A 72,089-nucleotide genomic window follows, 5' to 3' on the forward strand; every position below is an offset into this window, starting at 1 on the left:
CCTTCCTGGATCCTGGTTGAGCAATCTCGTAATCCACATCATCTGTGCGGCGGAGTACTTCAAATGGGCCCTGCCATTTGGCTAAGAGTTTGCTCTCACAACTGGGTAACAATAACATCACCTGGTCTTACGGGTGAAACACTCTCATACGAGCATTTTGATTGCATTGTCTCTCCTGACTGTCCTGGGCTGATCTAATTTTCTCCCTAGCAAAATGGCCGACCACATCTAGGCGCTTCCTAAGGTCCAAAACATATTGCAGGGTATTCATAGAAGGGGACCGCTATTCCTCCCAGGACTCCTTTAGGAGGTCTATGATACACTGGGATTGGTGGACATACAGCAGTTCAAATGGAGAGAATCCCATGGAGGCCTGGGGAACTTCCCGCACTGCAAACAGCTGAAAAGGGAAAAGTTCATCCCAGGCTCTCTTCTCTGAATCTACAAATTTCCTCAGCATCCCTTTTAGAGTTCGGTTAAATCTTTCCACCAATCCGTCAGTCTGTGGATGGTAGACCGATGTCCAAACAGACTTGACCTCTAGTAATTTTAAGACATCCTGCATCAGTTTAGCCATAAAATGTGTACCTTGGTCTGTCAACATAACCTGGGGAAGTCAAACCCGTGAGAACAGCTCCAACAACTTGTTGGCTACTTGCTTCGCCGTTGCTGTCTTCAGGGGGAACGCCTCAGGATATCTTGTTGCATAGTCAACTATTACGAGAATAAACTTGTGTCCTTTCGCAGAAGGTTCTAGAGGTCCTACCAAGTCTACTCCAATCCTCTCAAAGGGAACTGACACCAAGGGTATTGGAACCAAGGGGGCTGGTTTTTGTCCCTTCGTACTAGTTAGCTGGCACTCAGGACATACCGCACATAACTTAGCAATATCACAAGGCATCCCTGGCCAATAAAATCGGGACGAAATACGGTCCAATGTTTTATCCCTACCAAGGTGACCACCCCAAGGGACAGTATGGGCTAGGGTGAATACAGATTTAACAAACGCATTGGGAACCAATATTTGTCTGGTGACCTCCCCTGTTTGTGTCTGCCTATTCAACCTATACAGTATATCATTGGACAATTCAAAATGGGGGAATACTATCACCCCCCTGTGCATTCAATATCTGCTCATCAATTTTTACCACTTTATCATATTGTCTAGCAAAGACTCGGTCTTCCCTTTGCCTCTGGCGAAAATCAGGGAGGAATAGGTCTGGTAAATCTCCAGGGCCCATATCCCCCTCCTTCTGGCCATCCCCAGCCATCACTTGTGACTTCTGGCTACTAGTACGGTCACCTTGAGACCCAGATTTCTGCAATCCGTCCTGTTTGTCAGAGCGTCTCTGCTTTCGAGTCTTTGGAACCCGGTGTCTACTGGGGAAAAGGTCTGCTAAGAAGGGGAACAGTTTACCAGGGTTCTCCTGATGCATAGAATATGGCTCCTTGTGAGAGACTGGAGCCATTGGGTCTGAAAAGAAAGGCCAGTCCCAACCGAGCACAATGGGGCAGGGAGCCAAGGAGTGACTCCTACTTCGAGGTAGGCCTCTTGACCTTTTACCTGTAGCCGGATTTTGGACATCGGATACCGTTTTACATTGCCGTGTATACATTCTATACTCCATGGGGAGTCAAAGGAACACACGTTAGGCGGTAACAGTTCCTGGAAGACCAAAGTTTTCCCAGAGCCTGAATCTACAAGGGCCTGGATGGTTTTACCCCCAATCTGGGCTGGAGGTAGCCAGGGCTTGTCATTTTTCTCCAGTGAAGACCAAGGCGACGTTCCTGCTGAAGGAACAATCCACCTGTGGACAGTCCACATGCCGGTGGTCTTGTTCTCCGCAGGCGGAACATGGAGAGGGTTCCCTCGCAGGAGGATGCCACGGATAGTGCTCCGCTGGACCGGATACAGGAGACCAGGCATCTGGTGGGTCCTGTGGGCGACGTCCTCGGAAGTTCCTCTCATTTGGCGACAAGCCGACATCAAGAAGTGCAAACAGTCACAAAAAGCTGTATGGTGCTCCAACCTGAGCCACAGGCTATATAGCCCAAGGATATAAACACATAATATACTATCCCTGGAGGTCCCAGACAGTCCAAGACATCAAGAAGTGGATAGGGTCTCGGCGGTGACTGGCGTTTGGACCCCTCCCTTGTTGGAAGGACTGCTCCTTTCGTGGCATTGGTGGTTGCATATGGAGGGGCCGTAGTTTCTCCGTTGGTCCGGTCTCCCACTTAGGGCGTCCGCAAGCGCCGGTACAGCAGGATCCGTGTGGTCCAAGACACTCGCCTGGTCCTCGGCCCCAAGTAAGTTCTCAACGAGTCGGACCGCCAAAGCTAGGGTATCAGCAGCATGGCGTTTTACCCAAGAGCGTGCAGAATGGGTTATTACTTGTAGGAATTGTTCCAACACAACTTGTTCAAGAACAGTCTCCTTAGTGTGTTGCTCAGGTTGTATCCAGCGGTTACACAAGTCCAATAACCGCTGAGCTAGGACCCGGGGTCTCTTCTTAGAGGTGTACTTCTGGTTCTGGAACGGCTGCCGGTAGGTCTCTTGGGTCAGACCTAAGCGATCCAGTATGGCGGCTTTTACTTGTTTGTAATCCATTGCCTGGTCTGCTGGGAGGCCCTGATATGCGGCCTGGGCTTCTCCTATAAGGAGTGGGGCCAAAGCGATTGCCCAGCGGTCTGCAGACCAGCCCTGGGCTTCGGCAATCCTAGCAAACGTCAGTAGAACCATACAGATTCTATTCCTTTTTTTCTGCGTCCTTTTCCCTCTTTGCTTGGTATTATCCAGTGATTCCAGAACCACCCTTATAAGTTGGTTACTTTAACAACCACAAGTTCTAAAATCTTCACATGAAATGTGAGTGCACATTTTGCTCTACTTATAATTATCCACATATGCAGTATTACACTATTTGTGGTTTTTATTTGTTCTATTGAGAATATCCTGTCACCGGTGATCCTGCTTGATACTGCGAGTCCTGCGACTGGAGACGATATACATCATTAGAGGTGCCCTGGCAACAGAGAATCTACAACAGCAGTGTGGTTAACCGAAATGCCCGCTTGACTTCATCAAATGTGAGTGCAATACCTTTCCTGCTCCAACTATATTTACAGTATTACACTATTGTGTGTTCTTTTCCCTTTTTTCCTTATATTCTGATGAGATTGTGCGCATTTGGAACCCTTTTTCTTCAACTACTCAAGTGGTCCAGAACAAACCCTTGTGCTACCCGGTGCGGCACCCATCAAGTAAACCTATATTTGGAACTATAACGTATCCTTCTCACTCACAGTTATTTTGCGCTTGTTTCTTTTTCCTCGTCAGTAGAAAAGCCTCTGGATCCTCGTTTGGAGCCATTTTCCTCAGGAGGACCGGGGGTTTGTTCGCAAGTTCTGGACTGGCAGAACCTGGAATTGGGTCAGCAGCCTGGCCATCCGCTAATCCTGTGATGCCTGCTGCTGGGTTAGGAGCTGGGTTTGCTGCTGCAATAGTCTTTCATCTCTCTCTGCCTGTCGTTGGACCTGCTCGCACAGAAACTCTTTAAAAAAAAATTCCATTTTTTTTTTCATTTTTGTGTGTGTGGCCCTTCAATTGCAGGGGCCTCTCAACATCCTGGCACTTCTGACACCATATGTTGCAGGGTACATGCAACCACACGTGGGTTTTCTTGATAATGCTTATTTATTGACCCTTAAAAATTACAGCACACAAAAACAAAACAGCTTCTTGTCAGCATACAAAAACAAAATAGCTTCTCTTCAGCATAGAAAAACAAGACAGCTTCTTTTCAGCATGCAGGACACAGACAGTTCATCAAACATGTAGTGTACTTTGAAAACAGACCTTGTAGCAGTAATCTTACTTCAGCATTTCACTCCTGCCTCCTGACCAGCTAGCATTCATGTGTGTACAGCCTGGGGGTTTTAAAACACCTTGATGAGGCAGCTGGGCTCAGACTAATTAACTCAGCTGAAAGTTAACCTCCTCACTGCTGCACTGCTGCACTAAAGATAAGTCTGCCAGGCTTATGGCTGGTGATGTTTATTTACCCTGTCACACTTAGCATAAACAAATTCATTGTTTTAAAATGTGTGAGGGAAAGGATGTTTCTGATCCTGCGATCAGGTATTCGAAAGTATGCTGTTTCCTTTTATAGAGATCTTTACAGTGCTGATCCTATGGATGAAGTTGAAATGGAGAATTATTTGAATGATTTAACATCTTTACAGCAAGCGGGACAAGAATAACTGGATTTACCATTGACACTTGATTAATTGTTTATTGCTGTGTCCGGTTTGTCCAATGGGAGGACGCCTGGTATTGATGGACTACATATAGAGCTCTATAAACATTTTTGGACTTTGATTAGAGATGATTTTTTTTCAAGTTATTTTAGAGTGTATTAAGATGGAAGTATTGACATTGAGCTGTCGCAAGGCAGTTCTCACTTGATTGCCAGAAAAGGGAGACGTGTATCTTATCAAAAACTGAAGACCAGTGTCCTTATTATGTTCTGATTCTAAAATTCTTTCAAAGGTTTTAGCAAATCGCCTTAAAACATATTTGGGGTCCATTGTGAATACAGATCAGTCTTATTGTATCCTGCACAGTCTATTTTTGATAATTTATTTTTTATAAGAGATATTTTGGAGGTTGGGAAGATTTTTAATTTAAAATTTGGTCTTATTTCTTTGGACCAGGAAAAGGCCTTTGACAGAGTTGCTCATTGTTATTTGTTTAAAACCATGCATTCTTTTGGATTTGGACAAGTTTAATTTGTTATGTCCAGTTGTTATATTCTAACATTTATACTGTTTTGAGAATTAATGGTGGGCTGAGCTGTCCTTTTCCCATAGAGGGATAAGTCAAGGGTGCCCTCTCTCTGGTATGCTTTAATCTCTTGCTATTGAACCTTTTCTAGTTATGCTCCGGACATGTTTATCAGGGATTGCTATATCTTGTATACCAGTTGCTTGTCCTGTAAAAGTCTCAGCCTATGCAGATGATGTATCTGTGTTTATTAACGATGACAATGATCTTCAGGTTCTTGGTTCCTGCATTGAGCACTTTGAACGAGAAGCTTCAGCAAAAATAAACTTGGCAAAATGTGACACTTTGTTAGTTGGTAGCTGGCTTGGTTGTAATCCACCTTTTTTTCCCCTTTTTTTTTACCTGCAAATTTGAAGTGGAATAGAGATGGTATAAAAGTCCTGGGTATTTTTCTGGGGAGGGAAAGCCTTTGTGCTGAAGAACTGGGAAGGACTACAAGAAAAAGTGAAAGCAAAGTTGCAGAAATGGCTCTGGTTGCGTCCTCAGTTGTCTGTCTGTGGAAGCGTGCTGGTGATTAATAATCTAGTAGCCCCAATGTTGTACTATAAACTTGTGTGCCTTGACCCTCCTGTAGGCCTACTTGAGGCAATACAGAAATGTTTTTTTGGATTTTTGCTGGGATAGTAACCAGTGGTTAAACAGTGTGTTGTTTTTACCTTTGGCTGAAGGTGGACAGGAACTCATGGACTTAATTAGTTGTGTGGCAGCTTTTCGTTTACAGACGGTTCAGAGATTGTTATTTTGTGAGGACGAGTTAGTCTGGAGAGATTTTGCTTTTGCCCTTTTTTGTAGAGTGGGGATTTTGGATATGATCGGCAATTGTTTTAATAGACCCTGTTGGTTTTGATGATACTTTTTTACCTTCCTTTTATAAAGGTCTCTTTAATGCTTGGAGAATGGTAAAAGTTGAACGTGGTGACATGCACGTTTCTTGGCTTTTGCAGGAGCCCTTGTTTTTTAATCCTTTATTTCCTTCTGAGTACTTCAAAAATCATAGTCTTTTCTGTACATTTGTGAGGGCTGGGATAACTAAAGTGTGTCATCTCATTGATTTTCAGAAGTTTTCTTGGAAATGTCCCCAAGAGGTAGCAGCATTGCTTACAATTAGGTCAATTCGTTTTGTTGAGAAATGCTTACTAGACTTTATTGATAAACTGCCAAGTCAGGTTCTTGATCTTTTATACCCATGTTTTGTAGATCATGTTTTTCCTAATGAAGGAAACAGTTTAATTTAATTTTTTATTTCCCCTGCAGTGGAGAGTGGCGTGTATGTACTAGGGTTGTTGTTGAATCTGACTAAAATGAAGGGCTGGTTTTTGAGTCTGTAGGAAAGAAAGATTTGTATTTTCTATCAGTAAAGGTTCACCATTTTCATATTTTAAAGGGATTAGTTGATACAAAATGGAGACAGCATTTGTCTATTAGTGAGGCTTACTGTCCAGCATGGAGAACTTTGTACATGTTGCCAATCCCAAAGAGATCGGGGAACTTGCAGTGGCATTTGCTACATGGTATTATTGCAACCAACACTTTTGTACATCGTATTGATTCTAGTGTCTCTACCGATTGTCCATTTTGTTCAGCTCCTGAAACTGTTTTTCATTTATTTAGTGACTGTGCCAGATTACAACCTATTTTATATTTGTGAAAATTTGTTTTTTAGTTTGCATCTACCTTTTTCTAAACAAGTGTTCATTATGGGTGTGCAGTAAACCTCTAAAAAGAGTTTTTTAATTTGCCTGGCAAATTTCTTGATTGGTACAAGGAAGATGAGGGAGTGTATTGTAGACAGTGGACCACTGTGGGTTAACAGCTTCCTGGTGATTCCCTGGATGCTGCAATGTAGCTGGTGGTAGTAGGTAGGGTAGAAACCTATGGGACTGATAGTGTAGTATGTTTAAAAAGAAACTTTAATACATAACATACACATACAAAAACCCTCCTGAGGGCACACTCCCATTTTGGTTCTGCCACTCAGGCACATAATGGTATCTTTACTGAGTCTTTGCAGTCTGGTTTGTCTGCTGCTGGGTTCCGGTGTGCGTCTGTGCCATCTGTATTCACCACGTGTCTCCCTCGAAAGCGGCCGCTTAGAGTGACACTGGGTTTACTGCAGGGTTCTGACGTCACTTCTTCCTGGTTTGTCGCAGTTTTCTCCTCCTTCCTCCTTTCTTCACTTTAATTCACCACTAGGTGGTGCTGTTGTACTGTTTTGAGTGAGCGCCAATTAGTCTAACCTCTGTACTCAAATTTAAATGCTCTTTGTATTTTCCGAATTTTGGTTGTGTCCAGAATTCAGATTGATTATCGTTTTTATGCAATTTATTGTAATTTTCAAATATTTGTTAAGAAATGGTGTGTGAGAGATGCTGTTTGTAGTCTTGGTGAAGATGACAAGTTGACATTAACTTTTTTAATGTAACGGGTATTCCGTCTATCCCAATCACAGATATAGTGTGTGTGGGTGGAAACCTATGTGTTACCAGGTGTGGTGCATATACCTGTAGGTTCACAAGAGGCCTGAGCCTCCGCTTGTTGGGAACCTGGGGTGGGTCCTTCAGCTCGAACTGGTTCACAGCGCCTCCACCTGTGTAGGGTTCTAGGAATGTAGACGGTTGCCTACACAGGACCCACATATATAATAAGTACATACACGGAGATGTATATAACCAGTTTATATGATATGCAGCAATAACAACACACTTTAATAATACTCCCCCTAGGGGGCAACTCCACAGTCTATAACGCAGTCCAAAGTGTCTTTCACTCCACTAGGAGCGTACCTACCCACCACCGTGTATCCCCACACCGTGTCCATAGCCTAACCCCTTTGTCCCATGGTCAGCGCTGCCACTATGAGTAATGATAATATATATGATACGTTGGTGCACTTAGGAAGGCACCTGCCGAGCGCTCCTGCACTCGGGCCAGCAATCAACTTCAACAAGGATCTGCCGCTTGGTGATCCCGTCTGTCATCCAAGGCTTCCTCGCATGAGGGTCCCCAGGGGCGATCCCACCCTGGAGATAGTCTCTGTCTCTTTAGCACAGACTTGAGCCCAAGTCTCTTCTCGGGGAGTGCAGCGTCCGCTGTGTCCCTATCTACCACTGGTACTACTGTGATAGGGTCCCTAACCTAGGGCCTGTCCCTATAGCACCACAAGCTGGGGAGTTCAAGACCTATCTGGGGCCTAGGGGGTTACTGGCCTAATGCAGTGGGTCACAGACCCCTTCACTCACCTCCTTCCCCTAGGCTCTCCTGGTCCATACTGGCGTGGGCTCCTCAGCGCGTGAAATTTATCTAATTCCATCAAAGCAGGGAGCTCCTGCAGCCCTATTGGCTCCCTGGCATCATGTGGCTGTTCACGAGGCTCATGAGACTTGTAGTCCCATTTAAGAGCTTTTCCTGGTAGGCTAGGGTTCACGCGCTCCTTCTTGCGCATGCGCAGCTCTGCCAGGCCACCGGGCTGACTGCGCATGCGCGACATACTTCAAGATGGCGACACCCTGCTCGGGAGCCGCCGAGAACCGCCAGGACACCCAAACGCTCCCTGCACTGGCCCCCACCCTCCAGAAGTGCCGGCGGGTCCACCGAGTGATTCACGGCAGCGGAGAAAACGAGGGGGTGATCGCGGGGCAGCAGGAACGCAGAGGGGACCTGGCTACATCAATATAATAAAGAGTTTTCAAAAGTCAAAGTCTCTCTCTCTCTCATGTCTGAAATGGCATTTCTATATTTAAAATGTGAAATAGTGCCATGGGAATGGCACGAAAAGAGAAGTGTTCTTATAGGATGCACTCAGCCTCCACTGATTAATAAAATAAATTAAATATAACTTTTATTAATGTAAGGAGAACCCATATTAATTAAAACCTAAGGAGTGAGGCAGTAAACATGGGGGTAGGTAGGGGGAACCAACATGGTATTGCTGTGTGTACTGGTATTGAACAATTTGGGGTGCTCCTAATACTAAATTGAGAGTGACTGATTGAAAAGGCAATATACAGAGTTTGTGAATGAAACAATCAAATATGTGCTGTGATAGGCTACTTGTCAATTGGGAAGGAGGTATAGTAGCGCACTTTCTCCCAAGAATAGGCCTATGCTTGTCTAAGTCTAGTGGCTACCTCTGAGTGCCCACATCATTTTGTTAATTGAGAACTTCGTTGGGGGTAGGCGGATTCCTGTAAATGCTGCTAGAGGGGGGTGGTTCCTGGCAGTAGTAGGGTCCCTATTTTTGCCATAGGGTTATCTTTGCTCCCATTGAGGGCATAGGTAACCACACTGGCAATCAATGGGTATATTGGCTAGTATTGGTGCTTGTATTGTATTTTAATGTTTACTGTGGGTAGAGGGTGGGTGAAGGGGGAAGTTGCCCCAGAGTGGGTGGCTGGGCCTCTCAGGTGGGTAGTGGGAGGGGTTAACCCCTTCCTTATCGGTTACTATTGCTAAGGTTTTGAAGGGGTTAATCCCTCCCACAACCTTAACCTGTAGACCTAACTACCCACACTGGGGCAACTACCCCCTTCACCCACCCACTATATCCCCAATAAACAAGCTACTCTGGTTTAGGTCCTTCATTACCTTAGCGTTTAGCCTCCATGGTAATAAAGCTGCTTTTATTTTATTTTATTTTAATAACACAGTATTGAAGCAGTGGGTCTCCAGAGCTGAACTGCATTCATTTAAGCCTTTAGACCCTCTGCTTTCCATGTTACAGGCCCCGGTATGGGGTGCCGGTATCTCCTCTGCATTGTTTAAATCTCCAACGTCACGTGGTGGGACATTTTAACAAGTTTAAGATATCGCCTTTTAGAGGTTTGCAGGAAGAGTGACAGAATTCAATCTACGCTCAATGCGCATCTCTTACAGACTGGTCCGGCAGGATTCACACAGCGGGAGTCGCCTTAAGAATTATGGCCCATTCCCCCCCTGCCAAGCTCTGTGACGTGAATGGTCAACTCTTGTCACGCAGTACATGTCCTGCGGTAGCTGATACTGTACATAAAAGTGGCTGCATTCATACTTTGATCATGGTTACTATTCAAGGAGATGCTGTGTAATGGCTTTTGATTCAAATCACATAAATCATAGACATAGTAAATGTTACATAGTTAAATAGTTACATAGTTGCATAGTATATGAAGATGTAAAGACATATGTCCATCAAATCTAACCTATATTAAATTGAGATTAAAGATACTTATCCTATATTTGTATTTATAGTTTATTGATCCAGAAGGCAAACACAAATAAAAGTGAAACATTATCCAACAATGTCTCATAAGGCGAATATGTTTTTTTTATTTTGGATAACAGTGTGCAATATTCCTATCTAAAATGGCGTCCAACTTTTTTTGAAGATATCTATTGTATCTGCCATCAGTCTCCATTGGTAATAAATTCCACATTTTAAATGCCCTTACTGTAAAGAACCCTTTCCTTTTGTTGCTGGTGAATTCTCCTTTCCTACAACCTTAAAGAATGTTCTAGTCATCATTTGTTCTGTTTTAGGATGAATAATTCCTTTCAAAGCTCCTTGTACTGATATAATTATCTTAAACAACTCTTTTAAAATGTAAGCAAATCTAATTTAAATAGTCTTTCCTCATAAGTCTGATTTTCCTCCCCTTTATTCATTTGGTGTGTCTTCTCTGTACAATTTTTAGTTCAATACCATTTTTTTCTGATGAGGTGCCAAAAACTGGACTCCATATTCATGATGTGGTCTTACTACAGTTTCACATGGTGGCATAATTATGCTCTCTTCTCTTCCAATCATTCCCTTTTTAATGCAAGAATATCTTGTTTGCTTTTGCAGCTACTGCATGACTTCGGGCACTATTCTAAGCCTGCTGTCTACATAATTTATCTCCAGAAGGACTTGGAGAGACTGGAAACTTGGGCAGATAAATGGCAGATGAGGTTAAATATAGTATATGTAAGGTTATGCATTTGGGATGCAACAATAACAGGTGACTTACAAATGAAATGGGGATAAATTGGGGGAATCCTTGATGGAGAAGGATTTAGGAGTGCTTGTAGACAGCAGGCTTAGCAATAGTGCCTAAAGTCATGCAGTAGCTGCAAAGGCAAGCAAGATCTTATCTTACATTAAATGAGCAATGGATGGAAGGGAATTAACCATAATTATGCCCCTTTACAAAGCATTAGTATGACCACAACTTGAATATGGAGTACAATTTTGGACACCACTCCTTAGAAAAGACACTATGGAACTAGAGTGCGGAGAAGAGCCACCAAATTAATAAAGGGGATGGACAATCTAACTTATGAGGAGAGGCTAGCTAAATTAGATTTATTCACATTAGAAAAAGGCGTCTAAGAGGGGATATGATAACTATATACAAATATATATTCGGGGACAATACAGGGAGCTTTCAAAAGAACTATTCATCCCAAGGGCAGTACAAAGGAATCGGGGGCATCCCGTAAGGTTGGATGAAAGGAGATTTCACCAGCAACAAAGGAAAAGGTTCTTTAAAGTAAGGGCAGTTAAAATGTGGAATTCATTACCCATGTGATGGCAGATACAATAGATTAGTTAAAAAATGGTTGGGCATCTTTGAGAAAGGAAATGTACTGTATATATGGATATACCAAATAAGTAAACATGGGAAAAATGTTGATCCAGGGAATAATCCGATTGCCATTTCTTGGAGTCAGGAAGGAATTTCTCCCCTTAAGAGATATCATTGGATGATAGGACACTGGGTTTTTTTGTTTGCCTTCCACTGGATCAATAAGAAGTATAGATATAATAAAGTATCTGCTGTCTAAAGTTAGCATACTGTAGGTTGAACTTGATGGACGTATGTCTTTTTTCAACCTCATCTAATATGTAACTATAATTCCTAAATCATACTCCATAACATTTGACCTAATTTTGCCCCATTTCATTTTTATGTTGCTTGTTTATTCTTGATTTCCAAATGCATAACATTACATTTATCTGTATTAAACCTCATCTGGCATTTTCCTGCCCAAGTTTCCAATTTATCCAAGTCCTTCTGGAGAGTGATTACATCCTGCTGTGATTTTACTTACTTAAATAATTTAGTGGCATCGGCAAAGATGGACACTTTGCTTTCTATACGTATTTTCTCAACCCAGGGGGAGCATGTAGGGAAAAAACAACAAAGAAAAAACACACTAAGTGCAGACAATAATGTTCAGGTGTGAGATATTGTGATGCTTGGCCCCTATGTGCTGCCTACTCACAGAATGTCAGTAGGATAAGTACAGTGGCGGGATATGTAGAGTCTGGTGGGTCTCTCTGGACATAAACATGAAGCAGCTGGGACTGGGATGTCAGTAGCAGATGTTCATGGAAAGATAAAGACAGACCTCCATGGTGCAGATCAATTGTAAACAGATAAACTTTATGTAATAATAAAAATGTGCACTCACAATGTTTAAAATAAATACAGCCTGTGGAAAAACCTATCCGGGACATCGGCGGTGCGGTGAGCTGCGGCAACCACCCTTACCTTCCTATCACTTATATAGTGACAAAACGCCTGTATTTATTTTAAACATTGTGTGAGTAGGCAGCACATAGGGGCCAAGCATCACAATATCTCACACCTGAACATTATTGTCTGCACTTAGTGTGTTTTTTCTTTGTTGTTTTTTCCCTACATGCTCCCCCTGGGTTCAGAAAATACGTATTGATCATCTGGGACCAGTCAAGACAGTCCCTTCCAGAGGGTCTGAGCAGGGGGTTACAACTTATATTATATTTTCACTATTGCACTATTTTTAGTCACAACATTCTTTAAGATCACTATATGTGTGTTATATATATTCACTGTATTTTAAGTGATCACTAGTATTTAATTAGCGCCAGTTTTCACCAATCACGTCGTCACTTAGCTTTCTATGCCAACCTTAATCTCATTAATAAACAAGTTCAAATGCAGGGGTACCAATACCGATCCTGTAGGTACTCCACTCACAACTTTAGCCCAACCTGAAACATTTCTAGTTATGACAAATCTCTGTCTATCCTTCAACCATTCTTCAATTCAGGTAACAATTTTTACCAATTCCAATTGCCTTTATTTTATACACTAACCTCTTGTGAGGCTCTCATCAGAAGCCTTTGTAAAATCTAAGTACACCACATAAACCTCATTACCGTGGTCTAAATTCCAACTTTCTTACGAATATGATAACTATACACAAATATATTCGGTGATAATACAAGAAGCTATAAACGATTCACCCCAATGGCAGTACAAACAACACAGGGTCATTCCTTAAGATTGGAGGAAAGGCGATGTCACCATAAGGACAATACATGGTTCTTTACCATGAGGGCAATTAAATGTGAAATTAATTTATCCATGGAGACTGTGATGGCAGATACAATAGATATATTCAAATGGTTGGACATCTTTGAGTAAGGAAATGTTTACAGGGATTTACCAAATAAATAATTTGATGGGAAGTATGTTGATTCAAGGAGAATTCTAATTGCCTTTATTTGGAGTCAGGAAGAAATGTAATGTTCCCCTTATGTGGCATCATTGGATGATTTTTGACTGGGATTTTTTTTTTTTACTTCCTCTTGATCAAAATACAGTTAATACAAATATAGCATATGTGTCTGTTGTCTAAATTTAGCATACAGTAAATTGAACCTGATGGACATATATATTTTTTTCAACCTGATCTACTATGTTACAATTTAACAAATAGATGATAGCCTCCATATTCTCAGTCCTACTGGCTTCCTCTAGCACAGAGCTTTATCCAGTGGGCAAGGTTGAAGAAAGTGGAATTATTACCTCTCCCAATATCAACTCGGACACAACCTTTTCCTCTAACACAGCCTGAACATCCATAGGGGCAGCAGTTTCCTGAGGCATGCAAACAGGGAGTGCAACCACATTGCTACTACTTTGCCTATGGCTGGCACTAGGGAAAGCAAGTGCTGTCTAAAGTATGCTGCTCTACCTGCACTGCTAACAGAGTCTGGAAAATCCATATTTCGTATAACAGAAGGGACACATAAGAGTCCCTCCTACACTTGCTTCAACCATTCTCCATAAAAAAGATTAAAACAAGAATTAAACAAAAAAATGCTCTCTCTCCATGCCTATGGCTGCTATCGCTTTCTGCTGCCTAACCACACACAAACCCAGCCACAAGTCCATTCCTTCACACCTCTCAACTTCCCTTACAATCACAAGTGTTAGCAAAACAATAGGTACAAAGTGGAAGTGGTAAAGTGAATGCATGTGTATTTGAATTATTTTAAAGCCATGGTACAGCAGAGACTGCGACTATTCTAACACACCAGTGGCAGTCGCCAAAAACACCCAAGTACACCCAGTTACATGCTGGATACATGCCTTAAACTTGCCTTAAACTAGACCCAGCATTTCTGCATTGATTAATGGCCCATCCGATTAACAGTGGGGGTCCCTGGCAGTCCCATTCAAACTGAATGAGACTGCCAGGGACCCCTGCTGTGTTAATCCTATGGGTCATTAGTCAATGCAGAAATGCGTTAAACTTGCCTTAAACTAGTCAGGTTACACCCAGCACATACCCAGAATGTAACCGGGCTTGTTTAAGGCAAGCTTTAGAATAGTCGTGGTCTCGTCTGTACAGATTTAGAAGCACCCAATTTTTGTGCACAGATCTGATTTTACACAAAAATCAGTGGAAAATGCATTGATTAAGATTTGGGGATTTTATCCATTCTCTACTCCTGAGTCAGTAGAAAAAGCTAGTAATGGCAGCCAACAGGTCAGGGAGCTCCCACACAGAATGTCCTTTACAAGCATGCCAATAACTGATATCAATATCAGAGGCTGGGAAAAGCACACATTAGGTGCGTCCACAATGTCCTATAGAAATATATACATTAATGTATCACTAATATGCAGTGTTGGTCCATTAATATAATTTAATCTCTATCCAATTTAAATGCATATTTTACCGATTAAGGGATATTGTAAAAGTACATAACAAGTGAACAATACGATACAGATGTATTTTTTAAGTGTAGCATTTTTCCCCCGTAACTTAAGGAAGTTACGGTACTGCCATTACCTGTTTGGCTACCAGAAGGCGAGAGCCTCCGCCACTGGGAGCCTGGAGTGGTCGCTTGTTCGCTTTGGTGCAGCGCCTCCATCTGCGAGGGTTCCCAGCGTAGTGGGATGAACCCCTCACAGGAAACAATACTAACAGTAATCACACACTCAGGTATATAATAATGGGTTTAATTGAACATATATCACAGCAGCCGTACCACACAGTAATTGTACTTACAACATGGCATATAGTACACTAGAGGAGTGTCCCCAAAATAGATTGGGTGCTAGGCACCCTGATGTCCTTCCCCAATGTCAGCCCCACCCAAAAGTCTATGGAGTAGTGCTACCCCGTGAACCGTTGGTGCACTTTGTCTGGTACTTTCCCGGGTGCTCTGGCACCTGTATGTAATTGCTATGCTAAATTGAACCATCTATCTAGTGTGTTAATCAGAAGGCATCCGCCTCTGCGTGGGATGAACTCCCACTGGACGGTCTCACCTTTGAGAGTCTATCAACGTTGGTGGTCTGGTCCCAGACCACAGTCTGTGAGTCATCGTGCGACGTCTTCGCTGATGCCTATTACTATCAGGCTACTGGAGAAACGTCCCTAACGGGGGCCTTTCCCTGAAGTAGCCACAATCTAAATGTGAGTGGGGCCTATCTGGGACCTAAGTGGTAATCTGGACCTAATCTTGTGCCTCGTGACCATTCTCTAAAGCATTCTGGGGAGTGTAGTTCCCCTGCGGAGTCCCTTGCAAGATGGCTGCCACTACGCTAATGCTTTGAACATGTGCGGCTCTCTCTACTGGTCGCCTGGATGCCGGAACTCCTCTGCGCATGTGCAAGTTATCTCTGCACATGCGTGGCAAATTAACAATGGTGGCACCCTTACGGCATCTGCCACAGAGCATCGGAGAAGCTCCCTATCTGTCCGCAGCCCCCACCGGAGTCGCACCTCCCCTACCCCGGAGCAGTTATTGTAGCCATCCCCCTCCCGCAAGCCAAAAGTTAAGTGGAGGATGTGGCTACAAAAGTATGTGACATCATCTCCAAGGGAGGTATGTCACATCCTTAAAACCACATGGCTACATCACATGGTATTACAGCCAATGGGATTGTCTACAATCCCATTGGTTGCTGTATCATGTGATAGGTCACATTAGTTCAAAAGGATGTGATGTCACTTTAAGGGATGATGCAACATACATTTGAACTAATGTGATATAGCAATGTGCTTTTAAGGATGTGACGTACCTTCCTTGGAGATGACGTCACATTCTTAAAAAAAAAAAAGAGATGAACACATGATACAGCGTCCAACCCGGCTATTGTATTACGACGGCTGACATTTTTGGCGATTCATGCCTTTATCGCCTACTTATTGTAAGGAATCGGGGGCCACGTCCCTTGCAGCGTGACCCCTCCTTACCCACTACCAGTACTGCAGCGGCTGCTGCCCCTGCCCCCCGTCGCTACCCATGCCGCCGCCCAGTGCATACCTTGAACTCTGCCGCCGCCATCTTGGATTCTGGCACTGGTGTTACAGCCTCTCAGCTGTGCTCTACTACTTCATGGTCTCTCAGCCACTCACGAGCAGCTCCTCGACACGCCCCCGCCATGCCCCTCATCCGGATTGGTCACTGTCGCTTTAATATCCTGCTTTGCCTTCACTTCCTTGCTCTACATAGCTCCTTGCTACCTGTGTTGCCTGAAACCTGTGTCATGCTCTCTTTATGTTTATTTCCTACAGCTACTTTCCCGGCTCTTCTAAATACCCCCTCTTGCCCCTGAACTTGGCATTCCTACAGACTACTCTAACCTCTAAGACCCTCGGACTCTGCTACGGTTTTTGACTACGGAACTTTCTATATCCTCGGACTCGGCAAGTACTTGACCATTCTTTATCTACATCCAGGCCTGGCTACGCTACTATACCACATCCAGGACACGCCCCCTCTGCTGTCGGTCCGTATCCCACCTCAGTACAGGGGACTGGTCTGCGGGCTGCACAGCGTGACATTATGCAGAGCCCAAATGCAGACCTGGCTGAGGTGGGGGAACTAATTAATTCCCTTGCACAATGCATCCAAACTTTTGGAGAGCAGATTACCTGTTTGATTCAACAACTATCAACTCTCTCGCTACAGCCCACTCCGCCACCAGCAGCAGCCGCACCTTTAAGAATCCCTAAGCCTAAAGCATATGCGGGTGACCCTCTGGCCTGTCGAGGGTTTTGAACCAGTGTGAAATTCAGTTTGAAATATCTCCAAGCCTCTTTCCAAATGGACGCACCAAGGTAGTCTATGTTTACTCTCTCTTAACAGGGGATGCCTTGGCCTGGGCTTCTCCCATCTGGGAGCTGTGTCCGGAGACCACGTCAGATTACCAGCTTTTCTGCCAAGAATTCCAGCAGGTATTTGATATTCCTGTTCGCAAAGATACTGCTGCCTCTTCTTTAGTTCATTTGTCTCAGGGTCGTAGGTCCGTAGACAAATATACACTGGAATTCCGGACCGTCGCAGCAGAGACTCGTTGGAACAAAGAGGCACTTTCTGCTGTATTTTGGCAAGGTTTGTCCGAATCTGTAAAGGATGAACTTGCAGTCCAGCCCCGACCCCAAGCATTGGAGGATTTGATCACACAGTGCATACGCGTGGATCTGCGCCTCCAGGAGCGACGTCATGAATGCCAACATCCCATGTTCGTGCCTACTGATTCTCCTTATCCTAGGCCTCCTCCGGTTTTTCGGCCTGTTCCTGATGCTGTGGAACCCATTCAGATCTGCAGTCAGCGGATCCGTACTCCCGACAGGACGGCCGAGAGGGTTCGCCTCCAGAATGAGGGCCTATGCTATTATTGTGGATCACTAGATCATGTGGTACGTTTTTGTCCTTTGAGGCCCAAGGAACAAACAGGACCAGCCATGCAAGAGGGCCTTACCCTCGGATCAATTTCTTCTTGCTCCTCTCTAAAGAGGAACTCCCTAAGAGGATTATGCTCTCAGTTTCGCTCGAAGGCCCGAATTTTCATGTAACTACTTCTGCTTTTCTCGATTCAGGCTCCGGTGTTAATTTTGTGGACCAAGAGTACGCCACCCGTAACAAGATTTCTCTTATCTTAAAGAAAGCACCAATTGGACTCGAGGCTATTGATGGACATACTTTGCAACCTGCTTTTATCACATTAGAGACTCTTCCTCTCACGTTATCTGCCGGTTCTCACACCAAGATTATCTCCTTTGACGTAATACACTCTCCTGATGTTTCAGTTATCCTATGGTTACCGTGGTTACAGCATCACAACCCACGCATAGATTGGAGGGACTGCAAACCGATTCAATGGGAGCAAGAGTCAGGCGCCTCATCCTCGCCGGTCATAGCTCCTGCCACAGTTATCGCGGGAATGGAAATGCCTTCTGATAGCAGCTCCACTCTTCCCAAAGTATATGCTGATTTCTTCGATGTTTTCAGTAGGTCTCAGTCAGACGTCCTGCCTCCTCATAGACCCTATGATTGTCCCATTGATCTGGTCCCTGGTGCCGTCCTGCCAAAGTCTAAGTGCTACCCCTTGTCTCTCCCAGAGACTGAAGCCATGGCAACATACATCAAAGAGAATCTTGAGAAGGGATTCATTCGCAACTCTTCGTCTTCTGCCGGTGCCGGTTCCTTTTTTGTGAAGAAAAAGGATGGATCCCTGAGACCATGCATTGACTACTGAGGCCTCAATCTCATTACTGTCAAAAACCGGTATCCCCTGCCTCTGATTTCGGAACTGTTTGATAGGCTTCAAGGGGCCAAACATTTTTCCAAGCTAGACCTCCAAGGAGCCTACAACATCATACATATTCGAGAAGGCAATGAATGGAAGACCACCTTCAATACAAGAAGCGGACACTACGAGTATCTCGTGATGCCATTTGGTTTATGCAATGCTCCTGCTGTCTTTCAGGATTTTATGAATGATGTCTTCCGCGATGTCCTCAATTCCTTCGTAATTATTTACCTTGACGACATTCTAATTTTTTCTGGGAATCTTCAAGATCATGTCCAGCATACTAGACTTGTCCTCTCTCGTCTTCGTTTCAATAATCTCTACGCAAAGCTCGAGAAATGTCTTTTTCATCAATATTCTACCCTCTTCTTAGGCTATATCATTTCGGATTAAGGATTTTCGATGGACCCAGAAAAACTTAATAGTAGTTATCCAAAGATAGTAGCGGAGCACAGCTGAAGGATGGGGTCAACACCAGCAATGAATAGGTTAAAAATCTTCTTTATTGAGACATGGTGCAGAACGGGGGGAGACAGCAACAACTCTAACGCGTTTCAGGCTATGCAGCCCTTTCTCAAAGAGTAAAATCGCGTCTCCACTAGCCGCAGTTATGAAGGGGAAACCCCGCCTACCTTACCCAGAGATGCCGCGCGGTTTTCGCGCGAGCGCCGGCTAGTATTCTCATTGGTCAGAATGGACCTCCAATCAGATAACTGATTCAGAAGGTGCGTCTGTGGTAGCTAGGGTTACCCGTTCAGTTGCGGGAGTGGGGAAATAAACATGGGGTGTGACGTACAGTTAAAGGAAAAAACAAACATATAACATATTAGTGATCATTAAATACGCAATCAATTTCATCATATGGATATGGTCATATCTGAACGGGTAACCCTAGCTACCACAGACGCACCTTCTGAATCAGTTATCTGATTGGAGGTCCATTCTGACCAATGAGAATACTAGCCGGCGCTCGTGCGAAAACCGCGCGGCATCTCTGGGTAAGGTAGGCGGGGTTTCCCCTTCATAACTGCGGCTAGTGGAGACGCGATTTTACTCTTTGAGAAAGGGCTGCATAGCCTGAAACGCGTTAGAGTTGTTGCTGTCTCCCCCCGTTCTGCATCATGTCTCAATAAAGAAGATTTTTAACCTATTCATTGCTGGTGTTGACCCCATCCTTCAGCTGTGCTCCGCTACTATCTTTGGATAACTACTATTTTGCACACCCACTCTGCGTGATGCACGCACACATGGACTAAGGATCTAAGAAGAGTTTTGTATCTCCCCATTCATGGATCTAGGGGAAGTTGCTGACCAGTAACAGTGCCGCAGGTAAGAGTTCCTTTAGTCTTTTGAGGTACTTTTTAAGCATTATATACCCTCATTATAAGACAAAATACTTTATTATGTTACTTCCTGCTTTATGATGCACTGGGTCCAATACTCTAAATTACCATTTTAGACCTTGTCCGCAGTTTTGCTATATATTCAAGCATTAATTGCTTTTGTATCCCTTTTGCTGTAGCACTGTTTTTGGGAACCTTTCCCTAATCTTCCACCAGAAAAACTTAAGGCTGTTTTGGATTGGCCCCTGCCCAATTCTCTTAAAGCCATTCAGCATATTTTGGGCTTTTCCAATTACTATAAGAAATTAATCCGGAATTTTTCTACCACTGTGGCTCCCATCACTGCGCTTACTAAGAAGGGAGTCGACCCATCTGTGTGGCCTGCGGAGGCCGTCTCCACCTTTGAAACCTTGAAGCAAGCTTTTGTTTCGGCACCCATCCTTCGTCATCCTGATACTAGTCTTCCGTTTACGTTAGAAGTGGACGTCTCTGATTGTGGTGCTGGTGCCATTCTCTCCCAGAGACTCTCCCCTCAAGATAAATTGCACCCATGTGGATTTTTTTTTAAACAATTCTCCCCTGCTGAAAATAACTATGGTGTCGGCAATAGAGAACTCCTGGCTATCAAGATGGCTTTACAGGAGTGGCGACACCTCCTGGGAGGCTCCCGCGAACCTATTGCTATTTTGACAGATCATAAGAATCTTCTCTATATCGAAAGTGCACGTCGTCTAGGATCTCGTCAAGGCCGCTGGGCACTTTTTTTTTTCAAGATTTAATTATACTCATCATACATCCCCGGCACGAAGAACATAAAAGCTGATGCCTTGTCCAGACAATTTTTCCCTGAGGAAAAATCTGAAGAAATCCCAGATACAATTGTACCTTCGAAATGCATAGTCTCCGCCAACTCTTTTGATATTCTTGAAAAGATCGTAGAAGCCCAGTCACAGATTCCGAGTTACTCATGCCTCTTCCAGTACCTGATCGTCCATGGTCACATATTTCAATGGATTTTATTTTAGATCTTCCGACCTCCAGAGGTATGAGTACCATTTTGGTCATAGTAGACCGATTTTCGAAACAGGCCATTTTGTTCCCCTCAAGGGTCTTCCCTCCTCTCCCACCCTGGCAGATATTTTTTACCAAAGAAGTGTTTCGTATCCGCGGGATCCCTACGTCCATAGTTTCTGGCCAAGGATCGCTATTCATATCAAGGTTTTGGCGTGCTTTCTCCAAGAGGCGTGGTATGGCCTTATCCTTCTCTTCAGGCTATCATCCTCAAACTAATGGGCAAACTGAGAGACTTAATCAAAGCCTTGAACAGTATCTACGATGCTTTATTTCTGATACCCAAGATAATTGGGTTGATCTGTTACCATGGGCGGAATTTGCTTCCAATTCTCTCCGTAATGAATCTACGCAAGAATCTACATTTTTCATTAATTACGGCTTTCATTCAAGTCGGCTTCCAATCTCAAACTTTCCCTCAGGAGTGCCAGCAGCCGATGAACGGGTAACCACGCTACAAAACTCATGGATCAAGATCCAATCCGCACTCCTTAGGGCAGCTCAAAGGTTCAAATCTCAAGCACATCGTTGTCGTCAACAGGCTCCCAATTACAAGCCAGGGGACCGAGTCTGGCTTTCAGCAAAGAATATAAGACTGAAGACATCTACCCCGAAATTGGCGCCTAGGTTTTTGGGACCTTTCTTGATTCAGGAACAAATCAATCCTGTCACGTTCCGCTTACAGTTGCCTTCATCCATGAACATTCCCAATGCGTTCCATGTATCCCTGCACAAGCCTTTCGTTAAGAGCAATCACTTCCCTGCAAAAGCCCATAAACCCAACCTTGTTACGGTCCAAGGATACTCTGAATTCGAGGTGCAGTCCATTACGGATTCCCGTATATCCAGGGGAAAAGTAGAGTTCCTTCTACATTGGAAGGGTTATGGTCCAGAAGAGCATTCCTGGATATCAAGGGAAGACATTCATGCTCCAGCTCTACTCAATCGCTTCCACAAGAAATTTCCACAGAAGCCTTGGATGGATCGTCCTGAGGTCGATCCTGAAGGGGTGGGGGGTACTGTAAGGAATCGGGAGCCACATTCATTGTGGCGTGACCCCTCCTTATCCACTACCAGTACTGCAGCGGCTGCTGCCCCTGCCCCCTGTCGCTACCCATGCCGCCGCCCAGTGCATACCTTGAACTCTGCCGCCGCCATCTTGGATTCTGGCACTGGTGTTACAGACTCTCAGCTGTGCTCCACTTCTTCCTGGTCTCTCAGCCACTCACGAGCAGCTCCTCGACACGCCTCCACCATGCCCCTCATCCGGATTGGTCACTGTCGCTTTAATATCCTGCTTTGCCTTCACTTCCTTGCTCTGCATAGCTCCTTGCTACCTGTGTTGCCTGAAACCTGTGTCATGCTCTCTTTGTGTTTATTTCCTACAGCTACTGACCTGGCTTGTCTGAATACCCCCTCTGGCTCCTGAACTTAGCTTTCCTACAGACTACTCTAACATCTAAGACCCTCGGACTCTGCTACGGATTTTGACTACGGAACTTTCTATATCCTTGGACACGGCAAGCACTTGACCATTCTTTATCTACATCCAGGCCTGGCTACGCTACTACGCCACATCCGGGACACGCCTCCTCTGCTGTCGGTGCGTATACTCTGCATCTCACCTCAGTACAGGGGACTGGTCTAGTCTGCGGGCTGCACAGCGTGACACTTATCAAGGCTTACTGAATAGCAGTAGTCATATTGTCCGATAAGTGGTCAATAAGTGGCTTATCGATGATTATAGCAAAGGCCCCTAAGAGTACAATACATACAGTGTCCCCGGCGTAAGGTGCTACTAAGCTACCCGGGACCCACGGTTTTCAGGGGTAACCAGTGGGATTCACCTTTATTATGTTTGACTGGCTATCCCTATCGTCACAACAATAATTTTATGTCAACTGTAACATTAAGTATATTAATTTATAATACCTACAATTTTTTTGGAAACAGGTAAGAGACAATATTCATATGTAAGAACACAGAAATCACCAGGCGCACCTGCGGGTGTTCCAGATGGGAGGAAATAATACAGTTTAGTAAATGCAGATTATGAAATAGATAATAAAGATAAAATAATATATGACCAGTGTCAGATTGCAGCTCAACCTTCAGTGGATCTTCCTTATAGATCCTTATATAGTTGCAGTGTCCAGGAGTCAGGGAGTGCAGACACCAAGATGAACATATGAGGAGAAAAAACAATAACACAAATGATAGTGCAATCCTGTATGATAGGGAAATGATGCAACTGGGAATGGGAAAATACACAGTGGATAAAACAGATGTATACAGATAGCCACTGCTATAATCCCATGGGATGGGAGGATGGAGCAAAATAAGATGTACACATGACACAGTGGTTGAAATTAAGAATAGCCACACAGGTGTAGAAAATGGCAAAAAAAGGTTTAGTTGATGAACATCAGGAAGCTCACAGATGCAGTGGGAACTTACAATCAAGCCCCAGAAATCAAGCAATGGAAATAGAGCTTAGTCTGTGTCCATTGTGGGAGATGTAACCTGTATGCGTAGTGGCTGCTGCAGGGGGGTTCCATCTTGTGTGATTCACCTGAGATTCAGTCCCATTGGAGAAGTGGCCTGGAATATTTTGCTGTGTGTTTGCAATTAGCAAAGATTAGTTTTGTTATCCCAGTTTTCCAAATGTGACACAGTCACGTGAGGCGGAAGACTGGTGGAGAGAACCAAACCTGGAAGTCCTGCGGTGGCTGACAGTGGAGGAACCGCCGGCGCAGCCTGACCCCCCTGCAGCAGCCACTACACATACAGGTTACATCTCCCACAACGGACACAGACTAAGCTCTATTTCCATTGCCTGATTTCTGGGGCTTGATTGTAAGTTCCCACTGCATCCGTGTGCTTCCTGATGTTCATCAACTAAACCTTTTTTTTTTTTTTACCATTTTCTACACCTGTGTGGCTATTCTTAATTTCAACCACTGTGTCATGTGTACATCTTATTTTGTTCCATCCTCCCATCCCATGGGATTATAGCAGTGGCTATCTGTATACATCTGTTTTATCCACTGTGTATGTTCCCATTCCCAGTTGCATCATTTCCCTATCATACAGGATTGCACTATCATTTGTGTTATTGTTTTTTCTCCTCATATGTTCATCCTGGTGTCTGCGCTGCCTGACTCCTGGACACTGCAACTATATTCATATGTGTTACAATAGCAATCTTTAAAGGCTTACAACATTCAGCAAAATCCAAATTATCCTGCTATTTACAGTCTAGTTTAAAAGAGACTGCTTCCCTAGATAAGAGTGCATTAAGTACATTTATCTTACTAAATTTCCTTTCAACATTTGATATATTGATGATAATGGTGCTATTACTGCCACAACATTTTAGTTTCTGAAAATAGCATGATCATTTTTATGCTTCTGCACAAGCAGAGAGATCATTGAAACAATTTATAACAAGCAGCATGTTTTTTTTCAGATTAGAAGAGGAAAACATAATCGGTGATTTAAAAAACACAGCAATATCAGATGTGATCATAAAGATCCTCTTAGTTATATACAGTATGTGTTCATGAATCATTATGCTTTTATTTATTAACACTTGAATTGTTTTTGCTGAATTCGAGTTGCTTGATGTCAGAATAAAACTAAATTAACTAATAGACATTTTCTTTGATATATTGTTTTATGCTCATGCCTGTCATACTGTACGTTTTTGTAACTAAACTGTAACAGATTCACTGTTTGGCAATGCTATAGAAATTTTGATGAACCAATTACATACATTTAAATAGGAATATACTGTAGTTGCTTATCGAAGAAACTTTTATACTAGTAATCCAGGGTTAGCTAGCATTGCAACATGGGAATGACAGTTTATCAGTAAAGCTTTTATATGTGTAGACAAGTCTGAAATAGGACTTTTCACTCCAGGAAATAAAATCCGACAGTGAGCCAGTGAAAGAGGATTTTCAAGTATCCTTTTATCACTAGGGAATACTGATGTACGCTTCCTGAACATCAGTACATTCCAACGGATGTCTTCAATATTGCTACAAAATAACACAATAGAGAACAGTATGCTTTATGATATCATCCCTACCAGATCAGAACTAACGTACTTTATATATTAAGGGACTTATTTAATCTTTTTAGCCTTACTAATGGACGACTAAAATATTTTTAAACTATGTTTTTATATACAGGGAAAAGGGAGACCAAAAAGCGCACCAGCACAAACGGAGCAGGAAGAATCCAGGACAAAAAAATTATTAAAAGGGCACTTTAATGTGGCAAAAGACCCATCCAATGCATTTCGAACGTCGCAGCATTTCTTTTTCAAGGATAAAACACAGTGTGATAATATCCTTGAAAAAGAACGCTGCGACGTTCGAAATGCATTGGATGGGTCTTTTGCCACATTAAAGTGCCCTTTTAATCATTTTTTTGTCCTGGAATCTTCCTGCTCCGTTTGTGCTGGTGCGCTTTTTGGTCTCCCTTTTCCCTGAATTGCATTGAGTAGCTGCACAGCCTGCCTGCCTGCCCTACCAGGATGTGAGTACTTGTATATTTCTCAGGGGAACCTGCCAATGAGACTGATGGTGAGTGGGTTGCACCACACACCACCTGTCTTCAGGAGGATAGTACCCATTATATGACACAATAGGTACTATATCAATTGTTAGTACCCTGGTACAGTGGTCTGGCTTGTTATCATTTTGAGATAAACCTGCATTTGAGCGCTTCAGCTATTTTCCATATGTTTTTATATAGAATTATTATTTAAATCATTAGTTTGCTGCTATGTGCCATTGAATATAAATGGTCAATGTTAAATTGAACTATCTACTACTTGTGAAATACAAACTAACTAAAAAACGCTCTATCAGCGCTTGATCCAAGTGAATAAAGTGAATACGAGTGATTACACCAAACCTATGACTTTGAGTGTAATACAAATACAAATGCAGCCTAGGGGGCAAAAAACAATAGATCGTTCAAATCCAAATAACAATATAAATACAAAGAATGTCCCCGGCGCAAATAATGATGATGATGATTACAGTATCATATCAAAAGACAGTCCTGAATGAAATGTCAGTCCTGATAGTGGAATGTTACATCAACAATATTGATGAGGTGAATTTTCTTCCAGGTGTAGTTTCCCAGGTATTGTCTGCAATTACAGATAAAGACAAAAACACACCATTGCGCAGTATATAAACTCAGATACCCCAACCAGGAGAAGAATATCCCTACTTACAAGATAGACTCTTGTTGATTCAGGGGAGAGAATCTGTTCCAGGCTCTTTTCCTTCACCTTGATATCCACGGACCCCCCGTGGTTCCCAAGACGGCTCTCTTCACCTTGATCTGCGTCCTTCCAGGGGCAGCATGCACAGCAACAGCCGTGGTTGGAGAGAAATGAAAAACAGCCTAGTGTACTCCGCATAAAATTTTATTAAACAATACTAAAAAGCAGCAATATATACACTCACATTGTGTGAGGGCAAACATGCCACTCAAGGATGCCGTCCGCAGCTTGTAACGAGTCAGTGGTGATGATGTCCACGAGGTCGTGCACCGACCGATGACGTCAGTGGCGCAGCGCCCGGAGTGCTCCCAACACCACAAGGTACAACGCGGGTGACGGCTGACGACGTGCACTGTACTAGGCTCCTCCTCCGTACGCGTTTCGTGACGATATGTCACTTCCTCAGGGGATGGAGGAGTCCAGTACTCCAGTGCCTTAAGTACATGCAACTAAACTAGTATCTGCCCACAAATGGGCGGCGATAATATACATCAATTGACAGAGTAATTAAAGGACCAGAAACAGCTCACTTGTTATGCTACGCTGTTGGGGTCATACTAGCCCTAACTCATACCCTTTTGACAATGATGAAACAAATTCACTAAAAGAATGCATAGTTAAAACATACTAAAACATTAAAATAGACACTTAATACTGTAATTAAATACTTATATAAAAATATATAAAAATAGAATGTAACATTAATCAAAGATAGATGAAACAGGCAGATTTAGGGATCTTTCAAAAAAGATGCCAAGTCAAAATCGATGTTCAGACCCAATGGGGACAGGGTTTTTAACACATATATCCAATAACTTTCTCTTTTGGACAACATTCCAAACCTGTATCCCCCACGCCAATTCGGTGTCAGGTATTCAATACCCATACATATAAGGCCATCTGGAATCTGATTATGTACTAATTTAAAATGATTAGAGACTCTGTGTGTCTCGAGGCCCCTCTTAATATTGTATATATGTTCGGCAAATCGCTTCTTGAAGGGTCTCCCAGTGCGCCCTATATATTGCAACTCACATGGGCATTGGAGTAAATAAACACAATAATCTGTCTTGCAATTAATAAACGTTTCTATATCATAGACCGCTCCTGTTGTGTTTGATTGAAAAGTTTTACCCTTAACGCTATTCTTGCACCCAATACATTTGGAGCACGTGTAATAACCTTTAAGGTTGTTTAACCATGTGACGTGACGGTCTCGAAGACCATCAAAGGGACAACTTGGTGACAGCCGGGACTTCAAGTTTTTTGCCCGTCTATATACTATCTTAGGTTTATCCGGGACAATTTCCTTAAGGACTGGGTCCCTCTGAAGTATGCCCCAATGTTTGGTGAGAACCTTTGTTATAGTGGGGGCCAGACCACTGTACTGGGTTACAAATAATGGAAATGGATCACATTTCTTTGTAATGGTTTTTGATGGATCCTTACATATAATACTTTTCCTGTCTATTTTATTTACTTCAGAAATTGCGGAGTCTATATCACACATTTTGTATTCCCGTTCCAGGAACCTATCCCTAAGGTCATTAACCTGCTGTTGGTACACTTTTTCATTCGAGCAGTTCCGCCTTACCCTTAATGCTTGTCCCTTAGGGATGTTCCGGAGCCAATTGGGGTGGTGATGACTTGACGCCAATAAATATGTATTGGCGTCCACATCTTTATTGTATGTTTTTGTCTGAATGGTATCGTTCTCTATATACAGAGAGAGGTCAAGGAAGTTAATAATGGATTTACTTTGATTAAATGTAAACCACAAGTTTAAATGATTGATATTGAGATATTGCTTGAATGCCTCAAGTTTATCCATAGGCCCCCTCCAGACACACAGCACATCATCGATGTATCTCTTCCAAAGCACCAGGTTTGCACCAAATGGGTTTGAGGTCCATATGTTGTCCTCCTCCCATATGGACATGAATAAATTTGCGTAACTTGGAGCAAACCTGGTGCCCATTGCAGTGCCGCATGTCTGGAGGTAAAAGTCACAATCATGACTGAAATAATTATGGGTCAGGATGAACCTGATCCCATCCAAAATGAATACCCTTAATTTTTCATCCACAGAGTTATCTTTATCTAAAACCCTCCTAATTGCTTCAAGCCCCATCTTGTGATCTATTATTGTATATAATGATACTACGTCGCACGTAACCCAGAAGCACTCTTCAGACCATTTTAGCTCCTGTATAGTCGTGAGTACGTGCGACGTGTCTCTTAGATACGATGGAACATGTTTAACATATTTCTGCAACAGAAAATCTAAAAACTGCGATAGATTTGAGGTGAGGGACCTTATCCCGGATATTATTGGTCTACCTGGGGGCCGATTTAGGTTTTTATGGATCTTAGGGATGAAACAAAACACTGGAATCCTCGGTTGTTCTATAGTGAGGAATTCCAGTTCGTGTTTGGTAATGATTTCATCCCGAAATCCTTGTCCCAAATGTGCCAACAATTCCTCTTTAAATAGATTAGTTGGATTGCCTTCCAGTTTCCGGTATGTGGTTGGATCATTAAGAATTCTTGATGACTCCTCTTTATAGTAAGAGGAGTTCATCACAACCACCCCTCCCCCTTTATCCGCCGCCTTGATCACAATGTTTTTGTTGTCCTCAAGGGATTTTATAGCTGCTTTTTCTTCTATGCTTAGATTTTGTTTGGGGCATTTAAAATTGGAACTTGCTGTTTCCAAATCTGAGATGACCATCTCCGCAAACGTGTCAATATAATTGCCTTTAATAGCAATCTCCAAAATAGATAAGACAGAGAAAGAAGTCAAGCTTACCAAACTGAAGACATTTGGAGGGATAAACGTGACTATGATGAAAATAGGCAGAGAAACTGGAAAACCGAAAAAATCATTACCATTAGTGAAGTGGAAATCAGTGGTCAGGAAACAGATACAACTATAGCTAATTATAGAGATAGGCTAGATTCCACTAGAAGTGAAAAACTTGATACCAACACTAAGGAAACAAAGAGTGGGAATCCCCAAATAGACAAATCTAGTAAGAATCCCTCTTCCCATATAAGTAAAAGTAAAAAGAAGTACACTAATCAGGATAGGACTAACCCAAGTAATAGTAGGGTCACCCATTCTGATCAAAACTACACTAATGGTGGTTATCGAGAAAGGTCTCCAGTGGACAGACCCTTTGACGGCCAGAAAGCCAATAATTTTAAACAGAGTTCTTTTTAGATTATCGTCAGGGTCGAGCACCGATCCAAGAAAGGTGGAGAGGCCCCAGAAATCATCTAGGGAGACAAGACCAAATGATGGTAGAAAGGAAAAGGTCAAGGCCGGAAGAGTCAGAGGAAAGAGAGGAGGGTCAAGGAAGAGAAAGAGAAAGAAAAAGATCAGATAGAGGAAGGGACTGGTAAAAAGCAATGTTTTTAATATAAGTGATGTTCAACTGCAGCAAGTAGAACTTGATGTCCTCTCCAGGGGTTTGAATTTTGCTCCTGTAAATGGACCCAATATGTTCAACACATTTGTAGACATCCATAGGTTCTTAAGAAAAATCACTTTAAAAAAGTATTTTATTAAGGACGCTGTGAGTAGAGCAGTTATTAAACCGGGTTTAGTCAATATGATTGATAAATCCCCGCTTACATCCTTTAAGAGACCATCTACATTTTACCCTAAAGCTATTAAAGGCAATTATATTGACACGTTTGCGGAGATGGTCATCTCAGATTTGGAAACAGCAAGTTCCAATTTTAAATGCCCCAAACAAAATCTAAGCATAGAAGAAAAAGCAGCTATAAAATCCCTTGAGGACAACAAAAACATTGTGATCAAGGCGGCGGATAAAGGGGAGGGGTGGTTGTGATGAACTCCTCTTACTATAAAGAGGAGTCATCAAGAATTCTTAATGATCCAACCACATACCGGAAACTGGAAGGCAATCCAACTAATCTATTTAAAGAGGAATTGTTGGCACATTTGGGACAAGGATTTCGGGATGAAATCATTACCAAACACGAACTGGAATTCCTCACTATAGAACAACCGAGGATTCCAGTGTTTTGTTTCATCCCTAAGATCCATAAAAACCTAAATCGGCCCCCAGGTAGACCAATAATATCCGGGATAAGGTCCCTCACCTCAAATCTATCGCAGTTTTTAGATTTTCTGTTGCAGAAATATGTTAAACATGTTCCATCGTATCTAAGAGACACGTCGCACGTACTCACGACTATACAGGAGCTAAAATGGTCTGAAGAGTGCTGCTGGGTTACGTGCGATGTAGTCTCATTATATACAATAATAGATCACAAGATGGGGCTTGAAGCAATTAGGAGGGTTTTAGATAAAGATAACTCTGTGGATGAAAAATTAAGGGTATTCATTTTGGATGGGATCAGGTTCATCCTGGCCCATAATTATTTCAGTCATGATTGTGACTTTTACCTCCAGATATGCGGCACTGCGATGGGAACCAGGTTTGCTCCAAGTTACGCAAATTTATTCATGTCCATATGGGAGGAGGACAACATATGGACCTCCAACCCATTTGGTGCAAACCTGGTGCTTTGGAAGAGATACATAGATGATATGCTGTGTGTCTGGAGGGGGCCTATGGATGAACTTGAGGCATTCAAGCAATATCTCAATATCAATAATTTAAACTTGCGGTTTACATTTAATCAAAGTAAATCCATTATTAACTTCCTTGACCTCTCTCTGTATATAGAGAACGATACCATTCAGACAAAAACATACAATAAAGATGTGGACGCCAATACATATTTATTGGCGTCAAGTCATCACCACCCCAATTGGCTCCGGAACATCCCTAAGGGACAAGCATTAAGGGTAAGGCGGAACTGCTCGAATGAAAAAGTGTACCAACAGCAGGTTAATGACCTTAGGGATAGGTTCCTGGAACGGGAATACAAAATGTGTGATATAGACTCCGCAATTTCTGAAGTAAATAAAATAGACAGGAAAAGTATTATATGTAAGGATCCATCAAAAACCATTACAAAGAAATGTGGTCCATTTCCATTATTTGTAACCCAGTACAGTGGTCTGGCCCCCACTATAACAAAGGTTCTCACCAAACATTGGGGCATACTTCAGAGGGACCCAGTCCTTAAGGAAATTGTCCCGGATAAACCTAAGATAGTATATAGACGGGCAAAAAACTTGAAGTCCCGGCTGTCACCAAGTTGTCCCTTTGATGGTCTTCGAGACCGTCACGTCACATGGTTAAACAACCTTAAAGGTTATTACACGTGCTCCAAATGTATTGGGTGCAAGAATAGCGTTAAGGGTAAAACTTTTCAATCAAACACAACAGGAGCGGTCTATGATATAGAAACGTTTATTAATTGCAAGACAGATTATTGTGTTTATTTACTCCAATGCCCATGTGGGTTGCAATATATAGGGCGCACTGGGAGACCCCTCAAGAGGCGATTTGCCGAACATATATACAATATTTAGAGGGGCCTCGAGACACACAGCGTCTCTAATCATTTTAAGTTAGATTCCAGATGGCCTTATATGTATGGGTATTGAATACCAAAAGAGAAAGTTATTGGATATATGTGTTAAAAACCCTGTCCCCATTGGGTCTGAACATCGATTTTGACTTGGCATCTTTTTTGAAAGATCCCTAAATCTGCCTGTTTCATCTATCTTTGATTAATGTTACATTCTATTTTTATATATTTTTATATAAGTATTTAATTACAGTATTAAGTGTCTATTTTAATGTTTTAGTATGTTTTAACTATGCATTCTTTTAGTGAATTTGTTTCATCATTGTCAAAAGGGTATGAGTTAGGGCTAGTATGACCCCAACAGCGTAGCATAACAAGTGAGCTGTTTCTGGTCCTTTAATTACTCTGTCAATTGATGTATTTTATCGCCGCCCATTTGTGGGCAGATACTAGTTTAGTTGCATGTACTTAAGGCACTGGAGTACTGGACTCCTCCATCCCCTGAGGAAGTGACATATCGTCACGAAACGCGTACGGAGGAGGAGCCTAGTACAGTGCACGTCGTCAGCCGTCACCCGCGTTGTACCTTGTGGTGTTGGGAGCACTCTGGGCGCTGCGCCACTGACGTCATCGGTCGGTGCGCGACCTCGTGGACATCATCACCACTGACTCGTTACAAGCTGCGGACGGCATCCTTGAGTGGCATGTTTGCCCTCACACAATGTGAGTGTGTATATTGCTGCTTTTTAGTATTGTTTAATAAAATTTTATGCGGAGTACACTAGGCTGTTTTTCAATTCTCTCCAACCACGGCTGTTGCTGTGCATGCTGCCCCTGGAAGGACGCAGATCAAGGTGAAGAGAGCCGTCTTGGGAACCACGGGGGGTCCGTGGATATCAAGGTGAAGGAAAAGAGCCTGGAACAGATTCTCTCCCCTGAATCAACAAGAGTCTATCTTGTAAGTAGGGATATTCTTCTCCTGGTTGGGGTATCTGAGTTTATATACTGCGCAATGGTGTGTTTTTGTCTTTATCTGTAATTGCAAACAATACCTGGGAAACTACACCTGGAAGAAAATTCACCTCATCAAAATTGTTGATGTAACATTCCACTATCAGGACTGACATTTCATCCAGGACTGTCTTTTGATATGGTACTGTAATCATCATCATCATTATTTGCACCGGGGACATTCTTTGTATTTATATCTACTACTTGTGTATTCTGACTGCTGTAAATGCTCTACACCCTGTATGTAATTGTTATGCTAAATTGAACCATCTGTTTAGTGTGTTAATCAGATGGGTCTATAACTTCCTGTGGGTGAGATAACATTTAGACTTTACCTATATATTGGGAATAATTCTGAGCATAGCAATGCAAGAGGTTGCAATGTCCTGTCTGCAAGTGTCCTGTTTATAAGTGGCATGGAGTTAATCTTGAGTTGGACAGGAAGGCATCTTGTACCAGAGACTCAAGAAGACACAGTACTATCCAATTATCTTTTTAGAGCACCACCATTCATGACTTGTTTTATCTCACATCTTGCTCTTTGCCCTTATATGATCTTCATTTTCAGTGCCCGGTCTTCACCCAGCTCTCCAAAATAAACTAGCACTGCTTCAACAGCCATGTCTCATCTACTAGTAATTTTTTCTCTAATCTAACTTCTTTCCAAGCCACTCTTTTCTTACATCCATCCTCATTATTCCTCAAACTCCATTCATACATATCCATCTCTCCTTCCTTCTCAACTTCTCAGTTCTCCTTTTCTATCTGGGCCCTGTTACACTGCTCAACAATGCACCAACACTAAAACACACATCTACAAATCCTCTATGTACCATGTGTAGACTCCCATTTTTTTCATGATGTGATGTCATCTTAAAGGGCGGGAAGCCAGCCAGTCAAGTAGCATATGCTTTAATCCCTTTAAGATGACGTCAGTATAGCAAAAACTAAATGGAAGCCATCAAATGTTACATGATGTACGCTGTGATGTATTTTTTGGAGTGATGTGACGACATGCTACCTGATTGGCTGGCTTTCCCTCCCTTTTTAGTGATGTTACATTTTAAAAAAAAGGAAGAAATCACATTGTACATTCACCAATCGAATTGGGGATGTACCATTTGTCAGTCAAATGTGACATCACAGGCCTTGTATAAGGTCTATCATGTCTCATTTTATCCCAAGAAGCCATTGGGTCAACATATCCTGTCCTGGACATCACCAGTTGAATTACAAAGAAGGGAAGAAAAGAAAGGAAATAACTTACTGTAGACACCTCTGAAATCAACTAAGGATCATTGACTTATTTGCATCATTTTGATGAGGATCATTGCATCGTGGGGCAAGAGTTGGTACTGCAGTTGGAAGAGCAGGGTAAATTTTCATCTCGGCTAAGGTAAGAAACACAATGATTGTATTTTATTTAATTGTGTATTTTTTTAGGTTGCCTATTGACTGGCCTATTGCTTATATATGCCCCGATCTTGACCTACATGATCCTCTATTTCTCTTTTTCTCTTTTTGATATATATTTACATATGCACTATTTATTTTTAATATATCAAAAACTATTAAAATAAAGTATTTTAGAATGTTTGTTTTATATTTTCTAATGCTATGTTCTTTCTCTCATCTTCTTCTCTCCCTTTTGATACTACTGTATGTTATACTATCGGGGATAATGTATGAATATTATAATGCGTAAATATGTGACTAATCACTCCACATAACTTAATAGTTCATGTTCCTTTTAAATTGAGTTCAGTATTAAACTAAATAAACATTGTTACTTATTTATGTATATTAAAATGCTTTTACTTTGTTTTGTATGATGATAATAGGATTAAAATATTCCCATGCCAAGACCTTTTATCTGTTTGGTCCCAGTAGTAAGCTCTGACAAATTGAGCCTGCCACGAAACATTTATCCCTAATTGCTCTTGCTATATATAGATAGAACTGTAAGGGGGTAATCATTTCTCCAGATGAAGCAGATTGAGTCAGCGAAACACATAGAGCCACCGAGCCAGTGCGCATACCCATTGTATATTGCTACTTGAGAAGCCAGGAGGATTCACAATACATAAGAACCCTTGACATTTCTGAATACAGACCGGATGGGACGTCCACCGGTCCGGATGTGACATGGTGTACGTAACCTACAGAATTCCAGAGGCATCAGGAACCGCTGCAGAAACAAACTGATGGCATGAATCATCTCCCCCACGGTGCGCTATTGCTACCGTAAATGCCACAATTTGCTTATGTACATTAACAAATGTACACAGTTTGAGTACATTTGTCTCATATTTTACCCATGTGTTAAAAATGTTTTATTGGTTTGCACCATTATCCATTTTTCTTTCATCCTGAGATATCATCTTACCTGGTTACACATCTGATTCAAGAAGCCCAAATCACACTGTTTTTGTATCTACCGTATACTCTTAGACACACTGTAAGTAGAAATTCAGAGGGAGCCAAGATCCCCTTCCCTTTCTCAGACGTTTTTACAGTTGTGCACTATATTTCTTCTTCTTTTTGGGGTGATCCGTGTATACAGTATGCACCCTCTAGATCCTGGAGCATGTGCCTCTATTTCTCTGCCATTCTCAACCTTATAACCCCAGACCTTGGCTTTACTGCCATACATGCATGATCTGCTCCGGCACTCAGTCCTCTGAATGCCACTGGAGGAAATATTCTCTCGCAGACTTCCTTCCCTACAAATATATCCTATACTTTTCAAACTCTATCCTCTTCCATCAAAAAAAAAAATACTTTTCTACACTAATAAAGTCTAAACCACATAGATTCTTCTCTGTTTTGACTCTCTACTAGTGCCACCGGCCCTCTGTTACCTGTTTTTCTTCCTCCATTTTACCTCAGGACTTTGCTGACTATTTAAAGACAAATATACTGTAAATTCCATTCGACAAGCCATCCCCGCTATTTCCTTCTCATATTCTACACCTCCACTTCCTAACTCTCCTCCTGCCTGCCTTGAATCTTTTTCCTCTATCATAGGGGACCAAATGTCGCTGCTGTTTTTCCTCTAACACTTGCCATCTTAATCCCATTCCCTCCTATATAGTGAGGCTATAGCATGAAGGCTCAGAAGAAGGACTACCACAGAGAGCTCCGAGCCCCTAGAGAGTAACTTGTAAAGGACAAGATAACCAAAGTTGATGAAAATAAAGTTATTCGGTATATTGGCACCTTTAACCAGCAATGGAGAAAGATCAGTAACATTATGCAGCAACACAGGCACATTTTACTTGAAGACACAGACAAGTCAGGATCTCGTTCCAAGACCTAGCATTGCCTGAAAGAGAGAAAGGAATATAAAGGATTCCTTGGCCAACAGCTATTTCTCTAAAATAGACCAGAGAGAATTGGCTCTCTAAACAAACCACTCTTTTAAGTGTAATTATATTTCTATATCAACAGATGTTGAGGCCTAGTTTTGATGTAAAACATAAATATACAGTACAGTGTTCTGCAGTGAGAAAAAGATTTAAATGAGACGTTAAACATGGCAAGATATCTAAGAAATAATTTCTCAAACTTCAATTGACTGTATTAAAGGAGACTGGCTACAAACTGTTATGTAGAAGACATCAATTTCCACAAAACTGCATAACTTCATAGCCAATGCTGGTTTAGGGGATGTGGGCAGTTAAGATCACTTTGTACACCTCTGATTGAATTGTCAAGAAATTAAGTCCTTGTAGTGGAAACGTATATTCCTTTATAAATAAAATTGCAGATGTCAACTTAAAACCAGAGCATTGGTTAAAAAGACCAATCAGAAATATCCACAAAAGCAAGCAAAAATGAATTGCACATACTTTTAGCAGCAATTGGATGTTGCGTACCAGCTTCAAGTAAACAGAAAGCCAATCTCCTTCAAACAATTAAAAAAAATATGGCAAATCCTACAATATGAGAAAACCACAAGTTTCCTCAATGACTCTTTTAGATAATCCATGTGTGGGAACAATAGTGGCAAAAGAGATAAGTGTGATATTAGATAAAGTTATGTTAACAATACAGTACTGTATGTCGATGGTTCTTGGCCCTTGGGTGGACAGAAAAAAGACCTTGATTAGTCACCAAATATAAAATATTAATTCCAATATTATAATGAAACTATTTGGATATTGAAATATTGAGTATTAAGTCATCTTATCTCTGTTAAATATAAATGTCCTACCCCCCTCAATTTATTTAATTGTTTACTCCAGTTATGCATTTTGTTTATTAAGTAACTCTACTCAATATACTTGATTCCCCTTAGATGTTTCTCTTTTTTTTTCTCTATCCATGACCACATATGAAAACATTAATAAAGAATATGTTGAAAATTTTGAAAGAAATTGTAATTATTTAATTTCCATATGTGGCTTGTTTTATGATTGGACTATTTACCTCTATCAGATACATTTTACACTGACTTAAAAGGTTTTCACTACAGTGAAATCTCTTTCCTTTGTCATGGAAAAAAACAGATTCCTGGCATGGACAAATTCCCGAGGCAGGCACTGCCCTTTGAACTTATCATTACACCAACTGTCTAATTAAAGCAAGCCTGTTACGGGAGACCAATACTTTTAACACCTTTACTGTACCTTCCGCGATCAATTTCACTAAGCAGGACAAGTTAGTGGAATAAAATGAAGGTTATTCTGGTAAAACCAGAAGGCACACAAAGTAACACAAAAACAGGGAAATACACCACAACTGGGGCTATGGCGGGAGACACTAGCCTCAACTAGGTGCAGGGTGACTGCTTCAGGAAAACGTACTCTATGCACTCCACGTCCAAGAACACCACGATAATATCTATGGGATAGAAACCTGGCTTACCCTGCTGACCGGGTCTTCGTTCATTTTGTAGAACATGGCGGTGTCTCTAGAACTTGTTCTCAGCTTGGCTAGGCTTCTCCGTCACTCAATGCTGAGTGCTTTGCTATTGCGAGCAAAGCACCTTTGAAAAGCCTGCCTCTGCTTCACCGGACCAAGCCTAGGAATAGTCTGGTACTCTGATCAGGCAGTCCCCTTACATTGACCTCGGTGTCCTATGTCTAACATGGAACTGGCGGCTAATCAGAGTATTGTGCTTAGTAGCAGTGCAACAGCCAGTCACAAACTGGGGCTGCCTCCATAGAGATGAATACACATTTTAAAACACATTTCTTTTCTACAACTTGGGCTCGGGAACTTGGGTGGTAAGTCTTGTCCTAGCAGTCCAAGTTTTAAAACCAAGTTCTGAAAACTAGCTGGCTCGGCAATATTTATTAGAAATTCATAACGTTAGGACAATGCATACGTGGACCTGCAAATCGTGCGCTATTCACTAGTAAAATAATGGGACAACCGGTAAGTTTGTCCCAAAACATTTTACAGATATTATAACTCTTTTTGCCCCCTACCATCACAAGCCCCCTTTGATCAATGTCATGAAACATTTAACATAGTAAATAGAGATAGAGATCTATATCTATATGTTTTATTTGTGTATGTAATACATATTATAAGTGTACTCTGGAAAAACGGTGACCATTAATCACAGATAAAATCCATATATTGCATTCACTAAATATTTACCATAAAAAAAGATCAACATTTATTTTTATAAATGCAGTATTAAGAAGAAAACTTGCTCTAAATGATCTCTGGTAAAAAATCTTAGTCCTTTTTTTAAAGAAATCACCTTCCAATGATTCCACAAATCTTTTAATAAATGAGGATATGGAAAACCTCAACCATCACAATGATTATATATTGTAAGATATTATAAAGTGCTATGATATCCAATCCATAAATGGATAGATAAATACACTGGGAATTATTTGCCTATGTTCAGTAGGTTGATATGATTTTACATGAATTTTAAAAGTGATGATACACAGGCGGCACACTTTATTTGAGTACGGCTCATTCCGCAAGCCGGGATATGTCCCGGCTTGCGAGCCGCACTCCCTCAGCGTGCCGCGCATCAACGATGCGCGGTCACGCGTCATCGGGTGCCTGTGCCGCCTGTACGCGTGCCCACGGCTCCCCGATGGAGCCCTGGTGTCGCGCGGATGTGAGGACGGTGGCGGGACGTTCCGGGGGACCCGGCGGACCCGGTGAGGAGAGGGGGAAGCCCCGATCGGCGGGCCTCTCCTCCGAGTCTTCGGCGCGTGCCCGGCACCCTCCGGCGCGCGCCAGGTTACTGCTGCGGCCGAGAACGGGCAAATGCTCGAATAAACTCGGCCGCAGCAGTATACAGTACCCTTCTATATTGAATAAAATGAGATCGTACTGAATGCAGAAAAGTATACAAGGTTTAATAATTAAGATATTCAGATAAAAATGTATAAATATAGATTTGGTCAAATATTATCAATAGGATATTGGTTTAATATATTGGATACTTATTTATGAATTATTAACTGGGAGGATAAATGTACAATATAATTCAAGAATAATTTATATGTGAATATACTGTATTTGGGCTGTGAAACTGTGATTTGGTTATGTAATGTTACATGCTGTGTGCTGTATATCTTTGTAAGTAATGTTAATATTGTTATTTGTATAATTTGTTAACAATTTGGTAGCACTTGATATTTTGTAATGATATATCTCTTCATAATGCATTATATTTGAGTAAACTGGGTGTCCTTTAAGAATCACTTTACATGTTCCCATTCATTTTAGTTGCCATGGTGACTGTGGCGGTGATGTAATCATGACTACAACTAGTGCATCATTTCCAGGAAAGGCGGACACCTCATGTGGAGCACTGATTACTGGGTGGATACACCTACTGTATATAAGGTACACATGATCACGGTGATATTAGACTCATGACAAAGGATTACTCCCCGAAATGTTGTGTCTCTAGGTGGGTATGTAAGTCTTATTTGATTATATGCTTTAGGTTAAGTTATACATACACTTCATGTATCTATGATTAATGTTTTCCATATTTTTAAATACATTGTTTTTATATTTTTGTACATCTGGTGTCCTCCTCTTTTTTTTATATAGTCATTGTGATGGTTGAGGCTTTTTCCTACACTTATTAAGTATATATAGAAATAAATAATTCAACCATGGAACAGTTTCTCTATTCAAAACCTTCTGTGGAAGTTATATTTCTTCACAGAATTGATTTCAGCGGGTGGATAGATAGTCAAGGAAAACATACGTGCTAATATTGAATTTAATGTTGGAAACCCCTGCTTGGGATCAGGGATTAAGGAAGGTAGATTGATGTTAAATTTTGCTTTCATGATTTCCTTAAAGAGGACTGTCAGATATCTATATAAAATAACATGAACATAGCAATGTGATTTACTCTTGTCACTTAATATTTTGTTTTAAAAGTTTAAAAGTAACTATCTTAGGCGCATGCGCGATGGTGAGGAGATAGGAGCCCTGACTACTGAGCTCCGCTCCCACCTGCACCATAAACGCAAATTTATGATATAAAAAACAATCAAATTATAAATTTAGACATATTGCCAGTGACATAAACAGCTGAGGATGGCAACGGGCAAAACTACACGGGCGAAGAGCCAGCCGGTCTCTACCTACTTCAAAAGAAAGGGGGTTACCCCCTCAGAGAAACCGGAGCTTCCCGCGCTGACAAACAGTATGGACCCCGACAGTGATCCCTCCATTGATGACGGCCGAGACGAAGAAATGGTCCGCCGCAAGGATTTAAAAGAATTCTGTGCCCAGATGCAGAAGTTCTTTAGAACAGAGCTTTGGGCTTTAAAAAAAGAAGTTGATGCGCTAGGGGATCGAACGGACTCCCTAGAGAAACAGGCTGATGAAACAGCCTCTGCGGTCACTCAAAATACAGATCAAATCTCTATAATGCAAGACAAAATCAAACTGCTAGAGGACAAAGTGGAGGATGCCGAAAACCGGGACAGGCGCTGCAACATAAGACTGAGGGGGGTCCCTGAATCCATAACGGATCCTGAGGACTTTACCAACAGCTGGTTGGAATCTGTTTTCCCGGACAAACCAGAGTCCGAAATTCGCCTGGACCGCTGCCATAGAGCCCTCCGCAGCAAACCCCAAAAAGGAGACCCCCCCAGAGACATAGTGGCCCGTTTTCACCACTTCCGCACAAAAGAAGCAGTTTGCAGAATCGCCAGAGAAGATAGCTCCCTGGAGTTTGAAGGTATCAAACTCCAAATATACCAGGATTTATCTCCAGCCACCCTGACCAAACGAAAAACATTTACCCCCATAACAAAAATTCTGAGGGAAAACAACACGAAATACAGATGGCTGTTCCCTTGCGCCCTCATGTCCATCAAAAATGGCGTTGCGCACACCCTACGACGGATTGAAGATGGAGAGGGATTTCTGTCTGGCCTCGGAATTACAAGTTCCTTACAAAGCCCTCCCTGCCCATCCACAGAAAGCTCTGTGTCTACCGCACCCGTCTGGAGTCGAGCGGGAGCTACCCGATCAAACACCAAGGCGGCGTAGTCTTCAACAATTATTTCCAATAAAATATATAATTTACATCCCCATTAAATATCTCAACACAAGCTCTAATAAGAACCCCCACCTCTACCTGACAGAGACTGTGTCCCGATTATGAAATGGATATCAACATCCCTCGAAAGTCCCGGAGCGTTCCGACGCACAGATAGACTTCACCGAGTCTTCTCAGCCAGCAGAAGGATCGTGGAAGGGGTCTGCAGTCGGAGCGAGCCTACACCCAACTTCGGAGCGGCGGCCATCTTGTAGAGGTCTTCTCCGGTCTCGAGCGGGAAGCATAATGGCTTTCGCGCGCTCGGGACGTGACGTCACTGATGAGCGCCCAGCTATCGCGAGATCTCGGGCGCCTCCCTGATGGCGTCACGACGCAGGGCTCAGGCTATAGAAGATGGCCGCCGCCGACTTACCGGAGGGAACAGAATTGGAGGAGAGATGAGACAACAACATCTCTCCCTCCAATTAATCCACAACCGTCAACTTTAATAAAGTTTGACTCTGTCCACAGTAGTGCACAACCCCTCATACCTCCCGAGATTATACCTTCCAGCCCAAAAATGAAAAAGTATATCAGCATTATAAAATCTTCCTATAGGAGTGATATCATTATATTTTACTAAAGTGTTTTGTAATGTTTTGTAATGTCTTTTTGAAGTGTTGAGATGAGATAGTGACAGTACTGTTATTTAACATATACGATACAATAGGGTATAATATTAAAGTATATGATGGTATGGATATATATATAAATATATTATTATGTATAAAGAATATAATGCTATCAATCTACCCTAAGTCACTACAAATCACTCCAAACATATTACCCCATATTAACTATATATATATCAATGCTTATATAGGATGTGGTATATCACTAGACTTATTGGTATATTATTATATAAATTTCTGTGGTCTCATGAATAGGTTCTTATGTTATACAGTAATACCATGTACCATACTTTACCACATGAGAGGTATTATATTATATTATATAATATTGGAAAGGCGAGAAGCAGATAAAAAAGCTGAATCTGACATATAAATTAAATCAGGGGACATAAGTTAGATATAAGTTCTATTTATTTATAAATCTTAAACATAGCAGATATTAGGCACGTCTCAGAATATGTTATAGTTAATATTCATATTAATTAAAGTATATATACAGAATATAGTTCATTAGTATATACTTCACACGGTGCAAATGTTATGTATAGGTACATAGCTATTGTTGATTGTGGTAATTATGTTTTTTATAATAGCTATATGTTAAATATGACAGGGCACTTTAAACATATGAATCGAATGTGCACTATATCCGACATATCCCTAAGCAACATTTTGCTATATCCCCTTACTAGAAAGATCAATAAGGAGATACATGGCGAGAAATTAAGGGGACACATTATATGTTTTATCCTATGATCTGTCATAGTTCTCAAGTTTTGCCAATACACATGGCTAACAGTTACTACGGTATTATTATTATGTTATTTTACAATACTAATGTCGCTGACATATGTTTATTCATGATTACAAAGTTCACACATTATTGAATGGTGCTGGGGGAGTCACTCGCCTTCGAACATGTGGCCCCCCTTTCGGTCCCCAATTTTAAGGGCCCGATTACAAGACCCAGGGTGGTCATCCTCCACGTTTGGAGACTGGCTCATCTTCGTGAAGAAGCCACACGACCCACCCTCTGGGCGCAGGAGTTACTCTCGGGGGCTCCCGAGCCGTACTCTTGCTTTTTGTTTTTTTCCTGTTATTTATTTTATTTATTTGTTTTATTTTCTCACCCTTCCCATTTTTTCCCACCCTCATTCCATACCTCTCGTTATTCTCCTTGTCTTGTTTACCTACCCATGCCCTCTCCCTCACCTCCCCCTACCCAGGACGCATTGTTCCCGGCGAGTTCCTCGTGGCGATGTGACAGGTATAGAAACATCTGCAGGAAACTATAAGAACAACACCAACTGTAAGTATACAGATCATTCTACATATCTCCCCTTACACCATTGGATATGGCGCTAACATTAATCTCACATAATGTGAAGGGCTTTAACAGTCCGACCAAAAGAAAACTGGCCTTCACAGATTATAGGAGAAAAAAGGCTGAGGTGTTATTCCTGCAGGAGACGCACTTCAGTAGAAACAACTCCCCTAAGTACCTAGACAAAGGTTTCTCCCAATTCTATACGGCCTCAGCAGCAATCAAAAAAAAAGGAGTAGCCATCTTATTTCACAATACCGTACCTTTCGTGGCCCAGACAATCAAAAAAGACATAGAAGGGCGTTTTATTATTATAACTGGAACAATTCATGAGCAGCCCATCACACTAGCATCTGTATATGCACCCTGCGTTCAAGAGGCATCTTTTTTTAATAGATTCTCCCGCCTGTTACAATCAGTAGCCAAGGGGCACATCATAGTAGCTGGAGATTTTAACATTACTCTACAACCTACCTTAGATAGATCAAGGGGAAGCGACTCAGATAACAAAAAAGCCCAAGGTGCCCTACGCAATGCCTTAAAAGGCAACCACCTTGCTGATATATGGAGGGAACTTCACCCTACATCTAGAGATTATACTTTCTATTCCCACCCGCACACATCATACAGCAGGATCGATCACTTCTTCGTTTCGTGCCACCTGGTTCCTAAGGTCACATATACAAAGATACATGATATTTCATGGTCTGACCATGCACCAATAGAGCTTAGGTGCAACAATATTCGGACCAATCGATCAGGCGCAAACTGGAAACTTAACGAATCTATTCTCAAAATACCTGACATATGTAACACAATTGGTCAAGAAATAGCTCAATTTTTCGAGTTAAATACAGGCTCTGTAGAGTCCCATATAGTACTATGGGAGGCTCACAAAGCAACATTAAGGGGCATACTAATCTCCACCACGGCCAGAAGGAAAAAATTAAGAGACTCCAAAATTCTGACGCTTCAATCCAAATTACATACCCTGCAATCAAATCATAAAAACACCCCAGACCCAACCCTGACTCAGGAACTAAAAGATACAAAAATTGAATTAAATATGCTATTGACTTCCCGGGCAGATAATTCTTTATGTTGGTCTAAGAGGAAATTCTATGAAAAAGCAAACAGGCCGGATACGATGCTGGCTCGGGCTTTGAGAGATAGGCAATCTAAGTTTAATATCCAAGCTATACGCTTAAAATCGGGCACAGTTACAGCCAACCCCAAAAAAATAGTAGAAGAATTCGGTTCATTCTATGGTTCCCTTTACGATGGAAAGAAAGTGGCACATAATAACAATACGAGCAGAGCATTGAGAAATTTCTTAGCCGGCTCAAAACTAGAAAGGTTGACAGAGCAAGACAGAGAAGCTCTGGGCGCTGACTTCACATTAGAAGAAGTGTCACAGGCCATAAAAGAACTTAAACCATCAAAGGCACCAGGCCCTGATGGATTTTCGGGGCTCTACTATAAGAAATTTTCCGAGATACTGGCCCCGAAGCTGCTCCAATTGTATAATGCTATCTTAGCAGGAGCCCCTATCCCCGAGGACATGTTACGGGCGTCTATATCACTTATACATAAACCTGGCAAGGATCCGCTTAATTGTAAAAGCTATAGGCCAATATCTCTAATCAATACTGATATTAAATTATATGCTAAATTACTGGCCAATAGATTAAGTCTTATCCTACCCAGACTAATACACCCAGATCAAGTCGGTTTTGTTAAGGGACGGCAGGCTGCGGATAACACCCGACGATTTATTGATCTGTTGGAATTGGCTAACAAAAATAACACGCAAAGCATGCTATTAAGTCTGGATGCAGAAAAAGCTTTTGATAGGATAGACTGGCCATACTTAAAAGAGACGCTCGCGGCATTTGGCTTCGGGAATCGGGTGAGTACAGCGATTATGTCGTTGTACTCAGGCCCAACCGCCAGGGTCATACATCAGGGCTTACCCTCAGTCCCTTTTCAAATACAAAGCGGCACTAGACAAGGTTGCCCCTTATCGCCCCTCCTGTTCGCCCTATGTATCGAACCCCTCGCGGCACGAATTCGAGATAGTCCGGATATCTCAGGGTTAAACGTTTACTCCCAATCACATAAAGCGGCCCTGTATGCTGACGATATCCTATTAATTATATCCAAACCCCTTACTTCATTACCTAATCTGTTTAACCTACTAGAGAAATTCTCTAAGGTTTCAGGTTTCAAGATCAACCAATCCAAATCTGAAGCTATGAATATCAACCTCCCTGGACATATAGAGAAACTACTGAAGCTAAATTTCAATTTTAATTGGCAAAAGAATTCAATTAAATACTTAGGGATACACATCACCAAAGATGCAAAAAACATCTACAAAGCAAACTATCCCAAACTGATTCGGACTCTAAAACAAGACCTCATCAGATGGTCTTCCAAGAAAATCTCTTGGATTGGAAAGATTCACAGCGTTAAGATGAATCTACTTCCTCGTATCTTATACCTCTTCCAGACATTACCTGTGCCACTCAAACTGAAGGACATACTCTCACTTCAGTCTGATATATCCAATTTTATCTGGGGAGGTAAAAAACCGAGAGTAAAAAAATTATCTATGAAAAGACCTACCTCTGCTGGTGGCCTAGCGGTACCCTGCCTGTTGTCATATTTTAATGCGGCTCAACTAAGTCAGATTATACAATGGCATTCTAACCCCAAATTAAAAAGATGGGTAGAGCTCGAATACGCGGCCTGCTCCCCTATAGAGCTTAACAACTTAATTTGGCTACCTAAAACTTCAAGGAAAAACACCATTTTACCACTTACCTCAATGACTAACTCCATATCTGTCTGGGAAGCTTCAAGATTAAAAAACTCACTTACTTCAAGAAGTTCTCTGATGTCACCCATTTGGAACAATCCTAGCTTTGCACCTGGTCTTATTGGTCACACTCACTCAATTTGGAAACAAAAAGGCTATGAAAGACTCAAAGATCTGGAGGGCTATGACCTAAAAATTAAATCTTTTGACCATCTCAGATTAGAAAAAGACATCCCCCACGCCGAATTTTATAAATACCTCCAGCTCAGATCATTCTATAATAAATTTGCCCCATTCCCCCCATTAACGAATTTTGAAAAGCTCTGTCGGGCAGAAACCGACACTAAGGGACTTATCTCTACAATCTACGGAGAAGTGGTCGAGCCTGCAGTCTCAAAGCTACAACCACCATCATTCTGCACCCAATGGGAGAGGGATTTAGGGGAAACTCTGGACAGTGAAGATTGGACTATTATATTCCAGGGAGCCGCGAAGAGCTCAATATGCACCACACTGAAGGAGAACGCATATAAGGTTCTCATGAGGTGGTACCTTACCCCACTCAAACTTTCTAAATTTACTCCAGAGTCCTCCCCATTATGTCCTAAACAATGCGGAGGAACAGCTGACTTGTTACATATGCTGTGGTCATGCCCGAAGATATCCCCGATATGGGAAAAGATCAGAAATTGGATCCAGAGAATATTTGACCTCACTATTCCCCCAGACCCATGGCTGTTTCTCCTAAACAGACCCATAAAGGGCCTATCAAAATCACACAATAAACTTATTGCACACTTTGCTTTAGCCACACGGTGCGAGATCGCAGCATTATGGAAACGCCCCGAAATCCCAATTATCCCAAAAATTCGGAATCGTATTTGGTTTATCTGCCAGATGGAAAAACTAACGAGTTTAGTTAATGACACTGGCGACAATTATCTAAAAGTTTGGGCCCCCTGGCTGGCCCAAACAGACATCCCTGGGGTAGAGCGTAACACAATTTGGCTATAATAGTTATAAATGCGTTCTCCTCCGGGGACATAAAAGACATCCCTGCAACAGAAACACCACTCTCCTTATATCCATCCACTTATACCGCCGATAGACCGCGTTAGCGGATCCACAACAGCCACGGCGCCATGCTGCCTCCTAGGAGCAGATGTATCTTTATCCTCAGATCCCCCCCTTCCCTCTCTCCTCCGCCTCACCCCCTCACCCCCATTTTTTTTTTTTTTTTTTTTTTTAATATTATTTATTTATAATAATTATTATTTACCCCAATACCTTACAGTACGAATGTAGATTTTTACTCACGTGGTTAAGTAGGGCACGAAAAACTGCGTGAGTTTATTATGACTCTGTTATTGTTTATGATATGCTAAATATGCACCTGTTGTATTTTTCTTTTATGTATATCATGCATCTATGTATAATAAAATACAAGTTATAAAAAAAAAAAGTAACTATCTTAAATCTAATCTAAATCCTTTTTTAATCTTTTATACATTTCTTATTGTGCATCTTGTAATTAATTCCATTTAAAGCAACAGAGGTGACAAATAATGTTATGCTGTAAATCTTGACAATTCCTACAACTTTTTGGCATCCCAATTTTTAATGATGAAGCATTTTTGCTAGTGCTGGTCAATTTCTGATTTTAACACAATTGAGGAGTTCCTTTGTTGGGTTCAGTTATTGTTATGTTTCTTAGATTGAAAGATACATTTTGACCTCTATAAAACTGAGTAGATGTAGTGATAATGCTCCCTGTTTACAACATGTCCCCTGCAAGTGCGATTAATTAATCATTTCCACAGATATAGTCTTTAATGGTCATAAAACAAATATTCACAAGAAAATAACATAAACTGGTACTCTCCTTAAGTACTGTATGTATCTTGCAGACACTATATTGTCATTCACAGTGCAATTTCTTCTTACTCAGGAATCAGCAATCAGCCACTTTCACTTATTTATTCAGAAAAGGAATTCAAAGTAGCAGCACAACAGGAACAGTGTCCAAATATGTGCTGATCATATGAAATCATTTGCAGAAGAAAAAGATGAGCACAATGTTTCAGAGGGATTCAACCTCTCTTTGTCAGGTACATAAGCAAATATGACACACTGCAACAACACCCTTTGATTAGGCTTCCTAAGTAAGGGGAGCGCAAGGTGTTCACTACGTATCTCATGAAAAAAATATACAGTAAGAAAACACAACATAGTGCAACCAGTTTTCAGACAAGGGGGGTATAATAGACTCACACTTTGTCCCAGGGAATAGTGCATATCAGAGACTCTGTCTCTCTCTGAAGGGAGCAAATTGCAGTTGTGGACCACGATATAGGTCACAGTATGGGTCATACCTGTGAGAAATCTTCCTCCTCAGATCGATACCATACAGGAAAGAAAGGCTAATTTGGTGTAGTATGTTTTAAAAATGGTTTTCAAAAGTAACAGCATGAACAATAAAATGCACTCACATTTTGCATTAGAGAAACAAGAATTGTACGAAATCCCGATCATCTAGGCATCTGAGTCACCAGTGCATGTGCTTCACTCATTCGCATCAGTCACTTCCGGTATCAGCAGCAGTGACGGCGGAAATGCTGCCACACTAATTCTCCGGTTGCTAGGATCACTCATGTGGGTTGCAGACTTGGATTCAACGTGTTTCGTCGCTCTCAACTTCCTCAGGAATCCTGTCTATCAGTGGTACCTACTAGTTTATATAGATTATGTCATTCTAATATAGCAAGGGGACCAACCTTCATGGGATTTGTTTCTTACGTTTATTAATAATAATAGTCTAAATCTCAGGTTCACATCTACTAAGTAGAAAAGAGGTGGAATTTCTAGATTTGGTAATATTTATAAAGGATAATAGGTTAAAAACAAGAACCCTCTTCAAGGCAGAAGATGCCAATAATTATATCCTAGAGTCCAGCTGCAACGATAATAATTGGATAAAGGAACATTCTTCATGGGCAGTTGCGAAGAAGTAAACGTAACTGTACCAAAGATAATGTATATATAAAACAGTCCACAATTCTTATCAATAACTTTGATAATGTAATTATAATGAAGTTACCATAAATAAAGCAATATAAAAAAACTAATGAAAAAGGAATACCAGCGCGTGGGTTAAATATGTGCCCTAATGTGCAAAAACAATATGGGGCCGATTCATTAAGCTACGTTAATTTGTGCTGAAATGGGTTACATCGCGTGGGTTAAATATGTGCCCTAATGTGCAAAAACAATATGGGGCCGATTCATTAAGCTACGTTAATTTGTGCTGAAATGGGTTACATCGCTCGGGCGAAAAAGGCTGAAGCCATAAGCGCTATTCACTGAGGCTGTTTGGCGCGTTTTCGGCCTGCCTTGCCCAAAAGGGCCTTATTGAGCGATCACCTTCTTCCCCCCCTGATATCGTGCTTAAAGTTAGATAGCACAATAACTATTATAAACAAAACAGCCTATAAGAACTGCATGGGGACGCTGCATCTCAATGCACGGCTCTTACAGGCGATCGTGCTGTACAAATATGATTTTTAATACTAGTGTACTGTACATGAGCAGGGGGTCTCCTGAGCTGAATCGCATTGGTTTCAGGTCCGGGGGCCCCCTACTTCAGGAGATATAGGCCACGTTATGGGGTGCCGGTATCCCCTGCAGAATGTAAATGTCCCGGTCACGTGACGCGGGAGCTTTACAAGTGCAGGGGATACCGGCAACCCATAACGGGGCATATATCTCATGAAGTAGGGGGCCCCCGGACCTGAAACCAATGCGGTTCAGCTCAGAAGACCCCCTGCACATCTACACTAGTATTAAAACACCAATAAATAATAATTCATTACCGTAACGGTTAGCCGCTATGGTAATGAAGCTGCATTAAAGTACATTTTAATAATAATGTGCGGGAGCAGGGGGTCCCCTGAGCTGAACCACATTGATTAATGGCTCAGGACACCCTGCTTCCTGAGTTACAGGAATGCCTGGTATGGGGCATCGCTGCCAGTGTCGGTGCCATCTTTATAGCATCCAAGATACGACGTGGCTCTATAAATATAGTGGCGACACTTGTACCGATGCCCCAAACCGGGGCCTGTAACTCGGGAAGCAGGGGGTCCCTGAGCCACAAATCAATGCGTTTCAGCTCAGGGGACCCCCTGCTCCTGCACACTATTAATAAAAATACATTAAAGCAGCTTCATTACCTTAGCGGCTATCGCTAAGGCACTGAAGGGGTTAAGGCATAATAGCATGTTAATTGGGGACAATTGCCCCCAATAAACATTGCTATATACAACACACATCCCCCTACCCCCTAACACATACACACTACATTAATGGGCAAAATTACTATTATCCACAAATGGATAATAATGCATTTGCCCATTAAATATAAATTAATCACAATAAATATAAAAAAAAATTGTACTCACCATTTTGTTATTAACCGCTACAGTCATTAAGGGGTTAAGCCACCCTGACCCGATACCCACCCTTCACCCATTTATTGGTACTGTGGCTTCATCATGTATATGTATATATATATATATATATATATATATATATATATATATATATATATATATAATGAGAACAGAATTGGATTACAAATAGAAGAAAGAAGATACAGGCACTTGTGGATTGTAAGGGTTTATTTATTTATGGTTACCTGGTTCCTGTTGTTGGATTACTTGTTCGAGAGCTTCCGGTTCCCCTTGATTTCGGTGAGTGGTTCATCTAATGGTAAGTAAACAAAATAAATGTATTTTATTTTTATTTTACAGGTTTTTTTTAATTGTTTTCATGACGTCCATTTTTTTAAATGTCTATTTATTTGCCCTGAATTTATGTATGTCATCATGGATATACATACGTACAGGACAAGTCAGTGGTTGTATTGTATGTTGATTTTTAATGTTATTCAATTGTTTTTGATGCTCTTTTATTGCACCTGTATTTATGTCTGTAAACTATTGATGGACATAAATACAGGTATAATAAAAACTTGTTTGCTTGCCTTGTTTTGATGTTTTTTGGAATTGCAATTTGCTGCTTTGTGTAAAAATGTGTTTCTAATCTACATTTCATTTTTTTCAAATGTTTATTTACAGGCTGTTTGCTATAGATTATTTCATTGGCTTATTTTTGGAAGCTAGATTTAGTGTGATGGTTACTTTGACATATATTATTTTTCACAATGGTTTGTTTTTAGGATTTGAAGTGTGTAATTGATTTGGATTGTAATTGATTGGATATTGGATTAATTGATGGTAATTTAATTGTGTTAAGATGCCTTGTTTTTCTTTAATGATTGTATTTGTATCTTGTTTGGAATAGTGTATTTGATTTGGAGCATTGGTTGGCATAGTATACATGATGCACAGATTAATTGTATCATGTACACATTGTCAAATTGAGTTGTTTTTTGCATTTCTTAGATATTGATTTGCTTGGTGCTGTTTGATATTGTCAGAGATTTGTATTTCGGCATGTGCAGTATATCCTTAACCATTTATATGTATATTGGTTAATCGTGCATATACAATATATATATATATATTATGCATATTTATGTGCCCAAAACACATCAGACGCGTTTCGGCAATGCCTTCCTCAGTGATGTCTTTATTCATAAAAAAACTAATGCTATACCAAGGCGTGAAATTATAAATATAGGCAATAAAGAAACCACGAAAAGAAATTACTATATATATATATAACTAAATGAAAACCAAAGAAAAATATAAAATGCTCACTAAATCAAATAATGTGGTGATAATATTATGGTGCCTGAGCCGTCAAGGTTGACGGTGGGTGCAACTTATGAGCTGCAATAGACAGGATTTTAACTTCAGCTGAGAGGTGAAGGCATATTTATTGCCACCACTTAACAGCTAGAAGCTTATTTGGTAGTGCACTCCTAGGCTTTTAAAACTTAACGTTTAATGGTAAATGGAATAAAATAAGTTCTTAACATAAAGTGATAATGATAACTACATACAATGTACTGTACATTAGCGGGAAGGAATGAGGAGATGATAGATGGCCAGAGTATATAGTATGGTACACTGGTGACACACTTTATTTGAGCTCGGCTAGTCCCACGAATTCGGGTATACCCGGGTGTATTGAGGTTTGTGACTGTTTTCTGCCCGAGTGCATTGAGGTATTTTCCAGCAAGGGATTGAAGCATTTTATTCCCGCTGGCTGCAATACTGCACAGTATATATATATATATACTGCATTACAATTCATGAATTTATGCCATCTGGTAGACACGCGAAGCATTGCAGCCTATTAAATCCTAATAATTATCATTTAACAGATCAGCCGCCCGTCAGCCAGGCATGAACCCAGGCTGGGAAGGCAAACGCAACGGGGCTTGTCAGAGGTGAGGAGCGGCGCATTCCAGGTATCTGCCAGGTACATACTGGGTATTTGCTCGAATAAAGTGTGTCGGTGCAGTATGCTAATGCCTAATAGTACAAAGCAAAAGCAGTAATACCTAATAGGCCTTGATTGGGGAGTGGGTTACTCAGCTGAAAGAGCTCAAAGGTGCTGCCCTGTGTATGTGTATTGTGTGTCATGTGGCATAGCGTACCGAGCACCCAACCTGTATTGATAAATAGCCCAAATCAGTGTGCAGCTACTAAATATAATATTTAAGCTAATAGATATAATCACTGTATGGTCAACTCAATAACAGGTTGGTGGTACGTGGATTGATTCTGCGCCCAATGACATTTAACAATCACTCTACACAGATAGTATATCCGGCAAGCTATTAATAATAAAATAAAAAAACCAGGGTAAGCTGATACTAAAAACTCTGCTAGATATTAAAGCAGTAACCAAATTATTACTGTGGTTATTGAACAAGCCGTCAATTAAAAATCAATACTGTGAGTAATTGTCCTCAGCAAAATCCCTGCACACATAACCTTCTACCAATTCATAGAACCATTAATACATGAATTGTTGTCAGTGTGCAACAGATGCTGGCAGTCTAGCAGTAGTGAGGTTAAATATGCATTGAATCGCAACAGTTGGCAATTAAATCCCTGCTAGCTGCAAGCCAGAATGACACAGTGTATCACAGTACAGAGACAGGCTGTAGCAAGAAACCACTGAGCGAGTAGAGCCAGTTAAACCTGGACGCGATCGCATTAAAAATGAGCTCCAGCAGAGAACACAGACACAAAGTATTGATACTACCCGTCTCTCTCAATTCCCTCGCGCTGACGTCACCACGCCAAAACGCCCTACGCGTTTCCCTCCTTGACGGAGATTCTTCAGGGGCGAGTGATAACCAGCTGATCTCAGAAGCGTGTTTATATAGCGTCATGGGTTGCCATAGCAACCCGCGGGCCAATAGAAGGCTTACTCAACGCTTATACTGATCAGTAGGGAACTGTATGTTAGAACAGCGGTTGTTAAAGAGGTACAGTACACACTAATTTCAAACAATATAATAATGTCTAATAAAGGTTAAAAAGAATCACCAGCATATGGGACATGGGCTCATGTATGAGGGCGTCTATGGGGCTTGTGAACCATTACCGAATTGGCAGATACTGAATAGCCGTTCTGTGATATGTAGCAAAGCTTAGACATAGCAGGCTGGAGGTATTTAAACACGTAATAAATTGAATGCATATTAAACTTTACTTAGTCCATAATCAGAGATGTACTTGCTTGCTTGCCAGTAAAGTAGGGAGTAAAAGCAGTAAATAACAGGTATATAGTTGATATTTGCATGAAACATATTGTGGATAAACATGATGACAACTCCACTGATGATCAAATAAATGGAGTATATGTAAAGCCCTCATTTAACCCTTGAGGGGATAATGTTTTTAATTTGTATATCCATTCAGCCTCACGTTTTAATAGTCTGTTATTTATATCGCCACCACGTATATTATTTTTAAGGTGGTCAATGCCTGTAAAAGATAGGCACTTAATATCTCCCTGATGAATATTATTTACATGGCGTGCAACTGGTGTTTCTAATTTATTATGGACAGAGTTTATATGTTCGAGTACTCGTTTTTTAAACTCCCTGATAGTTTTGCCAACATATCTGAGGCCACACTCACAACTGATCAAATATATTACATTGATGGTTTTGCAACTTATGTAGTGTCTAATATCAAATGTTATTGATTTGTCATGAGACAAGAAGAACTTAGCAGGGTTGATGTATTGACATGCTTTGCAGTTCTTACACTTGTGCATGCCCTTTGGTGGAGGTGTTAACCAAGTAGATGATATAGGGCGTTTAAAGTGACTATGCACAAGGCCATCCTGCAAATTAGCAGATCTCCTGCTAGTGATGCTTGGAGTATCTTTTAAAATTTTCACAAGGTCATCATCAGATCTTAGGATGTACCAATGTTTCATGAAAATCTTCTTGATCTCATGTCACCTGTAGTTATAGGTTCCAATGCAACGAACCTGTGTATTAGGTGATTTCATATTTGGACCCAGTAATTGTGCTCTGTCACTATCTCTTGCGCGATGATATGCGTTTTTCAATGTAGACATTGGGTACCCCCTATCTAAGAACCGCTCTTTCAGGTCCTGAGCCTGTGTGTGAAATTCTCTCAAGGTAGAGCAATTGCGGCGTAATCGCAGATATTGCCCAATGGGGATACTTTTAACTAGAGATGGAGGGTGGTGGCTGGTAGCTACCAAAAGACTGTTAGTGGCCGTCTTTTTCCTAAAGATTGTGGTTTGCACATTGCCATCTGTGTCCTTACTAATTTTCAGGTCCAAAAATGTTATCTCAGTTGCATTGTACTCAAAGGTCAATTTTAGGTTCAAATCATTAGCATTCAATAGAGACACGAATTCAACCAATATAGTTGCTGGACCATGCCAGATCAATAATATGTCGTCTATGAAACGAATCCACAAGTCATTGTATTGTGTATATTGTGCAAATTTGTCACTGAACACATGTTGATCTTCCCACCAGCCCAGGTATAAATTCGCATATGTTGGTGCACAGGAGGTGCCCATCGCTGTTCCCTGGGTCTGGTGGTACAGTGTTCCGTCAAATAGAAAGAAGTTGTGACAAAGGACAAATTGCAAGAGGTCTATCATAAATTTGTTATGTTCAGTGTAACCGGAGCCCCTTGTAGGGAGGAAATAGCTACATGCTTTAACACCATTACAATGGATGATACTGGAATAAAGAGATTCCACATCCAATGTGACAAACAGGGTTTGGTTATCACAGTTTATTCCATCTAGTCTTCGTAAGGTGTCTTTCGTGTCCTTAATGTGGGATGGCAAATTGGTTACGAAAGGACGCATGATTTGATCCAGGTATACACTACAGTGTTCAGTAAGATTATTATTGCCAGAGACAATAGGCCTACCTGGCGGTCTTTTTTGATCTTTATGAATCTTAGGCAATGTATAGAATGTTGCCACTGTAGGTGTCCTGGGTAACAAATAATCATGCTCATTTTTGTCAATAATGTTGTTGGTAAGGGCACTGTTCAAGATGGATTGAAGATCCTTGATGAACTTTATAGTCGGATTATGATCCAATATCTTATATGTTGTTTTATCCTTTAGGATGCGTTGGCATTCCTTGACATAAAAGTCAGTGTCCATAACAACAACATTACCACCTTTATCTGAAGGCTTGATTGTGATTTCCTGATGTGTCATTAATTCCCTGAATGCCACATTTTCTTTTTTTGTGATGTTATATCGCATGTGTTTTTTAGTTTTCATTTTCTCTAGGTCCCGAGTAACTAGGTTGGTAAAGACTTCAACCTGGGGACATAATGACATAAAGGGGGTAAATTTGCTTTTCGGTTTACAACTAGAGAACGGACCTTCTCTTTTATCAGGTGGACTTTCGTTATCATTCAGTAATGACATAAGATTCTGGACATTTGTCTGATCGGATGCAGCGAGGCCAGTAATGTCGATTTCACGTCTAGATTTTTTAGCGTGAAACTTGTGCAGTAGTAGTTTACGGGAAAACAAATTTAGGTCCTTCACCCACTCAAAGAGATTGAAGTCCTTGGTGGGGGAAAAGGATAATCCCTTCTCTAATAGTGAGATGTGATCACCGGTTAGATTAATTTTTGAGAGATTAAAGATCTTTAATTTCCCTTCTTCTACTGCTGTAGAATTTATTTTCTGCGTTGGCCTCTGCCTGCTTTCTCCTTGTCCTTTTGTTTTTTTGTTATTGCCCCCTCGTCTTGTTGGTCTCTTACGAGGGGGTATTCCAAAAAAGCAATAGTATTGGTATCAGTTGGAGAGATCCCACTTGTAGAGGGAGATGGGGCAGACATTCTGGTTTCAGAACCGCTAGCTGTTTCAGATTCTGAATTCTCAGCCTCTGAGGAAGAGTAATTAATCGTGGTCTGTCTTCTCTTCTGGGATTTTTTATAACTGTACACCTGATGTAAACTATAATCTAAGGCATCCCTCTGAAATTTTCTGTGTTTCCTTTCTTTGATTTCATTTCTAAACTTATCAACCTCTCTTTGGAGTTTAGATTCCATATCATCAAAATCTTTGTGGGCTCTGAAGTCATCTAGTTTGCGTAATTGTATATCCAACTCTTTTTGTATATTTAGTAACCTGGTCTGTTGAGTTTCAACCAATAATTTAATCAAAGACTGGGAACATGTTGACAATATTTTCTCCCATTGCTGGGTAAACTCAACAGTGGTAATGTGATACGCTGGAGAGAGGCCTATCCGTAAGCCCCGTGGGATCATATCTTGTGTATCATAATTCTGCAAACTAGAGACCTCCCACCAAGTCTGAGCTTGAGACTTAAATAGGCGATTAAGGATTCTGAAAAAATCAGTGATGTTATCGGTGTTATTATAGGGTGTGTACGTATTTTCCACAGAGAAGACTTTTTTTGCCTCATCATGCCATGAGCTGGTATCCCAGCTGGTGGACAGAAAAACTGTCATATTTAGATAATTTTGACTAATAATCTCTTAATAGAGGTAGGAGCAAAATAAAGAAGAGGATTCTTACGTTCCCCTATAGTAAACACTGAATGAAAACCAAAGAAAAATATATAATGCTCACTAAATCAAATAATGTGGTGATAATATTATGGTGCCTGAGCCGTCAAGGTTGACGGTGGGTGCAACTTATGAGCTGCAATAGACAGGATTTTAACTTCAGCTGAGAGGTGAAGGCATATTTATTGCCACCACTTAACAGCTAGAAGCTCATTTGGTAGTGCACTCCTAGGCTTTTCTTTTTTTTTTCTGTCCACCAGCTGGGATACCAGCTCATGGCATGATGAGGCAAAAAAAGTCTTCTCTGTGGAAAATACGTACACACCCTATAATAACACCGATAACATCACTGATTTTTTCAGAATCCTTAATCGCCTATTTAAGTCTCAAGCTCAGACTTGGTGGGAGGTCTCTAGTTTGCAGAATTATGATACACAAGATATGATCCCACGGGGCTTACGGATAGGCCTCTCTCCAGCGTATCACATAACCACTGTTGAGTTTACCCAGCAATGGGAGAAAATATTGTCAACATGTTCCCAGTCTTTGATTAAATTATTGGTTGAAACTCAACAGACCAGGTTACTAAATATACAAAAAGAGTTGGATATACAATTACGCAAACTAGATGACTTCAGAGCCCACAAAGATTTTGATGATATGGAATCTAAACTCCAAAGAGAGGTTGATAAGTTTAGAAATGAAATCAAAGAAAGGAAACACAGAAAATTTCAGAGGGATGCCTTAGATTATAGTTTACATCAGGTGTACAGTTATAAAAAATCCCAGAAGAGAAGACAGACCACGATTAATTACTCTTCCTCAGAGGCTGAGAATTCAGAATCTGAAACAGCTAGCGGTTCTGAAACCAGAATGTCTGCCCCATCTCCCTCTACAAGTGGGATCTCTCCAACTGATACCAATACTATTGCTTTTTTGGAATACCCCCTCGTAAGAGACCAACAAGACGAGGGGGCAATAACAAAAAAACAAAAGGACAAGGAGAAAGCAGGCAGAGGCCAACGCAGAAAATAAATTCTACAGCAGTAGAAGATGGGAAATTAAAGATCTTTAATCTCTCAAAAATTAATCTAACCGGTGATCACATCTCACTATTAGAGAAGGGATTATCCTTTTCCCCCACCAAGGACTTCAATCTCTTTGAGTGGGTGAAGGACCTAAATTTGTTTTCCCGTAAACTACTACTGCACAAGTTTCACGCTAAAAAATCTAGACGTGAAATCGACATTACTGGCCTCGCTGCATCCGATCAGACAAATGTCCAGAATCTTATGTCATTACTGAATGATAACGAAAGTCCACCTGATAAAAGAGAAGGTCCGTTCTCTAGTTGTAAACCGAAAAGCAAATTTACCCCCTTTATGTCATTATGTCCCCAGGTTGAAGTCTTTACCAACCTAGTTACTCGGGACCTAGAGAAAATGAAAACTAAAAAACACATGCGATATAACATCACAAAAAAAGAAAATGTGGCATTCAGGGAATTAATGACACATCAGGAAATCACAATCAAGCCTTCAGATAAAGGTGGTAATGTTGTTGTTATGGACACTGACTTTTATGTCAAGGAATGCCAACGCATCCTAAAGGATAAAACAACATATAAGATATTGGATCATAATCCGACTATAAAGTTCATCAAGGATCTTCAATCCATCTTGAACAGTGCCCTTACCAACAACATTATTGACAAAAATGAGCATGATTATTTGTTACCCAGGACACCTACAGTGGCAACATTCTATACATTGCCTAAGATTCATAAAGATCAAAAAAGACCGCCAGGTAGGCCTATTGTCTCTGGCAATAATAATCTTACTGAACACTGTAGTGTATACCTGGATCAAATCATGCGTCCTTTCGTAACCAATTTGCCATCCCACATTAAGGACACGAAAGACACCTTACGAAGACTAGATGGAATAAACTGTGATAACCAAACCCTGTTTGTCACATTGGATGTGGAATCTCTTTATTCCAGTATCATCCATTGTAATGGTGTTAAAGCATGTAGCTATTTCCTCTCTACAAGGGGCTCCGGTTACACTGAACATAACAAATTTATGATAGACCTCTTGCAATTTGTCCTTTGTCACAACTTCTTTCTATTTGACGGAACACTGTACCACCAGACCCAGGGAACAGCGATGGGCACCTCCTGTGCACCAACATATGCGAATTTATACCTGGGCTGGTGGGCAGATCAACATGTGTTCAGTGACAAATTTGCACAATATACACAATACATTGACTTGTGGATTTGTTTCATAGACGACATATTATTGATCTGGCATGGTCCAGCAACTATATTGGTTGAATTCGTGTCTCTATTGAATGCTAATGATTTGAACCTAAAATTGACCTTTGAGTACAATGCAACTGAGATAACATTTTTGGACCTGAAAATTAGTAAGGACACAGATGGCAATGTGCAAACCACAATCTTTAGGAAAAAGACGGCCACTAACAGTCTTTTGGCAGCTACCAGCCACCACCCTCCATCTCTAGTTAAAAGTATCCCCATTGGGCAATATCTGCGATTACGCCGCAATTGCTCTACCTTGAGAGCATTTCACACACAGGCTCAGGACCTGAAAGAGCGGTTCTTAGATAGGGGGTACCAAATGTCTACATTGAAAAACGCATATCATCGCGCAAGAGATAGTGACAGAGCACAATTACTGGGTCCAAATATGAAATCACCTAATACACAGGTTCGTTGCATTGGAACCTATAACTACAGGTGGCATGAGATCAAGAAGATTTTCATGAAACATTGGTACATCCTAAGATCTGATGATGACCTTGTGAAAATTTTAAAAGATACTCCAAGCATCACTAGCAGGAGATCTGCTAATTTGCAGGATGGCCTTGTGCATAGTCACTTTAAACGCCCTATATCATCTACTTGGTTAACACCTCCACCAAAGGGCATGCACAAGTGTAAGAACTGCAAAGCATGTCAATACATCAACCCTGCTAAGTTCTTCTTGTCTCATGACAAATCAATAACATTTGATATTAGACACTACATAAGTTGCAAAACCATCAATGTAATATATTTGATCAGTTGTGAGTGTGGCCTCAGATATGTTGGCAAAACTATCAGGGAGTTTAAAAAACGAGTACTCGAACATATAAACTCTGTCCATAATAAATTAGAAACACCAGTTGCACGCCATGTAAATAATATTCAACAGGGAGATATTATGTGCCTATTTTTTACAGGCATTGACCACCTTAAAAATAATATACGTGGTGGCGATATAAATAACAGACTATTAAAACGTGAGGCTGAATGGATATACAAATTAAAAACATTATCCCCTCAAGGGTTAAATGAGGGCTTTACATATACTCCATTTATTTGATCATCAGTGGAGTTGTCATCATGTTTATCCACAATATGTTTCATGCAAATATCAACTATATACCTGTTATTTACTGCTTTTACTCCCTACTTTACTGGCAAGCAAGCAAGTACATCTCTGATTATGGACTAAGTAAAGTTTAATATGCATTCAATTTAGTACGTGTTTAAATACCTCCAGCCTGCTATGTCTAAGCTTTGCTACATATCACAGAACGGCTATTCAGTATCTGCCAATTCGGTAATGGTTCACAAGCCCCATAGACGCCCTCATACATGAGCCCATGTCCCATATGCTGGTGATTCTTTTTAACCTTTATTAGACATTATTATATTGTTTGAAATTAGTGTGTACCTCTTTAACAATCGCTGTTCTAACATACAGTTCCCTACTGATCAGTATAAGCGTTGAGTAAGCCTTCTATTGGCCCGCGGGTTGCTATGGCAACCCATGACGCTATATAAACACGCTTCTGAGATCAGCTGGTTATCACTCGCCCCTGAAGAATCTCCGTCAAGGAGGGAAATGCGTAGGGCGTTTTGGCGTGGTGACGTCAGCGTGAGGGAATTGAGAGAGACGGGTAGTATCAATACTTTGTGTCTGTGTTCTCTGCTGGAGCTCATTTTTAATGCGATCGCGTCCAGGTTTAACTGGCTCTACTCGCTCAGTGGTTTCTTGCTACAGCCTGTCTCTGTACTGTGATACACTGTGTCATTCTGGCTTGCAGCTAGCAGGGATTTAATTGCCAACTGTTGCGATTCAATGCATATTTAACCTCACTACTGCTAGACTGCCAGCATCTGTTGCACACTGACACCTATTCATGTATTAATGGTTCTATGAATTGGTAGAAGGTTATGTGTGCAGGGATTTTGCTGAGGACAATTACTCACAGTATTGATTATTAATTGACGGCTTGTTCAATAACCACAGTAATAATTTGGTTACTGCTTTAATATCTAGCAGAGCTTTTAGTATCAGCTTACCCTGGTTTTTTTTTTTATTATTAATAGCTTGCCGGATATACTATCTGTGTAGAGTGATTGTTAAATGTCATTGGGCGCAGAATCAATCCACGTACCACCAACCTGTTATTGAGTTGACCATACAGTGATTATATCTATTAGCTTAAATATTATATTTAGTAGCTGCACACTGATTTGGGCTATTTATCAATACAGATTGGGTGCTCGGTACGCTATGCCACATGACACACAATACACATACACAGGGCAGCACCTTTGAGCTCTTTCAGCTGAGTAACCCACTCCCCAATCAAGGCCTATTAGGTATTACTGCTTTTGCTTTGTACTATTAGGCATTAGCATACCATACTATATACTCTGGCCATCTATCTTCTCCTCATTCCTTCCCGCCAATGTACATTGTATGTAGTTATCATTATCACTTTATGTTAAGAACTTATTTTATTCCATTTACCATTAAACGTTAAGTTTTAAAAGCCTAGGAGTGCACTACCAAATGAGCTTCTAGCTGTTAAGTGGTGGCAATAAATATGCCTTCACCTCTCAGCTGAAGTTAAAAATTATATATATAACTACAATCACTTGTATATTGGTTAATGATGCATATACAATATATATATATATACATAGTCCTACTGCACATCTAAGGTATCACAGGGACGTTGTAGTGGAACCGCATACAATAAACTAGACCACAGCCTAGACCATTCCATAAGAAGAATGAAGAGGAATACCACAGACACTATCTAGCATACCTTCCCCCTCCCTCCCCTTCACCTCCTCCCCCCCTCTTTTTTTTTCTTTTCTTTTTTTTTTCATTGATATATGCGTGTATATATGTTTGTTGATATATCTTTAATTATTAGCGCTATTATTTTTCTACCATTTCGGTTATACTATTCAAAATTTGTTCAACTAATCTATTAGACCATAGTACGCCGTCCGGCCAAGTAGAGCTCGAAAAGCCGGGCGGACTCACCCAATGTATGTTATAAGTTTATATCTCATGTAGGCATACTACAATTTATATGTTATGTTATGTTGTACAATATATCTGTAAAACTGAATAAAAACTTAAGTTATAAAAAAAAATAAAAAAAATTCACACAGTTCTGTTCTCTCATGGAGTGAACTGTTTTTTTCCTCCAGCTAACCATTTGCTCATTTCAGTAGATAAAACCAGACTCCTTGACTCTCATCTACTCCTACCTCGTGACTATAAACAGTTCCCCGGGGCCATAGAAATTTCACATTGAAATATTATAAGTTTTGGCTGCAAGGTTAAATTGAATGAGCTTTCCCAGGCCAGCTGAGAAATTGCACTTCCTGGTTAATGACACGAAGGGCTGTTTCGTACCATACGTATGCATGCGCATATTACATAAGGCCTGCATTGAGCACTAGAATGCCTTGAACAACAATGGAACTTTGAAAAAAATACCAAAGCCAAATAAATGTTTTTCTCTCCAACTAAGGAGAGAATACATTGAGTGGCTTAGAGAAAACATAATGTGATAGATATCTGTCATAATTTACTCAATTTAAAAAAAAAAAAAATCCCAATTTTTTTATTTGTAAATGAAATTGTATACTATATATTTGCATGTGCAATTTAGGAAAACATCAGGTACCGGATAATTAGCCATTTAAAAAAAATATGCATAGCCTCCCGGCCACTACTTCTTTTTCCTGGGCCCTTCCAGTGTCAGTCCTGTTAGGAACAGGCAGTGGAGAGGTTAATTCCTTCTCTAGGCTTTGTATGTGTATTGCAGACTTGGATACATTTCAGGTATCCCAGGACAGGCTAGCAACCACCAGAGAGTGTCAGCCTGAGAGAAGTATACTGATTGGTTCATCTAAAAGCAGTGATAACCAATCAGTATTCAACCTGTTCCGATATGGGGCAGGGTTCCGACCCCCAATCTCAGGTTATAAATTCTGGCACTCTCCTAAATTGAGTGAGTTGAAGAAGAGTTCTGTTGTTCCTGGTTGAACTTTCCCCTCAACTGTTGATCGAGGAGCCTTTTCTTCCATCCCACCCAGGGATGGGAGGAAAGTGTAACAGGCCTGAAAGGGGCCAAATGCCTGAGTCAGGGCTCTGACCAGCATGGGAGAGAAGAGAGAAAAGGAATACTTCTGTGCTTGCTGTACTATTACCATCTGCCTGCAATAAAGCCAGTTGTATCAGAACCAGTGTGATTACTGTCTGCTGCTGTAAAGGAAGAACAAGGTGTCAGCATGAACCATCCCTTGCCCTTGCAGAGAATCTATGCTGACTGGAGGTGCTGCACCAATGAAGAATAAAGGTAACCCCTGTTCTGACTCTCCCCACACCATCGCGGAGCACTCAGACCTCCTGTTTACTCCAGGTACATAGCACAATACCCTGATAGAAGTAGCTAGAAGAAGCAGACCCCCAATATCACTTAGGATGGGGTACAAGGGCTACATTTGGAGGCGCTGCTGAGATGACGAACTGCTCCCAGAACAGGACAGGTTTTAGCAACAGGACAGGTTTTTGCAGCAGCAGCAATATGATGGACTTTATTGTATGTGCACACACAGAGATTGTTCCTGTTTCTCTCCCCAAAGAAAGAAATAAGTTGGGGCAATTCCCTAGTCATCATGCCAGGGAGTGTGGACACCCTCATATAAGAACTTTCTAATCTGTGGGATGATTCCTTGATGCACCACCAAGGAAGCGTGGATACCCACATACAATCTCAAAAATAGGATTTGGGGCGACTACCTGAGGCTTCACCAGGGAGGAGTGGGTACCCTGCCTATCAGTACACCACGACAAGAATAGGGAGCAGGTTCCTGAGGTGACACTGGGGAGCTTGCAGCCCATTGCCTGGCACTGCAGTTGGGGCGACTACCTGAGGCTATACCAGGGAGGAGTGGAGACCCTTATGTACCCCACAATGGAGAATAGCAGCAAGGGGACAGGGCCTCTGAGGCGTCACCAGAGACCCCTGTGCACTCAAAGCAATAACGGACGAAGCAGCAGAAATTCGTTAGGCGTTCCCTGAGGCTCTACCTGGGTGCGTGGTACTCAAAGAATGAAATTGTGCTTTATTTTGTGTGGCTCTTTAACGAAGAAAAGGATTCACATGTGTTCGCAAGTCCTCACAAAATGGTGGTTTTGCTCTCATTGAGACCACATGGTGCTGGACTTTGTGCTTTCAAAATGGTGGTTCCAGAGAACTGGGGACCGCATGGACTCTAACTACCTCAAAATGGTGGTTCCCGCTGACACCAGGGAAGCCGCGTGCATCAGCCCAGTGTGATATATGCCAAGTACCCAATTTCCAGCCATGCTCCTTACGACCCTCTGATGATGTCCTACCTGCCAGTGACCGCGAACCACCTGGAGGAAGTGCCGCTTCATTGTCCAGTCCTCAGTCCTCCAATGCTGCTTCAGTAAGCTGCTCCGAGAGGGAGGATTCTACAAAGGTGATTGCCGTCGGGGAGTCTGATGACAACGCCGATCACACCCCCATGGTAGCTGCCGATCCCTCCTGTGTACCCGATGTCCTGCCGAGGTGCTCTGCTGTCCCGCTTGGAATGACGTCAGAATTGCTCAAACCTCTTCCCTAGATCCACGCTGACTGCAAGGGTACTACCCCACGCTCCCAAGTTGGCGATTGTTTTACCGGTTTCCGTTCCTGAGGCTGGCACTACCCCAGATGTCGCTGTCGCTGCAACTACTGCTCCATCACCGGGAGAAGAGAAGGCCACAATGCCGTCCAGCTGGATGGCCTTAACAGCTGCTGCTACCTCCCCGGTGAGTGCCAAGTCCTCGGACTCCTTTTTCCTGAAGTGCCGGGGAAGAAAAGAAGAACAAAGCTTCCAGGATGCTGCAGCCACCGTTGTGGTTGAATCTAGTGTTGTCAGGGGCTCTGGCCTACAGAGCCTTGCCGGGACTTTGGACACTGATATGGCTCCACCTCGGGAGGTCTCCTTAGTCTCTCACTTTCAGGACTATAATGTAACCTTTGAATATAATATGTAGAAAATTGGGACACTGATGTTAGACTCAATTGAACCTCTCCACTTTTTTAAGTTAGCTCACTATTTGTCATGAAATTTGTTATGAAGTCTTTGTCAAATTTTGTCTATATAGATTTTTTTATATTGTTATAACTTGATATGATCCCATTTGGTATGGATTGGTTTCATGCCTTTAAATTATATTTTTATGGAATTCTAAAAGTATTTCCAAACCCTCCCATTTCAGAAGAAACCTTTTATATAATAATAATCATTGTACACTGTTAACTGAATATTTATATATAATCTGAATGATGTTTAAAGGTTGTCTCTCACCTATAAACACATAGGGCCTCATGCACTAAGCGCCAAAAAGCGTTTTCTCGCCATTTTCTTGCCAAAAAAGGCTTTGCGATTCAGTAAGCGCCGATAAGTGGCCAAAATCGGCATTTTTTCTTCCCGATAAAAAATTATCGGCAGGCGGGTGCCGATAAGCCACTTATCAGTACTTTTTGAACTCGGCTGAATTCAGGTAGCCCCGATCAGCTTTTCGCTGCTGATCGGCACTGATCATAGTGTGCAGGGAAGAACCGGTGGCCCCACATCCGTGGGGGCACTACGGACCCATAGTGAGCACCCGTGAGTCCCCGGACCCCCGTGAGAACCACCCGAGGCCCCGCAGACACCTGTGAGTCTGACCCGGGGCTCCCAGATATCCGTGGGCCTACTGTGGGGACCCAATTGTGGCCCACGGTGACCCGCAGAGAATACCTGGGTGCCATGGCGCTTGACGGGACCCACCAACAGGCCTCCAGAACCTGTATGAAACAAGTTGCTGGTACCCTGTAGGTGTGTCAGGTGACACGTCAGGCCCACCAGAACTCGCGTGGGCCTGGGGTATGAACCCTGTATGTAAAAGAATAAATCATGTATTTATGGGTGGGTTATGCATTTAATAAATAGAATGATGTTTATTGTGGGGCAGTGTATTGTTTTAATTGTGGGTACTGGGGGTGGGGGGAGGGGGTATTGGCCCCAAGGATTTGTGGGTAGGCCTCCCTTGTGGGTAGTGGGTGAGGGTGGTTAGGCCTCACGGGGTGGGGGGTTAGCGGGGGAGGGTATGTAAGCCTCCCGAGTGGTGGGTTAACCCCTTAATGACTGTAACGGTTAATAACTGCTATGGTGATTAAGGGGTTAGGGGACATTACATTGAATGTTTTTATTCTTGTTTCTGTTTTGCAGAAGCGGAGGAGGCATGGGCAGGACGAAGATGAGGATGGCCTTCATCGTGGCAGCCGGACACGGGTGAGTGCTATATGTATTTAATGTATTTATTGTTCTTTATGTATTTTAAATGGACAAATGCACTATTATCCATTTGTGGATAATAGTAATTTTGCCCATTACTGTATTATGCCTTAACCCCTTCATTGCCTTAGCGGCTATACGCTATGGTAATGAAGTAGCATTAATGTATTGTAATAATATTGTGCGGAAGAAGGGGGTCACCTGAGCTGAACCGCATTGATTTGTGGCACAGGGACCCCCTGGTTCCCAAGTTACACGCCCCGGTTTGGGGCATCGGTTCCAGTGCCGCCGCCATCTTTATAGCGTCCAAGACGCAAAGGGGGCTCTATGAAGATGGCGGCGACACTGGCACCCGATGCCCCTTACCGGGGCCTGTAACTCGGGAAGCAGGGGGTCCCACACAATATCATTAAAAATACATTAAGGCTGCTTAATTACCATAGCGGATAGCCGCTAAGGTAAGGAATGATTGTTTATTTATATGTGTGTTTTACTCATAGTGTAGATGTGCAGAGGGTCTCCGGAGCTGAACCACTTTGATTTTAGGTCCGGGGATCCCCTGCTTCCCGAGATACAGGCCACTTTAGAGGGTGCTGGTATCCCTCTGCTTTGTTTACATTCTGCGGTCACGCGATCGGGACATTTAAAAGCAGAGGGATACCGGCACCTCATAAAGGGGTCTGTATCTTGGGAAGCAGGGGGTCCCCGGACCTGAAACCAATGCGGTTCAGCTCCGGAGACCCCCTGCACATGTACACTATGAATAAAAGTTGTTTAGAAAGATTTTTAATGTGCCGATGTTTCGCAGAGAGAGCGGCGGATCTCTCTCTGCTGCAAACACATATCGGCAGAAACGGCCTATCGCCAGGCTATTGGGAGTCAGGCTCTTTTATCACCGGCTCATCAGCGTTTTGCTTTCGCAGTGATTCGGCAGGGATTCGGCATGGATTCGGCCCTTACTGAATACTGCAAGGGCAAATCGCCAAAATCATGCCGATAGGGAGCACTTGGCGAATGCATTTTTTCGGCGCTTAGTGCATGAGGCCCATAGTTCTGTTAGAAGGTATTATAGCAGAGATAGGAATAGTGTTATTCTTGAAGTCAATATTCTTGCTTGCATTGTGTAAATAAGTAACTGGAATAGATTGGGTATTTAAAGGCTGAATCTTAGTGTAGACATCATCATCCCGTGAAGAAGTAAACCAGATGTTACTCAAAATGGTGGCAGGTCTTGCTTCTGCATGTGCCGCCAATACAATAATTATCCGTAAGGACAACACTGCCTGTGCTGAATTCCCCTCCTGCGACCAATTGCCATGTGGGACCGCTCCGTGTACTGACAGCAACCTCCCAAGGGGGTGCGCACGCATACACGGAAGTGTAGCTCTCACACTGCTACACTCCGATATTCACAGTCCACTTGCGACCGAATAGGGAAGCAATTACCCCCAACGTGTCTGCTAATTGCAAATTAATGACACTCCAAAGAAAGTCACTAACCACCACCCTACGTGTTTCATGAGAGCAACTCACTTCCTCACGAGTATGAAAAAAGAAAGCGCTAAACACCCCAAGAGTAGAGTCAAATTGTAAGCCTCAAATTGGTGGACAGAAAGGTACTGTACATTCACGATTAATAAAAATTATAAATATTAGTGTGAAAAACCTGCAAAACACGAATTCACGGAATGTTAGTCCTACAACCGAAGTCCTTTACAGAGGGATTTCCACTCCCTCCAGAAAACAATTATGGCGATAGAAGTTGGACACTCTGGTTCACGTAGACTGTTGTATTAATATAAAAAGGAGATAAGAGAAGCAATTTATTGAAAATGTATTATACTTATAATGGTGTTTACTGCGCTTAGATTAATACTGTAGGTGCACTTAGCTTAGTTAGAAAGATCATCTTTAGTTGAATTAGTAATAGGTCCTGTTGTTCCTCTAACAGCTCTCAAATAATGGTTGACTGCATCTTAATAAAGGGATATATAGGAAAATATGGCATAATAACTTTTAAAAACAACACAGTGGTTAACATCGGGATTTCAAACTCACAACCGGTTCTTGGTAGTCTGGCATGTGAATACAATACTTTCTGGCACAATGGCATTCCATTTCTCTGTCAGCAGTACTTTATTTTTAAGTCTTCAGAAGGGATGGGGAAGTCTTCAGAACTCTTGTACCAGACGTTGAAGGGGTCTCACCTGTGGGTTGTATGCTCCCCCTTGCTTCTGTCTCCCTCCTCCAGGCACTACGATAAAAAAGAACGTGCTGGAAGCGCTTCGGCTCTTAAACAATAAGTGAAAAAACTTCTGGTGATTAAATAAAATCAAGTGTAAATAAAAAAATTATACATATAAACAGGGCTGCCTGATCACAAATTGACCAAACAAGAACAGGAAAACTCACATACAGTATAACAGATACAAACAGGTCCTGGCTCTTTGTAGCACACTGATGGGGGACCCGGCAAGCAAGGCTCTGCCTACCCTCCTAGGGGAATCTAGGAAGGGGGGCAAAGGGGAGCAGGAAGGACTAGGGTCCCAGTGCAGTGCACTGCAGTGTGTGCAAGCGAGGGTTATGCTAGGACAGCATAGGGTTCTGTTCCCAGGTAAGCTGGGCAGAGCACATAGCCCGGATCATCCAGTGGAGACTGGTAAGCAAATACCTCTGCATAGGTATGCCTATCAGGTAGCAGCGGAGGTAGCAGAGAGTGTAGAGAGGATACTGGAAGAGATGCACAGGTTTGCAAGGGCATACTTAGACAACATAGCTGTGGGTAGTAAGTCGTGGGACTTACATTTAGTTTCTGTAGCTGCAGTGCTGCAGAGGATCAGGGAGGCAGGGCTGACGCTGAAGCCTACAAAGAGTGTAGGGGGTATGGCAGAGGTACTGTACTTGGTGCACTGAGTTGGTGGCGGACCCCTGAAGCCAGATCCAGAATGGAGTAAGGTTTTGTTATTTCCTGCAGGTTACTACAGGGAAGCTGTTCCCAGTACAGCACTGTGACCCAACCCTTGACTGCGTGACCCAACTGCGACTCTCCGGTCTGGTGGTCTGGTGGTCTGGTGGTCTGGTGGTCTGGTGGTCTGGTCTCCTACATTCCCATTGTGCATCTGAGCAGAAAACTGCTGCCCAGAGAAGTGGCATATGCCACTAGTGAGCAAGAGGGTCTGGGGAAGAGTGGCAAGTTGCTGCGCTGGAGTCTGGCTTTGCAGGACTTTGACTTTGCTATTAAATACTGGAAAGACAGCCAGCATGGCCATGCTGATGGACTCTCCCCACCGGATATCCCTAGTGAGCCAACAACCTCAACAGTCTTCGAGTGTGTGGTACCGCCAGAAGAGGTGGTTGCCACAAAGCCTTCCTATTGAGGTGGGGAGGTGTGGTGGTGACGGTGTTAACCGGGCTTATAATAAAGGTCAAGCCCACTTGGTTACCTCTGACCAATGTTTTTGGGTCCTATAGTGTCAGCTCTGGGGCCCGGGCATTGTATATGCATTATTGTGACTGTGTGCAAAATATGAGACAACTGCCATTTTTGTGTTTTTACTTTTTCCAGAGGTGCTGGGACCGGGAGATTTTCAGGAGGTAAGTTTCATTCCAAGATGCACTGTTTTTAAGTAAACCCCTTGTCAATTTATTCAATGTAACATCACCGGAACAAGAGATCAGTGTATCTCAAAAGCTCGCACAAATAAAAGCATTCCGTTAGCCACAGAACGGTATCGGCTATTCATTTTTGATTATTAAAGCTTGGCTAAGACGGTGCTGATACCTCTACACATACAGATGCAGCGGCCGTTATTTGAACAAATCACAGCTCCGTTTTGTGTACATTGCAGTACTCCATGCGGTATTAATGCCGCCAATCACCCCAGACTCACTTGTTTATCGCAATTGCTTTGTCTGAATTTCATGGATTGTGTGCAATTAAATGCAATGAAATGAATGAATTGTAATGTGTACAGTACTATGCTACTGTTCAACTGTGTAAATTTCAGGTGTTGAAAAGCCAGAACACTAAAATGCAATTTTCTGCACTCGTGTCTTAAGGCGGTACGGTTGGAAGAAATCCCTCGATATGACATGGGTATTCTGAGGTATAAACCGTGTGAAGTGTTTCAATAACGGCCATTACATCTGTGTGTATGTACAGTGTACAGCATACAGGACACCTACAAGCTCATATTGAACCCCCAAAATAGCTTGTAGGTGTCCTGTATGTTTTCCAATTCTTGTTCAGTTAGTCTTTGCTGATTGGAGGGTGGCAACATCCTACCTAATTTAAGCTCACCCCCTCCCACATTTAAATGGTTAAAAGCTCACTCCATAGCATCTCCCACTCTCAGGGGAACTTGCATGCTTGCAGTTTGATTGTGACAAATCTAATATAGAGTGCTTTTCCTGGTAATGTACAGGTTAATAAAAGCTTCAGTCAGACTTAGAACTATGCAACTAATTTTGACAGATTTATTATAAACCATTCTTCCTGGTAATGCACAGGTTATTAAGAATTTATATTAGTGTTAGGGACACTTGAGATGTGGTCTACCGTGTAGTGGCTCAGGGGCTTACAACAATTTGGCCAAAATGTTAAACTAAAATACCATTTTATTTAATAGATATCTATACATATATATTTAGGCACTGTACCTTGTATGAGTTTCCCTGGATGTGCACTGAGCTCTGTCTGTGTTTTATGTTCTGTCTCTGGTTTTAAATGTATGTACAGTGGTGTGAAAAGGAAAGTTCACCCTCTTTGAATTCTATGGTTTACATATCAGGACAATAACAATCATCTGTTCCTTAGCAGGTCTTAAATTAGATAAATACAACCTCAGATGAACAACAACACATGACATATTACACTGTGTCATGAATTATTTAACAAAAATAAAGCCAACATGGAGAAGCCATGTGTGTGTGTATGTGTATATATACATATAAATGAGTTCTTCAGTATTTGGTGTTACCTTTTTTATTGGACTAATAATTTATGTCATAGGACAAGCTTTCGAGAGTCCTCCTCTCTTCTTCAGATCAGCAATACTGATATACAAAGGAATTTATGGCTAAAACAGTGTAGAGAAAAAAAAACAACAGATATGTACTGTATGTAGGTAAGGTACGGTGTTGTATTGTATTGTA

This window comes from Ascaphus truei, chromosome 3, assembly GCF_040206685.1.
Source record: "Ascaphus truei isolate aAscTru1 chromosome 3, aAscTru1.hap1, whole genome shotgun sequence".
NCBI lineage: Eukaryota > Metazoa > Chordata > Amphibia > Anura > Ascaphidae > Ascaphus > Ascaphus truei.